At 39.6% G+C, this 72089-nt stretch overlaps 2 protein-coding genes across 2 annotated transcripts in view; one reads left to right on the top strand and one right to left on the bottom strand.

Annotated features, from left to right (window-relative positions):
- SRPX (sushi repeat containing protein X-linked) overlaps window positions 1-2278 on the top strand; it is a 20119-nt gene extending 17841 nt beyond the window's left edge. The window contains exons 9-10 of the mRNA XM_062515174.1: window positions 1-19; window positions 2098-2278. The exon at window positions 1-19 is cut by the window's left edge and continues 103 nt beyond it. Coding sequence (XP_062371158.1) covers window positions 1-19; window positions 2098-2278 — 200 coding nt within the window. The remainder of the gene's footprint in view (window positions 20-2097) is intronic.
- An 11353-nt stretch (window positions 2279-13631) lies between these two features.
- SYTL5 (synaptotagmin like 5) lies at window positions 13632-59842 on the bottom strand. The gene is made up of 17 exons (XM_062515173.1): window positions 59486-59842; window positions 51785-52000; window positions 42235-42347; window positions 40880-41012; window positions 38885-39004; window positions 36049-36187; window positions 34603-34732; window positions 32758-32864; window positions 28767-28856; window positions 24814-24879; window positions 23673-23851; window positions 22717-22819; window positions 20393-20554; window positions 17178-17286; window positions 15463-15598; window positions 14378-14586; window positions 13632-13774 (listed from the first exon to the last, which is right to left on the bottom strand). The coding sequence occupies exons 1-17, from the start codon at window positions 59602-59604 to the stop codon at window positions 13632-13634; spliced, it is 2274 nt and encodes a 757-aa protein (XP_062371157.1). The 5' UTR covers window positions 59605-59842.
- Between the last annotated feature and the right edge of the window lie 12247 nt (window positions 59843-72089).

The raw sequence follows: 72089 nt of genomic DNA, 5'->3' as shown, positions 1-72089 counted from the left end.
CACTTGCCCTGCAGCTCAGGTAAAGGAAGCTCTCACTGCTGTTGTGTTTGCACCTTTTGCTACAAGATGCATTGCTTTTGATCCATGCATCTTGCTCTCCAAATACACATATTCTACTCTAATGTACACAATTAGACATTGGAAGGTAGATACTGGCGAGCACACTTGAGGATTTGCTCTCTGTGTAATAGGTACAGCAAATTAAAACACAATAATTTAATTATATATTTAATGGTACTATGTTCATAGGCATATAAGTATATTGTTGGGTGCTGCCACTGAAAACACTTCAGAGTCTGTCTGTATTTGTATTGGAGTTGCTCCTTTGCAAGGACAGCCCCAAGTGGCAAAGACAGTCCATCATCTGCACCAGGGTTGGTGGTGGTTGCAGCCAGGCCTAAAGGGAAAGCAGTGGAAGGGGAAACTCTTTGAAGTCCCACATGTAAGAATGAGATGGGCAGCATTTTAAAGAGGAAATTATTTCAGCTTCCCCTGCCTGGCTGAAGCATCAGCAGTTTTACTGAGGAGCCTAAACTATTTTGATTTTGGTTTAGACTGGCAGAGGATTGGTTTTCACTTGAAAGGGAGACTTCAAGTGCCAGCATTTCCTAGGGACTGGAAGAGAAAAAAAGCTAGAAGTGAAGGCCTCCTTGGCAGGAAAATAAAGAGTTGTTTAGAAAAAAGTGAAGGAGCGATTTAGGCAACATAATCTGTGATATGCCTGAGGAAGGGGGAGTAGGTTTTAATTGTAGACAATGAAAATTGCTGACACAGCAGAGAGGAGATTTTAAAAATTATTTTTAAAAACCTGTGCTCAGTAAAAGAAAAAGGAGAGCACAAAACCACTTTTTTTTTAAATAAAAGCACTTTTTTTAAAGTTGAAATTGTTTTCTTGTGGCTCTGTAGAAGATAATAAGCTCTCTAAATACCTCATTCCCTGATCCCCTACAACCTTTAATGAAGCTGAATTTCAGAAATTGGTGTAGTATGACCTGCCCTGCACTCAGTTAAAGTTAGTTTTCCATTGATTTTTTTCTTTCTTGTTGCTTATTGTGTGAAAATACAGCTTTCCAGTTCTGCAAGGTGCTCAAATCAATATGAAATGCACTTCTAAGAATGAAGGCGTTGTCCTGAATTTCAGTAAGCTAATCAGCACAGGTACACCAGTTAAAACTTTGGATAGCACAGAAGTTTAGCATTTGGATTTTTAGAAGCATTTTTTCTTAGGTGATATATGGCACAAGATGAATGTAGTTTTCTATCATCATTGCTTAGCTTTAATCTTTATTTTAGTTTGAATTTAATGGTCGAGCTCCCTAATTGTGACAAGACTAGGCCTAGAGCACTTAGACTTGTTAGGAGGCTGAGGAAGGCCAATTTTGATGCTTCACACCTTTCCAAAATTCCCCAGACTCTTCTTCATGGCAACTTTCTCATGGCTGCCTGAATTTATTTACCCCACACTAATGATGTTAACTGCATATCTAAGGATCTTCTTCTAGTACATTACTCCTTCAAGCAAAAGGTGAAAAGAGCACCACAGATAAACTTTTGTTACTTACGTGGCTTTTGCTACTTGAGGAGCTTAAATGACCACTTCCACCACTTTGGAAGAAGGAGTCCTCCATGATTACAGTGGCTTTTATTCCTCTAAAATTAGAGTCACAGATGATTGTTGTTATTATTAGGTAGCAGACTCCAGTAATTTTGTCCTGCTTTTTCTTACTGTGATTTTTATACCAAGGAAAGACAAGAAATAGAAGCCAAGAAAGGGAGTAGTCTTACTTGTAACCCAAGCATCATCACAAGGGTTTTCTTTAGGCAATGTTCATACTACTTTTTTTTTGTCTAACCTTGTTTCACTCTTGTGACAACAGTGGGTAGTGGCAGAGAACAGAGCTGGGTGCAGTCACCTTGGCACTCCCCTAATGCAGAGGCAGAGCCTGCAGCTCATGCAGGCACCTACTCTTTATATGGCACCTTGTTAATGCTGAATCCAACTGGACTCTGTAGCCCCTGTTACCATCCCCACTTTCCTCTGCTCAGACTCAAGAAACTGGTGCTGCCCTTTAACAAAACCAGTTCCTTACTTTGCAGGCTGCTGCTGAGGATCCCCCATTACAATTTCAACATCGTGGTGATGGACAAGCATGGCATGGACAAGGAACGCTACCCTTTCCCTGCTACACCAGCTGAGCTCTTTGCCCTTATTGACAAATTCCCCTTGAGAAAAGATGAGATGAAATTGCAAGCAGAAATTGGTCAGTCATGTCCCTAATTCAGCATTTCAGGGACTGCAGTTGTCGGTGATTTTTTTTAATCCATGTAATTTTCCCCTTGGTGCTACACAAAGCATGGTGTTTTTAATCAAATCACTGTTGTGATTTTTTCTGTGTATTGGTAAATCTGTCCAGCCATGTAGCTGCTCTGCATAGAAGGGTGCACGATGCTCTTTCGTACTTCGAATCATCATAGAATGGCCTGGGTTGGAAGTGACTTTAAATATCATTGAGTTCCAACCCTGCTGCCAAGGACAGGGACATCTTGCACTAGACCAGGTTGCTCAGAGCCCCATCCAGCCTGGCCTTGAACACAGCCAGGGATCCATGAGCATCCACAGCTTCTCTGGGCAGCCTGTGCCAGTGCTTCACCACCCTCACAGTGAAGACTTTTTCCCTAATATCTAATCTGAACCTGTTCTCTTAAAAGTCAAAGACATTCCCCATTGTCTGTCACTCCAGACTCTTGTAAAAGATCCCTCTCCATCTTTCCTGTAGGCTCTGTTCAGGGACTGGAAGCCCTCAATTAGGTCACCCCAAGCCTTCTCTTCCAGGCTGAACAATCCCCATTCTCTCAGCCTTTCCTCACCGGAGAGGTGCTCTGTCCCTCTGATCACCTCAGTGGCCTTCTCTGGACTTGGTCTGACAGGTTGATGCTCTTCCTCCTGCTGGGGACCCCACAGCTGGATGAATGTGGATGTAGGATTTACTGCCTAATGGAATTTCTTGTACAGAGAGTGAAGAACTTAGACATGTTTCTGGGAGTTTATTTTGGATATTTCATTCAGTGCAAAACTGGGGTTTCTTTCTTACTGTTTATAATTCTTTTTGTTAATAAAATATTGTTTTGCAAACAGATGGTTGTCTAAAATTCCTCTTGGGGGTTAAAATTGGTTGACTAATACAAAAGTTGGTTTAAAATATCTTTCTGCAAACCATTATAAAAGACATTAACCTCTCATTGAAAGTATACAAGGAACCCTCTGCTACCTTTTAGTTCCACCAAAAATGTGTCAGTCGCAGGCAAAAAGCATAAGCCAAAGGCAACACAAACATTGATTTCAGCAGCAGCAAGGAGAAAATTGGTGATAGCAGGAGTATGGAAGTCATTGCCACAGGGACTATGATGAAGGAGCAGTGATCAGTGTGGAGGATAGGCAGTAATTACTAAGGCCCATGTCTTGCAGTTCTTAATAGGAACATGTGCTCTTAACTGCTTCACTTCTGCTGCTGGCTTTTAATGTCCAACAGTGTTGGACTAGCAACTTTTTTCCCCCCTCTTCACCTTGGAGACAGACCAGGCTGTTGCTTGGTGGTGGAGAAACATTACTCCAGGGAAATGTCATCAAGGATTTGTCACTTCAGAGCTGTCTAAATACTTATTTGCAAGTCATCACTTTGAAATTAACAGAAAAGTTCCCTGTTTAATAAAAAAATACCGGGAGGCAATCAAAACAAGAAAACAATTCATCTGTTCTATTTCAGCCTACAGTCCTGACAATCCACTGTAAAGATTACACATCATGCATGAAGAATACAAGAATCAGAGGAGTAAAACTGAGAGTTACAGTTTGGATGCCTGTTCACAGGGTATGATGCATGATTTGACTGTCTGAACTAGCACTCCAGCATCTGTGCTGTTCATTCTTCCCCCTCAAGAGCAGTCTTTTTTCAGCCAAATGCTTGGTTGACTTTGATCATAAGGTAGAATTTTTAATTTTACAGTGGTGTCAGCAGAAGACCAGTTTTACCAGCGTCTTTAAAGAAATCCTTCCCAGAATTTGGTCTCTCACAGCCTCTGAAGTAGAAAAAAAGCCAAAAACCAAACAAAACAAAACATAGAAAAAAAACCAAAAAAAAAAAAAAAACAAACCTCTTTTTAAAAGATTGGTCCTGCAAGTAAGTTAATGTAATAAGAGAGTGGATGTGAAGAAAGGTAAGACAGCCTTGACACCAGCTAACAAAAGCTAATTTGTGGGCCAAAGCGTGACAACACCAGCTGTGTGGGTGGTATGCCATGTCTTCTGAGCAGGATGATCTGGTTCCCAGTGTTAGGAGCTGAACACCCAAGAGCAGCTATGAAAACATGGTTTGGTCCTGCAGTGCTGGTGCCAAAGGCCAGGGATGTCAGGATACACCCTGAACTCTGCAGGTGGTGGTGCCAAGTTTGCTAGGGTGAGAAATTGAGGGGCAAGGAAGCCTTGGGCTTTCCAAGTGTTGCTATTTGGAAAAAGGGGCAAGGGTGAGAAAAATCAGAGAAATACCATTTTTCTTCCAGACCTGACCAAACTAAAGTGGTGAACCTACTGTAAAGGAGCAAGGAGGGTAAGAGCCCATGGGGTGGTGGACACAGCTGTACCCCAAGCTGCCTTCTCTCTGCTGCCTAGCAGCAGTCAGTGGTTAAGGAAATCAGGGCTGGGCACACCAAGAACATGGAGCTATAGAAGGATACCAGAGAAGAGCCACTGAGGTGGTCCAAGGACTGGAGCACCTCTCCTATGGAGACAGGCTGAGAGCACTGGGGCTGTTCAGCCTGGGAAAGAGAAGGCTCCAGGGAGACTTTAGAGCAGCCTAAAGGGGCTACAAGAGAGTTGGAGAGGAATTTTCAGAAGGGCATGCAATGATAGAAAAGGCCTTAAGCTGAAGGAGGACAGGCTTAGTTGTTGGGAAGAAATTCTGAGGGTGGCGAGGGCCAGGAATCTGAAGGTCTTCAGGGCCAGGTTGGATGGGGCTCTCTGGAGCATGTCTAGTGGAAGATTCCCTGCCCACAGCAGGGAGATCGGAACAAGATGATCTCTAAGGTCCCTTCCAGCTCAGACCATTGTGTTATTCTGTGCCTGTGGAACAGAGGCAGCCCAAGGACACATCCATACACAGACTGCTGAGACCCCAGTTCTCTGGCTCAGGTTCTTCAGCATGCACATGCTTAGAGCATGAATCACAGGTGGACGAGTTGAGGGGCTTTTTTCTCCCTCACTTTCCTCACTGAAAAAGGAGAGCAACTGATTTCCAATGATTTAAAACCTATTACGAAAATAAAAATCTCAGATGGGTCTGATTTTTCTCCGGTATTGCTGCAATTCCAATCTGCTGCTGCTCCATTTTGATTTAGGTACAGAGTCAGTGCATCCAGTCATCTTTCACGACTGGATGAACAGGAGCAGGGCTGTACAATTGCTACAATCAGGGAAGTGATTGCAATCACTAGGCTGCTACAGGAAATTGAATTAAGTAGAGCAGACTGCATGAGTGATTGGATTACTAGTTATATTTTGCACAGAATATCTATTAAAATCCTGTGATAAAGAAAAGCAGTTCTTGATTACTAATACAAGGTTTCTGGCATTTTCTGTTGTACTTTTTTGTGGGGAACAGTGAATAATACCATGTGCCATCTCTGTTTTGGAGTCAAATCAGCCTGTATGTATGGTATGCAGGGATTTAGTAGAATGGCCTTTTGGGAGTGTTTGAACAAGGGATTTAGCATTTCTGGCTTTAGCCCAGCATTTATATATGCAAATATATTCCAGTAAACTCATCCTGCTCCTGGTCCCAGAAAAATAACACTGCATAAGCAAGGTTCAGTATCTACACCAGTTCACTATTTTATTAAAGGTTTCACAGAAAATTATCCTCCCTTAAAATTACACTGGCTGGAATCTCTTTCATATTATCAACACAGCTCTTCTTGCCATAGCTCTAATCCTACCACTGCTGTCAAAATGCAAATCTGGTTGGAAACACAAATATTAGACCTGCCATAAGTCTTATCCTTTCCATCCCACCTCCAGGCTTTCGTTGCAGGAGATGCGACACATCACAGTGTGTGGATACAGTCATGGGCTGGAGGTTCCCACATAAATCTGGAGTTCTGAGTATGAACCAGAAGACTTTCAGTTATTTCAGATGAGAAAATTATTGTTCCTGATGTACAGCATCTTAAAAAAACCCAAAACAAACAAACAAACAAACAAAAAAGCCAAGCACTATTGAGAAAAACTGGGAGGCAGCAGTTTCTCAGCAAAACCTATTTTGTAAACAGCCTGATTTTCCCCAGATTCTACCCAACAATCCACCTAATTAGATGAGAGCAACGCCTGCTGTCACACACCTCCTTTACAGCTGCAGAAGAGAGACAAAATTTGAAGTTGCACATCCCTATTCTTGAAGTTCAAAGCCATCTGGGACAGAAAGTGTTGTGTTTAAATTAAAACACCAGTGGTCCTTTACAGCTCTGCACTAAACGAGCACAAACAACATGGGACTTCATTCCAGCTCAGTACTTACATAAGAGCATGAGTCAGACTGCATCACATAATTAATGAAAATGCAGAGGCCAAAGAGTAACCTGGAGTACATTTAAATACTCTTACGATCACAACCCACTTTATAAATTCAGGTGGGGGAGATAATAGAGCTCAGGCTGTGTGATCAAGCTCAGTGCTTGATTACTTCCAGCCACTCACCACAGTCTCTGTTCCTGCTGTGCATCCACAGAAAGTGAAAAGGGGGCGAGTGCTTCATGCTCTCGGGAGGTGGCACAGCTCCTCTTGGCCATGTAGCTGCTGCCCATTTCTCCCCATCTGTGGCTGGAGTATATTTATATGGCAGTTTGGTGAAGGGAAGAGGTAGGAAACCACCTGCTTATGTTGGAAGGCAGAGAGCAGCAAGGCTGCCTGGGCTAGAGGAGCCAGTGAGGACATGGGGCAGCTGAGGAGAGCACATGCATTTTTTTCTCCGGCCTCTTTCAAGCAGCAACCCAGCTGCTGCTCTGTGAAACAGAGGGAGCAAAGGGAATGCCAGTGTCCATGCAGAATGTGCTAGTGCATATCTAGTTACCAATGTGCCTCCCATTGCCACCCAAGCAGCCAGAAAGTAACCAAAACCTGAATTTCAATAATTAGGATGGCACATACTTCAAAATTTACAAGGAGAATATGTCATCTATCACCTCAAAGAGAAGGGGAGGAGGAACTACAGTTCAGTTGCACAGGAGTGACAGAGGTGTCTTCCAGACTCTCAAGCAAGTCCTTGAGTACAGTCCTGAGCAGAGGAATGGCAGGAGGGCTCTTCCCCTACCCGCAGCTGCCTTCCAGTTTTCGGGTGTCTGACCTGCCCATAAAGGCCAGAACCAGCACGGGGACGAGCTAGACAAGAGTGGTGTGAGGGCAAAAGACCCTGTGCCCAAACCACACCAAGAGATCCCCGAGCCCTGCTGAACTGGTCTCTCCTTCACCTGAGCACAGGAACTGAGCCAGGCTTTCAGTCTGCTCCAGAGTGAGCAGAGGCAGCACAAGCCCAGAGCCCAGGAGCAGGGTTTGCCTCCTTTCTCACTGGGAAGGCACAGCAAGACACAAAAGCCCCAGCAACTGGAGAACCACAAGAAGATTTAAGAGCACCCTCAGCTCTGAGGTAAGTTGAAGTAAGCACAACTCTGCTGAAAGTTTAAATTGAGGGGCTGAATGCTTACTGATTTTTCTTATAATAACAATTAAAAAAAGAAATCAGGATCAGAAATTACAGAAAAGATGCATTTTGGGTGGGCAGGACCTTGAACTAGGGAAGAGGCAGGAGATTCAGAGATGGAGGGGAGGACCTGGGCAACAGGCAGAGTTAATATACACGTAAAATAATTTTATAGCAAGGAGGAAGAGAGCACTGTGTTTCCTTTTTCCTTAGAAATCCATATGTAAAAGAAATCAGATTTAATGCTTATGAAATCAGAAATAGCTTAATTTCTACACTTTAAGTGCTTTTAAGATTAAAAAAAAATGAGAGACAGAGACACCATTAATGAAACATTAATGGAGTCCCAACTCCAAAGACATGCCAGGCCCCTTGCATTTGTCATCACATATAAGGGATGTCTTTACCTTAGTGAGATAATACGGTATATTCCTGGGAGAGTTTCCTGTAATTCATTTTAGGAGAGACAAAGACACAGCAACATTTCAGTATTTTAATTCAAAAGACATAACAGGAATCTTGACAACAGCTGCAAATGTCTCACCAGCCATCTTTGTCTACAAAACAATGTACAATGCACAGTACAAAAATGTTCTCAGCAGAAAGCATTGCTTTGTCTCAATATGGGCAGAGCTTAACATTGATGTTTCAATGCCATTTACTGCTACTACTGTTCATGTCCACCAGAATAATTAAACAAATTACTAGCGACAGATTTTAAGCAGAGCGAAGGCAGCACGAGGGATATGTGACATTCTCTAATTGCTGCAACAAATGACTGCTTGGATTTAGGCAAACCTCAACAATTAGAACTATTCTCAAAAATATACAGAGAGCTGTCAGGCGCAGTTGCACACAGCCATGTAAATGTTACTGCACAAAGTAGAATTGTTGAAATAAATAATCTAAATAAAAGGTCAAGATGCAGCCAGGGTGAGTTACAAAAACAACTTAAAAAGTCACCTAAAAAGCAAGCTGAGATTCAGTTTCCAGTGTCAATATACACAGTATAGTTAACACTGTATTATTATCACTTATTAAACAGCATTTGCAAGCATGAAATCATCAGGGAGGAAATCCATGGGCACAGTGGTAAGGTTCTGTTAGCGTGCTTCTCAGCTTCTCCTGCTGAGCTATGGTAAAGGGCATCACTGCAAATAAAAGTCTGCATCCTGTTCTGGAATTCACCATCATTTCTCTAGGATTCTCAAATGTTAACATTTCAGGGGTAAAAAAACCAAAAAACCTAATAAATTTAAAAAAATGTTATAAAGTGTATGGGTCAGCTCTCAGAAGATACTTGTTTCTGTCATGGTGGCAAAGTGCTGAAAATCAATACTGCATGTTAGCAAAGGAAAATTTCAGTCTTAACCTCATATAGAAGAAAATAAGTGGGGCTCTCCCATCACTTCTGCATGCTGCCTCCTCCCAGATACTGGGGATCAGTGTCCAGGGAGAACCTTCTGGTCAGGGCTGCTGAAGCAAAGGGAAGGATGGAGGGAAGTGAGATGCTTGCAAAGATTCAGGTACAGCTCTTACTATCTTGTGTGAGCCCACAAACCAGACATCTATGGAACCAGGACTCTGATCTCTTCTCCAAAGGTGTAAGAGACCCATGCAGCTTTTCTCCTCATTGATGCTACAGAGAAAACTGCAAACTTTACATTCCTGAAGCTTGACAATGTGCAGAGCCATCAAGAAGTTAAAGTTATGCCAGACTAAAATGCAACCCTGCTGTTACTTCTTATCAGGAGAAGTGGATGCTGAAACGCTGCTCTGCTGTTATAGCTGAGTTGATATTTTGCAGAATACAACTTAGAATAATTGCATTTATTGCATAACCAGTCAGGAAAAGAAAAATAAAAAAATTAAAATATTAAAATGCTTCATTCATGCTGCCTCAGCATAATCTGCATTGGAAGATGCACAGAACAGAAAGCTTCCAGACTAATGGACCATGATCAAAGCATGTTCACCATCCCAGTGCTTTCTCTCTTAACCCATTAGAGCTGGAAAAGAGGGATGAAAATGTGGCATCTGAAAGTCTTCCAAGGAGGGCAGTGGCACTTGGATTACCACAAGAAGATGGCAACAGCTGCCCTCAGTCTTTGCAGCTTTCCTCTTATCTCACTCAAGTGTAGCATGGTGGCAGTAGAGGAGATAGGAAGGACATTTGTATTTTATCTATTTTATTTATATGCAAGGTTTAGAAGCCTAAAGTCCCCATACAGCTGATAGAGAAGACCACCAGAGAGCAGGGCTGGATACAAAAATCTGTTGGCAGGGCTCGGAAAACCCTCAGCATCAGCTCTTTTTGATGGTTATTGGTGCTGTCTATACATATGTTTACTGGCCCAACTTGACCTTGTACAGCAAAAGTTGCACTTTTATTCTTCTTTAATGGGTTGAACCCTCAAAATTTAATCACAAGCCTTGCTAGAAAAATATGTAGAGTGAAATGTGTTTTGTAACACATTTTCTACACCCACCACAGAGGTGATTTCTTCTCCGCTGTTGCAGATTCAGTTGTTCAGGTCTGTGTTGAAAAAGCCTTCAGAAACATCAGCTCTGCTCTAGCTGTTTAGTCAGAGCAGGAGTTCATGAATCGATGTTAAAATTGTGGCTATTTCCTCCTAAAAATTAGCTTTGAATAAACTATTCATGCCCCTTCAATACCATACACACAGGTAGAAAAGGAAAGCTTTGGTCAAATTCCTGGCTTTCTGTCTTTTTTGTTCAGCCTGGTAACACACAGTACACAATGACACACAATTATGGGCAATTAATTCAAATATCCGGGAAACAAGAAATCACATCTGCAGTTAATCATCTTGTGCTTTTTCTAAACCATAAACCATTTTTACAGAAGAAGAGAACAAAGAGATGAGAGACATAATTAAATGTGACATTTTCCATAAATCAGATGATTCCTACAAATTAGCTGATAACGTCAGAGAAGGGCAAAACTTTCCAATTTGCTCCAGTGTTTATCTGATGCTCATCATCTCTCCGAAGCTCTGGTGAGTGTGACAGCTTTTATATTGACACCATGCTGCAGAGCTGTCCCTGCTAACCCAGGAGGTGATTTCACTGTTCTACCCCAAACCCACCAGCAGCAGACACCACCCCCTTGGCCAGAATTGCTTCCCAGGTGAAACTGTTCCTTCCATAGACTGAGCTGCAGCCTGTCCATAGCCCAGCCTGCAATTTCAGGTGTGGTCTCAGAGAGACATTTTGACCCTTTGGAAGGAAAAGCCAGAACTTAAAGCCCATGTATGTGCAAGGTGATACTTCCCAGATGAGACCATTCATCACAAACTCTGCCTTAGGACCAAAATGGGCAGAAGTTGAAGCAGTAAAATACAATTATTTTGTTGTTGTTGTTGTTGTTTCAAAGCAAGATGTGGTTTAGCTAAAATCTTCATACTTAGGAGGTTAGGAAGTACCATTCAAAAATTAGGCAAACGCTTATGCTCCATGCAAAAGTAAATGTAATTTAAAATTATTTTATGTTTTTTCAGTGTGGCAAATGAAAAAATGCCCATTCCAAGGTCCAACTTGGAGGAGGTTTTTTTTTGTTACTAGTTTTGCCATTTTCACTATCAAAATTATTCAAAGCAAACCATTCAACAGATTTATGTTCCTCTACAACTTGAGCTGGAATTTTACCTCGAAGAACCATTTTCTTTAGATTCAAGAAGTTTATCTGTTTGACACAGCTTCTAGCAAAAGAAAAAAAACCTGAATTTTGTGCCTACATATCAGTGTAATAATATTATTCCCAAAATAAGTTCAGGTTTGTAGTACAAACAGCCAAGACAACTCAAAACAATTCTGTTGAAAAGAGAGGTAGTTTAGGTGTCAAAAGCTGGGTATCACTTTGGAAGATACTGATAAAAAAATAATCTAATACTTAAAGACTGACTATTGTGATAAGAAGGTCATAAAATTTTGTGTGCTTGATATTTGTGCTCTGATTTATCAGCTCACAGCATCTGCGGCACAGAATTGTAGAATGACAGAATCATTTTGGCTGGAAAAATTAAAAGTCAGCTAAAAACCAAACTAGAATTCCCACACTGCCCAATTTGAACTGAACTTCAGAAGCAAATTAAGAAAAGATAGAGAAGAAAAATTAAGTCAGTTTTCTTGAGTAACCACTGACATTTGGTTGCCAATCTGAGATTCTGTAGAGATTTTTCATATTCAAAGATGACTTGGTAATTTCTGAAAATGGTGAGTCTCCAACTGGGCAAACAGTACCTCCAGTGACTTTTAAAAGTCATATCATAACTTTGAAATAACTTATGTATAAGGAGACAAATGATTTTATTAAAACACTGTTTTCAACACAAATACGTACTTTTTTATCCAATAATATTATTATTTTTAGGAGACTGGCTGTAAACTTCCCTGCAGTTTCCAGCCACTCCAACAGAAAGTAGCATAAAATATCTTAAAAAGAAAAGAATTAATGTTACATTTTAAGGTTTTGCATTCAGCTCTAAATACATATAGTTAATTTTACACTAGGACAACTACAGATGTTAAAATCTCCAGCTGTAGTTGCTTAGCTATCAGTTCATATTCTATTGTTCAATCTAGATTTCTTGCAATAAACTTGGGGGGAAAAAATCAAAATGTAGGAATAGCTATAGATGTATTTACCAGTGCAAATAGAAAACTATGTTCTGATTGTGGAAAATTCAGAAGAAATGCTGTTCACTCAGTTTCCTGATATTCCTTGGTCTTATACCTTGAGGAATCACAAAATTACTGTTGAATAATTGTCACGGTTAATAAGATTAATGATTGTATTGGGCAAGACCCACTCATCACTAAATCCACTGGGGGGTGTTCAGGAGAAATGTCCTACTTGGATTACAAATAATGTACATGAACCTAAATGGGTCCCCATTGAGAGAAGATTTTACAGTTATGCAAATAATTTTGGCATGTGCTTTAATCCCATTCTGTTCTATACAATCTGTTGAATCAAATTTTAACTAACTCTGTCCAAACCTGGCATGTGTCTCATCTCAGTGACACATCAGATGGGCACTGGCATGTGGACATATTCCCTCTGTTCAATGACATCAGAAGGTCTTGGCTAGAGCTGTCAACTGAATGAAAAACACACTAGCATCATGTACTTCTGGAAACTGTTCGAGGTTTGTTATTATTCATTTTTGTTAGAGGCTCTTTGATTACGTTGAACCAAATGTGCCTTTTATACACGTGCATTATAACACCCAGAGGATGCCAGGACGCCAGCACTGCCCACCAGCTCACTGCTGCCTGTTTCTAGGGTGCAACACATGGCATTGGTCCTGCTTGGCTGGGTTTTGGTCCCAAGCCTGTTGTGCTGCACCTCTGCACAGCCCAACAAGCAAACACGATAAAGAAACACCGTTTGTTGTCCTTCACAACATTATGGCTTCTTAACTTACAAACACCAAGGCACAGACTCACTCTGAATATGCTTGCACAGTGCCACTGCTGCCTTCTGGGCCATCTCTGAGCTAGAAGGAGATTCATCAACCCGGCATTACTCAATAAAAGACCAGTGAGAGAATTTGCTCTCTCTGAGCAGCGCTCAGGCAGAATGTTCATCAGCTGCACACCAGCCACCAGGAGGGACAGAGAAAGCCAGTCTGATCTCTGCACAACGTCCAGTTCTCACTGGCTTCAGGAGAAACAATTCACACAAGAGGCCTGGGTAAAAAACGTGCATGAAAGTGCAGAATGCATTAAAATCTCATTCAGAGCCTTAATATCCAAGGCAAAGGGTACAACCCTTCTGATGTTCAGATGGGCAAAGTGACAGGAGCCTGGACAGCACTGAAGCCCAGGAGTACCTGTGGCACCCCCAGCAGTTAAAGTCTTTCAGAGTCTGCGTTTTCCCATGCTGGATCTCAGCATTAACACCCCTTCCACTGCAACTCCTGGACTGTCAATCATCTTCTGCCAGAGGTGCTGCTCTTCCCCTTGAGAGTCCATCCAGTCAACCTCCTTGCCATTGCTTACACCTGACAATTGTAAAAACATGAGGGAATTTTCCATTTTAGGAAGCAGATAACATCACTGCTCGTTTACTACAACAGTGTACAAGAGAAATGACAAGCACTTCACACTTCCACCTGTACAGGGAGTTGTACTGACAACAGGCAGCTCCTGGAGAGCACCAGTTTGTCATTGAACTGCTTCAGGCACACGGGCAGAGGCTCATAAACCTCCCCACACTGCACCACAAACTTTTTCCCAACACAGGATGAATGGATTCACACCTCTTCCAGCTCACACCATCATCAGCAGAAAGGCTGCTGCTGGGAAGAAGTAGTTGACTCCTCACTGGGATGCTAAGGAATGCTTCCCAATGCTTCCACAGTTCTTCTAGACTGTGCAGAAAGACAAATGGGCACATGATTTTTGTGTCTTATTCAGTGGAGGGAAGAACTAAATCATCTACACATTATTTACACGTTTCCTTTTCTCCATTTTCAAATTCCCCCAACACCATATATTTTCAAAACACTCAGCAACATTTCTGTCCTTCATACACATGAATCACATGGGGTAGGGAAAGAGAAGAGCAGTATAAGAAAAGCAACCTGAGTCAGATGGGACCTTACCATTTCCAGTGCTCAAACGGACACCTCCCAAAAAAATATTACTGGAGAGTGACTCCTTGTCCCACACAGTCAGTTCCAGGCAGACATTCCGTATGTCCCTTGAGTTCAAGCCACTGAAGGCAAAGATGTGATTCCACTGGGGGTTCACACTCTTTTTGACTATGGGAGTTTTGTGTTTTGTAGCTTTGCTGTCATCTGGGAGCAGATATCTGGGAGAAAAAGAAAAGGAAAATGAATATGGAAATGGATTTTCCCACAGTGTTCACAATATATAAAAATCATGTAGAGGCCCAAATGGGATCAGGACTCCATCTCTCCACTGGTATTAATTTGAGCATCTACTTCAAGTGCTTATTTTGCATTTGTGCTCCATTTGTTCTCATACTAACAATGTTAGTTGCCACAAGCAGAAATTGGAATTAGGTCTCTCTTCCCCAAGTCTCAACCACAAACTTTTGTTTCAGTGAGGCTTAATATAGACAGAGTCATAAAAACATTGACTCAAAGGGACCTCTCTGAAGTAATCTTGTCCAGTATCCCTCTCAAAGCACAAAAAGAGATTGTCCAGAAAGAAAATTATTTTTTCTACTTTAAATGTATGCACTGAGTTTTAAGTGCACCAGAAGGTCAAGTTAAATTCTAAGTTCCACCAGGGAATTAAAGTCAGGATGTTTCTTGTGGACCACAACACTCTACCCATTTCTAGGTATTGGAACATACCTAAAAATCAGCAGCCTGAAAATTAGCATTCAGAGCAAAAACTGGCAAAGAAAAATGTTTTAAGATATCTATTACTTCCTAAATTTATAACATTTGTAACATTCATAATGCATAACCTACATCAAGAAGAAATCCATTATAATGAGAGATGCAGGATTATGTTCATTTTTTTCAAACACAAGCATTCTGTGTAGTTTGGACTTTGAGTGTCCAACACAAAATGCTGCATATCTAAAAAAACCACACAGATATTGTCAAACTGTGTAAATTTTTTGCGTACCCAAATGCTTATAGGCAGATGACACAAATCTTAAATTAGATCCAGTGCAGTCATTAAAAAAAAGGAGAGGAAAAAGCCCACAAACCCTTTCACAAAAGTATCAGATGTGCCTCCTGATTTCACTGCTGTTAAATTCTTTGCTTCTTTGATAAGGACTTCTAATATGCCTCCAGATGGCAGATGAGAATCTCCTTTTTTTCCTTTTTTGAATCCTCTCTTCCCTAAGTATAGAACAAAGTTGAAAATTGCATTCAGAAATTACATACGCACTGTAAGACTGATTTGGATATGTAAATTGTCTTGGCTAGATTTTAAAAAGTAATTTATTGCAGTGGGATTAAATCATTCCTTGTTAAGGCAGAGGCAGAAGATCACTCCATATTTGATAAAGAACTTGACCAAAGACTTAACTAGCTGGTGTCTGCAGGAGACAGCAGCATGCTCTATCTGAAGTCCAGTCCCAATATAAGTAATTGAGGATTGCTATGCTGGACACAAAAAAATTGTATGCCCAGTGAATCCTGCCCCCTTTTCAGAATCCACTTCCAGTGCTGATGTTAAGGCAGCCCTGAACCACAAAGGAAGCCATAAAACCTGTGTCCCAAAGCCTAAAGTCCAGAAATAAGCCAGCTGTGTCCTGTGTGTGGGGATGCACTGCTCCTCAGAGACCAGGGCAGAGGGCACAGTGCTCCTGACACGCTGCTGCTCCCAAACAGCAGCACAAGGACACGGGCACTTGCAGCTGCTGCAGGTTCTAAGGAGCTCTTAGCAGCAGAGATTGCACACACTGATTCAGGCTGAAAACAGCAGGGAAAGAAAATCAGGAGTGATGTTAAAATGTACTGATGTTAGAAAATGCAGACTTTATCCTGACTGAGCTGATAACAATCAGCTTTAAAGAGAGCAAACCTTGAGTAAACCTTACTACTATAGAGGGAATATCATCTGTCATAAAAGAAGAAAGAAAAAAAAAAGAAATCTAATCTATCAAATGCAAATGCTAACAAGCAATACTGCAACTAAGACAGTGATATACCTGCACCTGGAATATCCATGTGCACTCAAGTGCTACCCAGTGATTGCTCTCACTTTGAAGGATTGCTGTTCATCATGCTAATACAATGCAAAGAAATGGTAACTCTTTTCCCTTGTTCATTGCCAATGAAAATAATGGCTCACACTAAAGAACGCAAATAAGATTTCACAGTACTAAACTGCAGCAGTAATACAGTAAGACTGAGCAGAAGAAAATCAGTGGGAAAAAAGGCTGAAAATAAGGCAGATTCAGGTGAATTGAGTATGAAGAACTAAGTGAAGTCTATTACTTGATCAGCTAAACACTGTATATAACTCGCTGAAAAAAGAAATCTCAGCCTACAATACAGACAATTTATTTCTTTGTGGCTGCCCTTGATCATATTACCTAATGTCTGGATTTTTTTCTAAATTAAATCAGAGCCATGCATCAACCATTGACTGCATATTCCTCTTCCTTTCTCCTTAAGTTCAGGGTAAGAGAAAAGGATGAAGCAAAAAAACATTCACTTGGTTCAGAATTTCCACACATAACAATTGAAATCAGGTTGGATAAGGCCTTGAGCAACCTGGTCTAGTGGAAGGTGCCCCTGCTCATGGCAGGGGTTGGGACTAGATGGTCTTTCATGTCCATTCCAACCCCTTAACATTCTGTGATTCTATGAACAAGCATATTAAGGTATGATTTCAATCTTCACCCTAAGTGAGGATTTTAAATACATCATCATCACATGATTTTTAAAATCAACATTATTAATGATTTACCTTGAAACTGCCCCAGAGGAAGCATTAGGCTTCTGTCTGGGGGAATATAACGTAAAACCACTGTCAGTTCTCCTTTGTATTGAAGCCCAAAATCTGTCACAACCTCCACCTGAAGAGAAAATGAACAAATCAACCAGAAATCCAGCCAAGGTTACTCACTCACCTTCTTCTTTTGATTTTAATTCTGCTGAAATATATCAATACATCCATAGAGTGCTTTAAATACTTCTTAAATACATCAAGATGTACCAGCCTACTTTCAGATCATTAGACATTCCAAAGTGGAGGCAATCACATTTTAGAAAACTTTCTGAGCTAGGGAATGCAAGATCTCAGGAAAAAAAATTCATGTGTTGTTAGGCACTGTTCAGTGAACACAAGGAGGAGAGAGTTATCCAGCATGAGTAAGTGAAAAAAAACAACAGCAAAAAAAACCCCCCATCAAACTTATTTCCAAGTATATAAACTGTAACTGTTTTAAGCTGGCAGTCAGCCCTTATTTCCATCAGTCAGGATTTAAAATATAATTAGTTTCATGTATTTTAAAGAAGTCACTCCAGAGTCACTCTTTGAATAGGTGTGTGGGGAACAAAGGTGAAGGAGAGCGGAGTGCAGCTTTGATACACAAAAACTTCTTAAAAACTATTATTCCCAGTGCCCTTTTCCTTTTCTACACAGCTACTATTTCTGCATTTCTACAGTTTTCTTTATAAATGTTTACTTCTTACTCAGAAGAGTACAACTGATGCTCTTCAGTCCATTCTTGCTAAAATAATATTAGGCCTTCACTGGCAGGGTACTGAACTTCCATTCACATTGTAAGAAGTTGGAAACTGCATTTTGGAAACATTGGATGCAACCCAGAGAGATCTGACTTCACTGATGGAGGTGGGGCTACTCAGATGCTCTCAGCATCAACCTGGCCCAGTGAGAGCTGTTCCTGCCCATGGCAGGGGATTGGAAGATTGGAACAGGATGATCTTTAAGGTCCCTGCAAACCCAAACCATTCTGTGATGTGGTTTCTGTGTATGCTTCAGTGCTTAGGTTTGGGTACAAATGAACAAATCTTCCTGATTTCTTTAGAGGGACAGAGGGCATGTATAAAGGGAGAGGATCCTCCAGCACTGCTGGAGGCACCACAGAAGCCTTTAAAGAACTGTTTAGAGAGGAATGTCTGACCTGCGAATGTATTTCTATGAGATGTATTCAGCTTGTTTCCTGACACTCCACGAAGGTCAAAATTCTATTACCAAGATTCTATTACAAGCAAAAAGCCCCATCAGGAATTCTTAAGGTGTGTGGCCACGTTCACTGGGGCTAAATCTGCACCCAAGGATGGGACAGAGAGCAAAGCAATTTTAGTCATAGCAACAGGGCCCTTTTGTGACTTTGAAGCATTTTTAGAGCAACACAGGCACTGCTGCTGCTGAGGAAAACAGTCCTGTCTCACACCACTGTACAATGCCAGCTGCTACAACAAAGGACTAAAGAAAACCTGTGCTAAACAGCTGTGGAATAATTTACACATCTACATTTTGCCAGTCAGGCAGCTCACTCGTGGCCTAAACTAAGCAAGTTTAGGATCAATTTTCCCATAAAGGCATCAAAGTTTCTTTTCTATTTAGTTATACTAGTGAACAAGCAATGGTGTAAGTCCTAATGTCAGAAAAAATTTGTCAGCCTCTGACAAATTAACTCCCAAACCCCCATATGACATGACTCCATATTCTGTCCCCTCTTTAGCCACAGAACTCTACGTTTTTTTCTCTACTTTTCTGACTTAACCACACTCCTCTGGAAAACAGATCTCTCAATGCTCATAGAAGAAACACGTCTTCAAGTCTTCAGCCTTTTCACTAAAGCAACTAAATGATTCATGATAAAACAAACAAAGCACTGTAATAAATCCCAGAAAATGTTTGATTGCCATTTCTTCATTCCTGTCTCTATCAGGCAGTCCATATAGGAGAACAGTGTGTATTTTGCATGAATATTAACTAGTGACTCATTTTTTGTCAATTCAAAAAGCAATAATTGATTTTTTTTAAAATATCATCCTTGCTGATCAAAAATTTTAACAGTCTTTTAAATGTAAAAATACAATTGGCAACTACTTAGAAGGCAGACGAGACCAATTCTTAGTTTGCTTTCTTTTAGAGTAAAAGAAGAAATTTAAAATTCCTTTTAATAGGTTTGGAAATAATCAGATACCACCTTCCACTGGACTGGCTGAAATGCTTAGTACCTCATTACTTATTTTCCTGAGCAGGAGAGCTTTATGGCTTTTTTATTTCCCCCTTAGATTTAAAATAAATTACCTAGAAGTTAGTTACAGAGCAAACAGATCCATCTCCCACCCGATAGAAAGGCAAATATTAAACACACTCTCCTGAAACCCAAAAGAAAATACAATTTCCTTAAATGTAATGAACATAGAAAAACCAAATCATCCAGACAATCTCGACAATATCAGATGCACATTGTATACTTTTTTTTTGCAATTAGAAAAATACACCTTCTTAAATGTCAGTCTAAACCCCTGGAATTCCTGGGGATTATGGCTGCTGCAGGAGCAAGCAAGAGAGAAGCCTTTAATTTTCTAGTTTACAGCAGCTCTTTGAATCTCTTAAAAAATAAACACCTTTGCTAAAGCAGGGCAGTCCTGGGCACAGAAGTCACCCTATCCTTCACGAAGTCCAGGGCATGCTCTGTTTCAGAGACCAGTTAATTTGCTGGCTGAGAGGCCTTATCTTTGCCTTTCTAGTTAAGATGAATGAGAGATGAAGAATTTGTTTTGTCACATCTGAAAGGTATAAAGCACTTTGAACTGAAAAAAATAAAGCTTTTTTCTTTGATAACCTATTAAGGGTTGGGTAGGGGGAATGGTAGGAAAGTTCTTTGGTTTATGTGCTATTTTTAAAAATTAATGTATTTACTAGGTTATTTTTTACTGGAGTTTATTACAGGATGAACTTAAAGTTTATTTAAAAGCTTTTTTTTGTTATTGTTTTTAAGTAGCCAATCATATGTGAAATTTTCATTAAGGCTTTAAAACGAGCAAGCTTTTACTGAATTAAGAACAAGTAATTTTTTTTTTATTGTCATAACAGACATTTATAAAGTCCTGCTTTGGAAACAAGTTCCAAAAGAGAAATATAACTAACTCTTGCTAAAGTTTCTTCCCAGCACTTTCACCAGTCCTGGAAATCCTTACCTTGGGCTGGAGCACAAACCACTCATCACCCTGATTTTCAAAGTTCCAGGAATCAAATGGAATTTCCACTTCCCCAAGGAAGCTGTTGCGTCCAAACCTGTCATAGTGCCAGACAGAAAGCTGCAGGGTTCTGGTTTCCAGCTGTGAGTGACTGATGACATACTACCAACAGAAAAAGAGAAAAAGAAACTCACAGAATAAGCAGAAATAATATTTTCCACTGAGCCTTTTATGGCTCTAGCTCAGTTTCACCAAGCCCACAGCAGTTAACAAATGGAGCATGAAAGAGATTTGTTTTCCTTGCAAACAAGATTGATCTAGCCAGAAAGCTCAGAATGTTAATGTGAAATCTTTCTATGTTGTATACATCCAGTGATAATTTATGTTACTAACACTACTGTGGCATTTATTACTATTACTATTATTATTATTATTATTATTTACTGGGTATTTATAACTATAAAGTAATGATGCTTAAAACTATGATCCTGTTAATTCCCTACAAGTTTATGTAAAAGAAGCAGATCAACCTCTAGGCTAATAAAAAGAAGAAACCCCACTGGTCCTTTCATCCCTAAAGAGAGTCTGCTGAACACTGTTTTCCAGAAAGCACCCTCTCATATCCAATTTTTTCTTTGTAGCTTACAAAAATTGTTCTGAAAACATGTAGAACAGCATCTACAAGGTATGCATAGTCTATCAGAAGCCACTGTTGGATTTGAAAGCTAAAAGACTCATCTCTAGCTATTAATATATCAAAACTATTAAAAAACTCACATCGTAATTTAGCAAATACACAGAAAATTATAAACATCTGGAATTCTAGCTCTTCATGCCCTACTTTGAGCAAAAAGCCCATTATTTCCCTGCCATTCACCCTTCTAGTGTTAGCTGAAGGCAACCAGATGTCTTATTTTTGCATTAGGAACAATATCTGGATGTGGACAAGTACTCTCCAAAAGCTGAAACAGTCAAGTCAGTTGGCTAATTATAGAGATTGGTTAATTATATGTGTTATAGTTTAGTTATAGTTTAGTTATAGGCTATTTATAGATATACAGATATATCTACAATGCCAAACCCTAGATGCCAACTGTGAGAAACCTCATATTCTGCAACTATGGAATAAAAGCCGAAGAGAGAAGATACAAGACAGATTTAATTCATACTCTTCTCTTTTTTTTTAAGAGAGGATTTTCAACAATTTTTCAACAACTCTTCCATATCTGCGCACATTTCAAATAACCCCCTTTTGTTACAATGCGAATTTTTGAGAAACTTCTATGCCCTATCTTCACCCAGCAATTATGTTTAGTGCTATATTACTCGATTAATAAAATCTAATAATACTTTATTTTTTCCCAGTTCAGGCAAGCCTTAAGTTTGCTCTATGCCATTTCAAAATGAGGCTATAAAAAGGCAAGCATCTTGGCAAGCATCATGGCCGAACTGAGTGTGCACCTGCAAAATGGTTTTGTAGCCAGGCTAAGCCAAGTACACTGACCAGGGAACATCTATTTGCCTCTATTTTAAGAAACTTATTTAAAACTTAACTGAAATTAAATATATATTTCAGGAGAAACTAAAAAAAGGTTTCTGGTTTCATGAACCTGCTGGATAACTCTTTTCAGTTGGTAGGAAAGGGAGTCAGCAGGAGCCTTGAGGTCAAGATGCCAGAGGGGCAGGGATGGGGCAGTAACCCCACCATTCCCACCTGCACCACAAAGCCAGGGAGGTGAATTGTGATGAGCTCAGAAGAGTTCAGCCTCTCTAGAGGGGGTGGGTAAAGGGCAAGGAAAGAGAGAGCTGTGGGCACTGTGTCCTCGATTGCATCAAGTCCATTGCAACAGAAAATGGACTTCACCACAGGTTTTTAAAAAGACAAATAGTGAAGCAGTTATTGACATTTTCTTATCAAATTTACTTCTGCTTTAGAAATAAGTTAAAGCTTCCAAAAGAATTCAGGTCTTACTGCAAAATATTATTTTCTCTTCAAAATCATTTAGACGGGAAGTTCTGATCTAGCTTTATTTCAGCATCAGGCATAAGCTCAGCTAGATGGGAACATCAACAGTTTTGAAACAGATCTCCAGAAACTAATGGAATTTTAAACTGTACAGGGGAGAACCAAACAAAACCTTAACCTCCCTTAATGCTGAAAGCCAGAAATTGCAATTCATAGGTTTATTAGATGCTTTTCCTTTAACATCTTCCCTTTTGAGGCATCTCTTCCAAGTTCGAATCCCTGTACTGGATCACATCTAGAAAACACCTGTGAGACAAGTGAAACATTCATCAGAGCCTGAGAGAGAGACTGTTCTCACCTTCAGTGTCTCATTAAATTCTGGGTTGGTGCTGTTACTTTTAATTTTGGTCTTGCGCTTACTTTGGCGGGATTTATCAGGCAGAAGGTAGGCTTTGACATATCTGCAGAGCAAGGAGCAAAATATTAGCAAGGAATAGAGAATGACCAGTTTGAGCAAAGACCTGACATTGCTGCACCAGCAGCATTTGAGGAAGTTAATTTTTGCAGTGTAAAGAATGTTAACATATAACAGAGAACATGCAAAACATGGAGAGGTATGGCCTTTAACTACCTAGTAGTGTTAGATAAGATCAGAATAAAAAAAGGCAGAGCTAAGTTAATTTATTTATTCTCAGAAATGCAACAAGCTTTCCTAACAATTTCTCTTTTGCTGTATATGATTAACAACTGGTCATATGTGATAAAATATACATACAAATACAGTATAATTAGAAACTTCATAATGCATATACCATAGATTAATCATGATTAGAGACACTAATTGTTACTTTCTGATGATACCGTTTATATATTATATTTAAAACTACAGTGAGAAACTCAGAAAACATGATGCTTGCAAAGTACATCTATGGGCACATGAAAAGAAAGTTATTTCCATTAATCCTTGCCTCCAGAACATCACTCCTCTCATATACTTCAGTTTTGATAATAGCAGTAAAGAGAAATTCATTGCTGCCTTCCTATTCCTTCATATTTTTTCCCTTTTAGTATCAAACAGGTTGGTAATTTACATAATCTTATTGTTTCCCAAGAAGATGCATATGTTGCCTTAAGAAGCACACAGGAAATGCCCTTCCCACAGGGAACCCAAACTCAGCCATCACCAGAATTCTGCTTTAGCAACTGGGTCCTGTGAATGCCCAGGCTTGAATCCCAACCCCTGGTTACAGTCAGGATGGGATGTGGTGGGGGCCACCCCTAACAGAGCTCGAGGAAATTTTTCTCTGTTCTTACGGGTCAGTCCTTTGCTTCCTCTCATCTGCAATGGCCAGGTTCCTGCAGCTCTTCACCAGGATGTTGAGGGCACCTGTTTTGTAGATGTAGTTGATATTGAGGAGGATTTCACCGCTGACCTTCACGTTGCCATAGTCACCAGTTTCACTATACACACTCATCATGCTGTTAATGCTCGTCTGGAGGGGAACAGGAAAAGGGCTCAGAGGCTGGAACACGTTCCTCTTCTTCAAAATCTGCTTTTTTTTTTTTTTTTTTCTTCTTCATAAAGCTACAGCCTTGCAATATTGTCAGACTTTTTAGGACTTACTATGGAAACAGGTATACCTAGAATAGAATTGCCATGATTTGATATAAAGGTAATAAGAACTGTAGTTAATAGTAGTTTAAATGTCTAGACAGATGTTTTTCCATGCACAATTCAAACCTATTTATAAACATGACTAAATCTAAATTACCACCTTTTAATTAATGTATGAATTGAAGAGCAGACAAGCTACATAAATTTTAAACTCATGTAAGTTCCAAGCAGAGGGGAAAAAAAAATCACTTCTCTGGCTCAGCTGGCCACCTCATTTTTACTGAGTCTCGTAAGACAACTGCTGATAGAGCCCTTAGGAAAACTTACAAGGATATCCATAATGGATATAGTATGAAACCATATTTATTCAAAGTGGCACCTGTCTCTCATTAACAATTCTAAAAGAAGGAGCAAAATTCAACCCCACCCCATTGCTGCAAATACTGTGAAATCAAAAAGTTTTATCAATAATACCACAGTTTCTTCCTCTACAGCATAATATATCATCCCTCAGTCCTTCTTCCTTCACACTCATAAAATGCAGAGTACTGCTATAAGGATTCCCTCTTCCACAAGTTTACAGTTAGGAAAGAACTGAATATATATTAAAGAAAACTGGAGAAATACACACACTGCCAGAACCAAAAGCATTTGAGAAATCTGGCATGCATTTTCTTTTGAGTCATTGAACAAGATTGCTCCAAAACCAGAATATATAACCACCTAAATTCTGACACATAGGAACCTTGCAAAACACACAGGTACAGTCTTCAGCAAAAAGGGAGAAAGGAGAGAGACACCTTAAAAGTAAGCTAGAGAAGAGGATTCAGGAAAACTCACAGTATCACCATCTGCTTCAGGAACATTTAAATATGTCCATTTTCTGTCAGAGCCTTCTGGGGAGTTCTTTAAGGAAGGCAGTGCAAAAGATAGAGAGAAAAGAGCATTAGACTGCTATAATAAGAAAGAATAAGTGCGGTGAGAAATCTTTATTTATATAGAAAGGTAAAGGAAGTTTGTATTGCAAAGCCAGAGTGAGAAAGAAAGAAAAAGGTATCACCAAATTAGAGAAATGCTGTGTTTTCCATACACTTCAAGTAATGAATGATGCATGGTTCAAAGTAATTACATAGAAATGAGGTAACCTTTGTATCAAAATTTAAAAGTTACATTTCAGAACAGTAGCTCAGCAGGTTTGGATTCATATTGAATTACATTTTGGATTTGTTCTCATTTAGAAGACCATGTGCATGTCAGTCCTCCCTGAAGCCAGTCAGAAGCTAAACATTGCTCTATTTGCAGCATCAGTGACTTTGTAAGAAAGAGCAGTTTCTCTGTGGAGTTCCTAAGAATAGATGACAATTGCACTAAAATGTTGAAACATGTCACTTTCTGGGGGAAAAAAAAATACATCAATTCATTATTGGAGGGCATGTTTTCCTTCGTCTGCTTGCTAGAGCAGGATCTCACCAAGTGTGTCTTGACCCATGTCCTTCCTTGCCAGCTGCAGGGAAGGGCACAGTCCAGGGAAAGCCACACAGAAAGAATTGGTTTGTGACAAAATCCAACTCTCCAAGCTCCCTGCCCAAGGGCCCTGGAGCACAGAAGGCTCAAGGGATAAACAGTTCTGTGTCAATGTGGTAAACAAAAGCAGACAGGAAGAAATTTTATATAAGCGATTATTACCCATAAATTAAATTTTATAACCCATGTAGGAAAAATAAACAGCAAAAAAAGGTGCTTTTGATGTATTTCTGGTGGCTGGCTTTATACTTAATTAAGAAAAAAAATAAAAAAGGAAAGAAAGAGAAACTCTTGTCCTTTTAATCCTTTTTATAGTTGTCTGAAATTCCATTAACTGTACTGGTTAAAATTACTGGAGAATTATCAACACATACCAACTAATGTGACATGTTTCCCCCAATTTCTAACATGCTTTGAGCTAAATTCCAGCCTTTACCATTTATATATTTCCACCTCTAAAATACATGAAAATATCCTTTAACACTTAGGAACGTAGGAACTAATAGGGAACTTAACCAGTCCAGTGTGTGCTAAAAAATGCCTAAATTATCCATGCAATGATTCGTATGCCCACTTCAGAAAAAAAACCCAAGGCTATACCAATACAAGGAGGTGGATAAGTTGTTTTCTACTCCAAACACTTCTCTGCTTCTAATCTAAATACTTTTTTCCTCAAGCTTTATGGTAAGCAGGCAGCATGGGATAAATGCCTGGGGGGAAAAAGAACGTGTGAGAAGGTCCAAAACCAATAGATGGCCCCTGACTCTTGAATTTATGCAAACACAATTTCTGAACTGCTTGCAAACCACAAAGAAAATCATATAAATTGAGTAGAATTTGATATAATCCACTTTTTTTATATAATCCACTAACCCTAACCCCACCCCCAGAATCTGTTCTGTAGCATATATACTGGACATTGCACACACTAAATGTAAAATCCTAAAGACAAATACTCATATTCCTGTTTAGTAAGTAGCAAACAACATACGAAGGATGCAGAGTCTCATTCTGATACCTCACAAAGGATTATATTTGTTTTGCATCATATCTTAGCTCTGCAGTAAAGAACTGAAAAGTTTTAGTCTCACTGATGTAGTGGGTCTGGACAACACACATCAATATGTGGAGGATGAAGGATGAAGAGAAACCTAAACTCACAGTTCAGGCAGTAGCATTGGGAAAACACAAAATAAAAGACTGAGATACAATTTCTCTTCAATATCACTTTCCACTTCCATTTTTGCTCATTTATGTTGCAGGTAGATTACAAGTGTCTTTTATCCTTTGTGATATTTCTTTCTTTTCATCAAATATTAATAGACTAGCCATACTTATTTTAAATTCAAGGGAGAAGAGAGAAGAGAGAAAAGAGAGAAGAGAGAAGAGAGACGAGAAAAGAGAGATGAGAGAAGAGAGAAGAGAGAAAAGAGAGAAGAGTTCATCAACAACATTATTTCAGTGTGCCTTAATAGTTAACAGTCATTTGACAGCACAGGATAAATGAACATACTGTGCAAGAAGGCTCAAAGGCTTAAAAACAATCAAAGTGAAGGTAAAAATAAAGGATGGGAAGATGTTAGCAACACACTTAAGGGGAATAAAGAAATGAACCTGTAAAATTGCCCTGCTCTTGCAGGGAGAAGCCCATTGACAATTTTGCTATAACATTGCATGCAGTGACATTAAAAATCATGTCATGGTGAATAAGGAGAAATGGGAGCATTGAGATGTGAGATTATTTCAAGCCTACAGCACTGGAAAAGCTGCACTTTGCTCAAAAGAAAGGTCAGAGGGAAATCTACAGCAAAGGACAAAACCCAACACATGCACAGAATGCTGCCTGAAGCACAGAGGGAAGGATCTCTAAATGCAGTTCCTTAATTAGTGGCCTAACGGAGAGAGCACTTAAGCCCCTGCAACCCTCTTATCAATATTCAGAGGAAATGAAAATTACCCTGTCTATGAAATCCCTGGGACCAGCAAGCATTAGAGGCTGTGAGTCCTTGCCAGCCTCAGCTAAGTGGGTGCAATTAGCCCAGTGTCCACAGGCTACAGGTGCTCAAGCCTGACGTGGGGTGAAGAGCTGCACTCTCTGCTGTGTCTGTGAACTACAAAAATCAGAGGGAAAAATGCTCTGACACGGCCAGACCTAAGACATCAAAATGCTCTGTGATGTTAATATTCTCAGCCCTTTCTCCTCCCTGCATAAGCCAAGCTTGGATTCAGCCAACTCCATTTTTTGGGATCAAGAGCTTCATTGGGGATTCCCCTGGCCTTACTTAAGTGCACAGAGACTAATGGGGGTGCAACCCAGGAAAAGTGGTCCTTTAGTTATTGCCATACACCTTATTTTCTCCCCCCTTCTAGTATTCAGACTCATCTTTCTTCATCCTCTTCAGCACTCACACACTCTACATAGAGTTTGTTCTGCTTTGTGCAGTCCAGAGCTATTCTTAGACACAAGCCATTAAGGAGAGTGGCCAGAGAGGACTCTCTGAAGACATCAGTTGCTCACAGATCCCAAAAATAAGGTACACAGCAGATAATAATAAACAAGAGATGTTAAGGGCTGCTTTTATTATCTATTTTCTTTCCCAGGGAAACACAGGCCACATAATGAACAGCAAAAGGCTTCTTAGACCAATTTTGTTGCTACCATCAGGTGCATCTATCCCTTTATTGTCACCAACCTAATCCCCAAGCACCTCTCTCTTGCAGTAAGGGGAAATACTTTCCAGGTGTGGGTGGCATAGCAATCACACCATGAAGAATGAGAGAAGTTGAGTTGGGGGGTGGACAATGTTTCCATTGAAGTGGGATGTATTCAAACACACAGACAAATGTTTGTGTCCCAAGAACCTAAAAAATCAGATAGCAGTTTGAGAAGGAAACTCCCCCCACAGCCTTGTTCTCTTTGTTTCAATTTAATTAAAATCAAGTGCTCCTCTGCAAAGCTGAGCAGTCACACACTGTAAACACCTCTGTTTTGCCTTCTCCACATGTAAGCTTGATAATAACCCAAGCATATGAGGAAATCTGCTAATGAGTATGCAAAATAGTTTTCTCTTTCCATGCCCTGCAGAGAACAGCATTTTAGCTTTGAACAGCATTAATAATATAATACAAAGTCTATGTGAATGTTGAAAGATGTTTCTCAAGTGTAGAATGAAAGATGAATATGATAAGTGATATGAAATAAATCCCTTTCTGGAGGAAATATGGCCTTTTGTGGATGGACAATGGATGTTTTCTGCTCAAGAGCTTACTGTTAATCCACTTGTCATATGTTCATGTTTTCTTGGATAACAAGAGGCCACTATGTCATCAATATCTTCTTCTGTTTCATCCAGATAGCCCTAAATGACAAACAGGTATTTTAGTTGTCATGTTCTGCACGTTATTTGGTCAGCCCTTGTCACTTAATTTCATTTCACAAGTTTTCCAGTTTAGGAAGATGGTGCTGGATGCACTCAAATTCTGTTCTGTAGAGGAATTTTGATTAACATTTTCCACATCTATGCAAAGACACAGAGTGAAAGGAGAAGAGACAGCTGTGCTTTCAGGAATCTTCACACATATACTTCATAGTCTCTTTAAATACCTATACTATCAAGGTAACCATTTTAAAAAATCATTAAATTTCTGCATTGTATTAATAATAAAAAGGTGGGAAATCAGTAATTTCACCGCTTCATATAGATGCTTGAGTTTTAATAAGCAAGACTGAAGTTTAGCATCTTTAACCTCTATACAGAAAGAAACTCACTATTTAAACACAGCAGTGAAGTAAAATCCAAACCAAATGCTTAGACATGATTAATAGTCCTAATGGGATTCTTAACTTTTACTTAAAATAACAGGAAAAATGCCAGAATACAATTATAATCCTATTAGGCATAGCTTGGAAATCTCAGTGTTTCCCTCAGCCTCATGATAAGTATATTTTGAAAGACTTTGTTTTTAATTTTAATGGGAGTCAGATTTTCAATTTCCATGTGTCTGCTTTGTAGCTATAAAAACCTCACCTTTTGACCTACCTCATTCTCTGTTCTTAGTTTTTCTCACTCTTTGAAACCAAACAGAGAAATACTGTATTCAAATTCAGGAGTCTCAAAGACTTCTGTGCTAATCAGCAAAAGGAGGGCAGGGAGAAGTGCTGCTGGAGAGTTGAATTCACAGTTAACATAAAAAAAATTGAAGCATATTTGCCATACTTCACATAAAACTGGCTGTTACATATCTCCTCCTTTGCTCCAGTGACTGAACTGATGTGAAACCACCTAAAAGTGATTTTCTATTACTGCTTTCCAATTGTTACTGCATATGTAATATTGAGCAGGGGGAAATCAGAACAAGCTATCACCAAAATTTACATGCTGAAGAAAACCCTTACTTTCATGTTCTTATCATGATCTTGCTCTGCTGGTCTCTTGTTTTTCTAATCTGTTGAAGGTGCTGTTACCACCCCACAGAAGAACAAACAAACAAACAAACAAACAAAAAAAGGAAAGCTGAAGTAATAGATACCTCATACTAAATGAAAGGAAAAATCCTTGGAGACCTAGGCACAACAGACCAAACTATTTCAGGGAGACAGACAGCTGAATGACTCAAAAGTAAAACTCCAAAAAACCTGAAATAAAACAAAGAAAACCCCACCACTCCACCTGTAATTTCTACTCCTATCATTGAGATCACATGTCAGGTGATGTCTAGTTTTAAAATTGGAACAGGAATACGATTTTCTTATTTGCCCATGGAACTAGAAGAAGCAATTCTAGACATTAAAAACTCTCTCCTGTTTTTTCCAACCATACTGTTGCATGCATACCAGTGAATTTGAAAATAAACAATGCTACATTTTAACTGCAAAACAACTAAACAAAGGGGAAAAAAAGTAAGGCAACATCATCAGATTGGGGTGTTTCAGACACTCAAATACTAACATTGCTTCACAGAGTCCTAACTGCTGAGTACCAATTTTTGTCTGCAAGCAGAAATCTAAAACTTAAAAAAAAAAGTTAATATTTAACTTAAGCTCTCAATTTATTTTGCACCACAACAATTATATTTCTCAGGAGGTATTACAGAATTGCAACTATGTAATTGGTTGGTGTTATTAGCTTATTAAAGTTAGAGCTAGTAGGGTATTAATCTCATGGTCTCCAGTGGGGGCTATAAAAGGCACATCAACCAATTACTCCTAAGAAAGCAGCTGAGCATGCAATGAACAATACTTGGTCAGGAATTCAGCACACATCTCTCTAGAAAAGGTGCTCACACTTGAACACAACAATTGGTCTGGCTGGTTTCCCATGCTCCTTGGTGAATCTGGACCTCACCATGTGGGTTTTGGGGCTTGTCCCTTTTCATTTTCAAAAGCAATACTAAGCTAGAGAAGGAAAATATCCACTCAATTTTCCAGCTGATTTCTCTCTGTGGGTAATGGGTTTCCCTGATAAAGGTGGGAGCAAAGTAGCTAAGAGCCTTCTCCCATCCTTTCAGCTGATAAATTCCAGCAATCTGCATATCCTACTGACATGTGGCACCTCCTACACCACTCCCATCACCCAGGAACAAGAGACTGAGTACTTCAGATAGAAGAAAAGGAAGTATAACTCCAGCTTTTCTCAGGCTACAGGAGCTGTTGTTGCCATCATCAGCTACCTTTCTTTTTGTCTCTTACATGCAAGCACAAAATATAAGGAAGTCCAGCAGGAGTACAGCTTTTATCTCAAACCACTGTATCCTTAATGAATATGGGACAAGACTCTGAAGGATTCCTGTGAGACAAGCTACCCTAAATGAATATGGTAGCACAAAAGCTGATGAATGCAATGAATTCATTTCATAAGGCAGAGAAAGTGAAGATAGGGGTAAAATCAGAGATCTGTGACTCCTGTTATGAAGGCATTTTAAAGGGGAATTAGCACCAGACTCCAGAGCAGCTAAATCAAGGTTATACCACAAGAGAAGTCTCCTGTGCTAGCAAAGAAGCTACAGAGTTGCAGGTATGCAATCTAAAATGTCATTCAGAGTCAGCAAGAAAGAAATGTGAAACAAAATCTCTGATTCAGAAGACAAAAATCAAAGAACAGAAAACCCCTCTGGATTTGTCACCTCTGGCAGCTGCCTCAGAGAAATATCTAAGTTGTTAACTGTCAATTACAACAGAGGACAGATATAAAGAAATATAGAGTCTGCATTTTTTTATTTTGTGCTTTTCTTCTGCATTATTTTCCAGTTTCTTAATAAAGAACACATCATTTTTCTTTGTTACAATTTAAAAATAAACCACTTATTTTTGAAGTTGTTCTTCCACCAACACCTGACACACTGGAAGATCTTTTGCTAATTCCTCAAAGATTAACCCAAAGCAATGCTGCAGGCACATTCTCTGACTGCTACTAATCCAAGAGAAGATGGAAATCCCAACACATGGTTTTTCCACCAAGACTCAAATTTCAACACTGCAGGAAAGGGAGACATCTTCCATGGCCAATGCCCTTCTGGAAAGAGCAGATGGAAGGGAGAGACTAGGATGACAGGAAAAATGCATAAAATACAGGTGCACATTTGGAAACTTTAGAATAAACTGTGATTAGAGAAAGAATGATTTAAATAACTTTTTTTTCCCCTCATGCATATTTAATAAGTTTGGATATTCTTTTATAGCATTGATGAACAACTGCAAACTGGCTATCTTGGATATGTGCATAAGAGGAGATGGAAGTTGTGAACCACTTCAGGAGAAGCATCCATAGAATGCACAAAAAAAGGCATGGAGATGAATGGAAGCGTCAACAGAAAGATAAGCAAGCAACATTGCCAGAACAGAAAGCTGGGTCTTCCTGCTGAAAATACAGATAAGTGGAAAACCAGGCCAGACAAAGATTTAAGCCTTTAAACTATGAACTTTCTCAGCATCAAAATGAAAACTTATGAAAATACAAATTAATATAATTTTGGAGCATGTGTAATTTAGTGCCTGGAATTTATTTTCAGGCTAGGTTTCTTTTATTTGTGAACTCAAACACCCAGCAAATTAACAACAAACTGAAACCATGATTATTCATTCATGAAATCATTCTATAGCAAACATACTCAGAAGATGACACTATTAAAAAACTCATTAAACATCCCTGAAAGAATGTCCTGCCTTACCCATATTTTAAATAGATACACATACAGTGCTGATTTCATTGGTCCAAACAAAGAGAATTTCCACCAGATGAACATTTACATATTTATACTCACCCATTCCTGATCTAAGGCACTTGGTACAGATTTGCTTCTTATGCTCAGGGTATCCTCATTTCCTTCAGAGAAAGATTCACTCAAATCTATCTCAGATTGGCTACGGTCTGGGAAACAAAAACAATTTAAATGTTTGCTATAGTTTGTATAGAAATATTCCATTTCATCTCCCATACAAGTATTATCCCAACCCCAGTGGTTTTTTAACAAAAAAAAATTAAAACAATATTTTAATTCTCTGCCAAAAACTATGGCAACTGAACATCACTATGATAAGTGGAGAAATATGCTTTCTGGTGCTGCTCAGCCTTCTGGGCAATAATTTTTCCCCTGTACTAATTATTTATCTACTGTGATTGTCTTCTGTGGATGATACCATAGATCATAAAGATTTTGATGTTTTCTGGTAGCCTGGAGTGCTGCAAAACTCACTGTCCACAGTGACTGTCACACCTACCACCACAATCTCCCCAGTATCTGCATCAGAATCAAGCAACTGGGGATACAGATGGATGTAAAAAGTACTTGTGTCATTAACAGTGTTCCTTGTGCAGACATTTGGAGGAAACAAATAGTCTCAAGAGCTCCAGAAGTTTCTCTCATCAACTCCGTATAAGACACAGAAAATCTTTCTCCAAGGACTCTTAGTCCTCCCCATATAAATCTTTTGTGAGACAGTTTCAATGTATTTAGAAAGAAAAGAGGGGGACGAGAGTACTTTTAGATCCTGCAGGTAGGAATCTGAAAGGTTTTTAACTGTTCATCTTCTACCAGCTCAACAGCTGATGTGACAGGAAAGGTCACTCTCCTGACCTCAGTGTCCTTTGAGTTTTGCCAGAGACAAATGCACAGTCTGAGGCCTGTTCCCAAGTTACCTACAGTTCAGAATAGCATCCACCTGCTTTGGTAACACGAGGTCAGTTCTTATCTACCAGAAAACTTTTCTTTTGTAAGGTAGCAGGAACAGGAGAATTTTTACTTCCCAGGTAAGTAGCCATAGCTAACACCTCTTCCTGGAGCTGCACTGAGCAACATTCTCAAGGCAACTCTGTTCAAGCTGAATTGTCTGAGTTAAGGAACATTCCCTCCTTGGATCAGATCTGTGGGATACACCTCTGGGTTTCTGCTTTGGGCTAAATCCAGCTGCAATAAAGTGAGTCCTGCTGTGTTTCAGAGAGAAGCCTGTAAACCCATCAGCCCTGCAGGAACCCAGCTGAGTGCCTGGGGGAAGCAGAAGAGTGCAGGATGCTCCTGCCTCCTATTTCAGAGAGGAAAAGAGGATCTCCATCCATTACTGCCAAGTGGCTCTGACAGCACCTTGCTGTGTAAACCCTTTCTACCTTCCAGTCTCCAATGAAATGAGGTAAACTGCAGATGGATTGACTGGTTCAGAGCATCACATATAAAAATGAACAAGCAAGAAGTCTGTGAGGGACTTGTTCTCTGACCACTCATTATTTCCCAAATTTGCTTCTGGGCAAGGTGGGTGTGAAATGTAATGGCAGCAGCAGAGTGATATTATGTACAGATAGTATTTCATACAGGGGAGCACACAGAGAATGACTGAACAACATGCAGTTGTGAATTAAATCTTGTAACAGCTCTAAGAGCATGTGATTTACCTAACAGTAACTTTGTACCAATGTTCTGGGCTAAAAATTCCCATTCCTTAATGTAAAACTTGTGATCGGGTATGAACTTGATCACTAAAAGGGACGTGTTTTCAGAATGAACAAATTTATGAAACTTACATTTCAACATGTTTTAAGAATGAAAGGAGCAGATTCACAAGAATGGGCATAACCCTCTGATTATAAAGGCTGTCAGAAAGAAGAAAATACTTGCCTGATGACAAAGATACCCTAGAAACTGCAATGGAAGGTGTTCCAGATGGTTTCCTGCAATGCTTCTTTACTAAATCTTCAGGTACACTTTCACTTGCTGGGATAATCATGCCGTTTTCCAAGCCAGTGTCCTGCCCAAGAGGAAAAATGCACATGCCATAAATACAAAACCCAAGTTTATTCACTATTAGTTTATAAAAACATAATTTCTATTAGATTCCAGAACTCCAAAGCTCCTTTAACATCCAGTTATTACTGAATATATTTAGATTCCAGCCTAATCTGCTTTACTTAGCATTGATGATGCATAAAATTTACACAAAGATGCAACTCTTGCCTGCATTCTGAGTTCGCAGCTGAAGAATCAGAGTAAAGTATCAGGGAAAAGAAACACAAATCTATTAGAAGCTCACTCAGCTCAGAAATCAGAAAAAAAAAAGAAAGAAAAGAAAAGAAAAAAACATATGTTTTTTGTACTAGCATAATGATTTCAGCCAGGGCAAAGCCAAATGCACTTAAACTAATTAAATTATGCCAGTACAACCCCTTAAATAAAGCCAATATCCTTGATATCATTATGACCTCTTACCTGCCTGTAAAAGAAAAGCTAATAACATTAATCCATCTAAATTAAATGGATTTTTCAAAAAAATCTAATGCATTTGAAAACAAGTCAGTCTATGTGCCAAGAAGAATATAAATAATAAAAAAACTATTCATTTATTTACAGCTCCCAAAACTGCTCTTCATATACACTAACTTATTTTTTTTTATTAGGAAAGACAGTGTATTAGACCAAATATCTGGAAGTTAGAAAGAAAATTAATGCACTCTATAGAGCTCTGATCTGAACACTCATCTACTTTTTTTCCAAACGTCAATGGTAAATACCTCCCAGGATGACTAACAGCATGTGAGAGGAATTGTTCTGTTAATGTGTTTATCACACATTTTGTGCTATGGAATAATTTATGCAGAGCCCAGTGTCCAAATCCAGAAAAAACTAAAATCAGTTTGGCCTGATTGTCTGCAAGTGCTGGACTTGCAAAGTTCCCCTTAGGAATCAGTGGGAGAAAGCTGGACTGTGCATGCTTGAAAGTCATGTCCTTACTTCACAGCACTTACTCAAGGCTCTAAAGTGCCAAAAAATGCTTATTCCCATCCCTTGTGCCTCCCAGTCCAGGATCTGTAACTCATTATCTAATGCTGGATGTCCACAGCAATTTTTAGACAGAAGAGGAACGCCTGCCAAACCAAAACCCCCATCACTGATAAGAGCGTGACAAGCTGTGCTCCAGCAGAGATCTCCGCAGGCCCCAGCAGAACGGAGGGAGAAACCAGATTTTCTCTTTCAGGTTGTCCTTGCTGTGGCACAAAGCCATCACCCAGGGCAGACACCAGCCCAGTGGCTGTGTTTGATGCCAGCAGTCCTTGCAGCAGCCCTTACCCCGCTGCAGCCCGCGGTCATGCTGCGTGTGCTGAGCGCCGGAGAGCGTGGCAGGGAAGCCTTGGGAGCACTGCCTCTGCCCCTTGCATGTCCTGCAGCAGCCCCTGCACCGCTGCTGCCCAGGGAAAGCGTGCTGCCTCTGCAGTGGAGACAGGAGGAGGGAAGGGTTATTGCTCTGAGCAAACCAAGGCAGCTCATTTAGCAAACCGCTGCAAGAAAAGTGCTGCGCTAAATTTGTGAGAATAACAGAGCCCTGATGGGCCGGGGGATCACCTGGAAAGAAGAAAACACGGGCAAAGGTGAATTACGATTGCTTTGCACATACAAGTCATACGAGGGTTGTCAGTGCTCCTAGCAGAGGTGCAGATGGCTCCATGGGCAGCTCGTGTCCAGGCTGCAGAAGCCGTGTTTGTCCCTTTTCAATCCGCACTGCGTTCGCATCCAGCAGGAGGGACCACTCATGAAACCATTCCTGCCAGGCTGTTCCGTTGGTGTAAAGGGAAACTACAGTAACATGACACTTCTGCACACTTCTACAGCCAATTTAATGCCAGCACTATCTTCAGAAGCTAAACTCCTTGTGTATCTGTCCCCATCTATCTATCCATCTGTCTCCAGAAAAGAACCAACTTGTTCACTGTCCTGTTTATGTTGCAGTTATGACTCTAGACCCAAACCGGTTGGTTCTTTCAACCAGTGTAGAAATTTAGGAAGGTTGGACAGGTCTTCTTGGAGGTTTCATGCTAATAAAAGTGACCAAAAAATAATCTGTGACTAGCAGACCCCGCTTGCTGTCTAACATCAAAACAGGTGAAAATTTTTCCATGGAACATTTTCTGTTAGAAAATACTGGTAAACCCATGTGAACACTGAGGGTTAGAAAGGGTAATCTGTTGCACTTTTTAAACAACAAAATTATTTTAAAATGTGTCCCTAGTTCTTATTTCAGTCTGCTATTAGAGAGAGATTTGACACATTTTACACCTGTTAAGTAGACAACAGAAAAATGGTGTTGTGACTGTGCCAGGCTTCTCCTTGTGGTAGACAAGACCTGAGTGCAGTGGGGTGGAGCACCTGTGTAAATGAGCCTGAAATTCCTACACTATTTCTCCTAGAAGTATCCTGACCTGATGCAGCCTCCCAGTTTATTCAGCAGCAAAAACATGTACAGCGTTCAGCGGTAAACATTTTTACTGGAGTAGAAATAAACCAGTAGGAGAGGTGAATTCATGGCCTGGGTTCCCCTGTTCCCATCTCAATACACTTTCTCTTAAACAGAAAGGTTTAAAAATAATACGAATTCTCACGTGGTTTCCCTGCTGGTAGGTGAAATGCTACCAATTTTGACAATGTTACTGTGGACTTTGGCACAGGACACCAATTTCATGGTGTGAGAATGAGATGACAAGTAGAGAAGAAGTCGTCATAATGACTCAATACCCCTAATTTAACAACTCTTGCACTCTGTCTCTGGGAAACAGCTAGAAAATTATGATTTATGTGAAAGTGGAGCAAGGCAATCAAACATAAAAGCTATCTTTATAGACTACTTCACTCCTAATTCTGTACAGAGAGTTTATCAGTTCCTGAATTCTACCACCCAAACAAAGTTATTTTGTTTCATTTATGGTAAACTGCATGATAGCTTCCTTGTAGTTTGGCACACCAAAAGAGTTGCACAGACCTCTCACGAGCATCCCTTTGTCCTTATCCTGGTAAACTCTCAGAGAAAGCTACTAATATTGCATAACCTCAGTATTAAGCAGCACAGACACCAGATTCCTGAGGTTTTGTGTCTCAGATCCTTCAGTCATTTCTATTCAATGAAAATGCAGAAAACCAGTAAAACTTCTGCTTCTGGTCTCATAGAAGTCAGGTATGAGTCTGGTGAGATAGGGAAGGCCTAATAAGCTTAGTGAAAAAAAAAAAAGTGAACTGGATGGATTAAAGAAAACAACTAGTTTGAAAGCTGGATTGACTAATAGGTGCTGCAGCACCCGTGGGGAAAAAGAATCAAATTATCAAGTGTCAGGAAGATTGGCACCATCAGCTTTAAGCATATTGCTGAACATCTAGAAACTGGGATTTGAAATGTAGGTAACAAAGAAAAGCAAGTTCTTGCTTGAACAAATAGGTTTCTCTATGTGCATACTAAACTCCATGGTGCTCCTTTTACCTGTTATCCTTTGTTCCTGCATATCTCTTTGGAGTCTCCCAGAAACACTAGTTTGAAGACAGGAAATTTCTATTAGAACTTAAAGCAAATTGTTACTATTTTTTCAATCCAAATTGTAACATTTCTAGGTGTGGGCACCTGAGCAAAGGATGAGGGTCTGTATCAGTGCATGAAATCCCAGTGAACAAGGGAAAAGTGAGCTGCTTTTTGGCTTCGTTTTGAAGGCAGGACGTGACAGGAATGTTGCTTTTGGAATTTTATAATGCCATCAGAGGCACTAGCGCAGATTTCTTAAGCCCAGATAAAATAACTGGGACAATAATCATGAAAAGAGAAGGTCAAACAGCCTTTGAAGAAGAAAATGTAAATTATAATCAATTAACATTTCATTAGCAAAGAAAAACAAAGAGCTTCAGTTCTGTAACATGAACACAACTCATCAAATAAAAGCCAGAAAACAAAACCAACATACCATTGGTCACCAGCTGAACACAAGTAAAGTATAATAAGATGAGTGGTGATAATTTTTTGGCTTGTTGGGTGTTTTTTGGTGTTTTTAAGCTCTGTTTCTCAGGCAGCATTAGTGCTGAGCATCCAAAGAGACAGAGCAGCCCAGGGCACTGGCACACTCCCCCAGGAGCTGTCCCAGACTCCTCTCACCTCTCAGAGCATGGAGCTGATTTGCCACCACGCAGACTTTCAGCCTCTGAGCCTCTGTTCCTTTCACCTTCATCTTTTCCATATGTAATTTCTCCTTTGGTAACTGCCCTGATAACCCTCCTGTTGAAAACAGGGAACGAAAGATTTTCAAAGTTGTGACGTGCACAGTCCATTAATTTCATCTGTCCAACCTATGGACAACTCTGGATATGAAGGTCAACAGAACACCAAATCTGGTTATGAAACTGGTTCCTGGGGGGAAAAACACTGTATTTACTACAGACTGCATTTTAAGACATCAAAACTCTATAACATTCCTTCTGTTTGGGCTTACAACCAGAAATGTCTTTTGTGAAAACCAATCTTTTTTTTTTTCTTTTTTTTTTTTTTTGGGAGGGAGGAGTTTATAGTTAGCAAAGTATTTTTGACTAAGCGTGTGTATTTTCCTCTAGAAAATTATGTTTTATATATTCTCTTTTTAGATATTTCTACAATTATATGCATCAAATGTCCCAAATATGTCATTTCTAAAAACACAGCATCACTCCCTTACCCTGCAAAGCATGGCCTAATGGGACAGAAACGAACAAAATGAAATTTTGCAAAGTAATAGTATTGCTCATGACCTCACAAACCACAATAGACTGGTAAGTTATCCCATTGCACTGTCAGTAGCAGCTGGCCCCAAAAGAGCCTTGGCAAAACAAATCCACTCACGAGATACATGAATGTGAAATGTGAGGATGGGAGAAGCAAGCAAGGAAGAGGAACAAAAATGAAATATTTCTAAAAGGAGCCACCAAATATACTAGGAAAAGCAAGCCAAATTCTTTAACATTAAATTTCTGTTATAGGGAACGTCACCACATTGGCAGAAAACATTTCTGTCCACAAACAGAAAAAGCACCACTAAAATAAATAAAAATTATTTTAAAAATTGTTCCTTGTAAGGAAATACGACTATTTTGTTTCCTTAAAAGATTCAAATGGAAGGAGGATTAGAGAAGTAAACTTTATTGCCCCCTCTTACTATAGCTACCCCTTGGCATGAGTCAGAGCAAAATCTAGATCTATTATAGAGGATTCTCTATGCTGGTTCTTTCTTCGCTGTAATTTGGGAGGCCAGAGGTGTTCTGATGCTCTTTCCCCTATATTAAAGTGAGATAAATCACTGGTGTTAATTTCTGCAGTTGCTGGAGCAAGCAATTCCATTCTCATCTCTCACAGAAGTAAAAAAGCTGTGGAAACCATCCACCTGCCCTGTCTTTAGGATCTCTGATAAAAATGTGTTCTTCCTTCCAAGAGAAACAAAGTTTTCCAGCCATGTCATGAACTTCCATCCAGGTTTTCTTCCCATGCACCCAATAGCCTCAAGCTGGGTCCAGACACCACCTGTGCAACCACATGGTCAATGCATCTGCCTGTGTCCCCTGAGAGTGAGTGCCCCTCAAAGGGCACGGCCAAACTGGGGTTAAACCCTGCAAGATGAGCAGCAGCAGCAGCTCTGTTTATTCATTCTCACACACACTCACTCTTAGGTTGTACTTGCACAGCTGGAAGCTCAAAGGAAAACTTGTCTTGTGAGCTAAACTGACCAGTATACATTAAAAAACCCCAGGTCCTACAAATACTGGTTTTTGCCTTTGCTTCTCAGGCAAGCCTGCCTTTAAGGACACTCTGTTACTTCTGAGTAGAAACAAGAAAAATCCAAAAGTAAAATTGACATTTTTTCCTGCTACTTTTATAGCTGAAGGATAATTACTGCTGCATTTCCTAGGAAACAGCAATCTAATTACAGAAAGAATGCCTTTAAATGAAGGCTATTTCTAATCCTGGAAAGTTTGAGGCTGATGTGGAAGACTGGAAAAACTCAAAGAAAATCTATCCAACCTTACACAGCTGTTTTTAGATTTATCAGTTTTCAAAAAAACCCCCAAAACAACAACAACCCAGAAACCAAAACAAAAACCACCAACAACAAAACCAAGGATTTACCCAATCTTTCTGGGTCTGCTAAAGACAGATTTGTGCCCATTTGTGGAGCAGACTGGTACATCTGGCTTTTTTTCTTCATTCTCTTGGGGTTGATCTTTGAATGTTCTTTCATCATCTGCATTGGAAACTGTGTCTGCAGTGGAGGGAGAAAGAAAATAAGAAGTGAACTTCCGCACAAAAAACACAGCATATGTCAAACAACCTACAAAAACAGATAATGAAAAAGCCTTGGGGGATCTTTGCAATAAAATAAAACTTTATTTTGAGATATTCCTCATTATCAGCTCTTGTCTTGAACTATGCTTCCAAGTTTATCAGAGGCAATATTTAATAACTGAAGGACTTGAAATTTAATTTTGAAATGTACAGTATCTTCTGAGTTGAATGAAAGAATGACTTCATAATTAACATGTTTGTTCTGCTAGAAGGAAAAATGGGAAAAATGGCTTAAATACACTTTTCAATATATCTATCAAGTTGATAATCATTAAATACGCTATCTGACCACTGACATAATATTGAGAACTTATGAACTTGCCAGTTTTACAGCTTCTGAAGCACAGTGATTTTGGCAAGGTCTGTATTTTCCAAGGAGCAGGTTTGCACCATGTATTTTTTCCAGTGGCAGTAAACCAGTCCCTCTCCTTACAAGCTAGGGATAAAACTGGGCATAAATGCTACATCTATAAAAAAGTGAGTGCAAACTATCAGCATTCAGGGAAAACTCCTGTTTTTGACACTAGTGGTCCTGTGGTACCCTGCAAGGTACCAGAGCAGCTCACACACACTGGGCTGTGCTTGGCCAAGGCAGACAAGACTCTTTACTGTACATAAAAGTGCAGGTGCAGCTTGTTTGAGATACCTGGGCGAAAGGAAAATCTGAATCCCAAGTAGCTTGGATATAGCCCATGCTCCAGCAGACAGCACAGGAGCTCACATTTAACTTTCTTCTTCAGAGTGGAAAAATAAAATTTGAGTGATTTTTACACACTGCTAGAGCCAAAGGCAAAAAAATGATCAGGCTGAGATCTCTCCATACAGCCACACTTCCTGGTAGGAACTGAGAACAAGTTTTCAGAGTCTCTGCTGCTGGGCTTTGCAGATGAATAACACTGTCCACCTATTTGGACAGTGAGTTTTTCAGCAGCTCCCTATCTCCACAGAGATACTTTTTCATATATTACCTTTCCTGAATTACATTAATTATTCAGAGATCACTGTATAGGTACAAATAAAAAAATTAAGATTTAAATACTGATTATACTTCAGTCAGGAATAAAATACAAGTCAAACACTCAAGAAACAAGGTTTTGAACATATAAAGCACAAGCAAATCTCCCTGTCGAGGTCCCTACCTGGGAATTTGTGAAGGATTGACTGTCTGACAACATCAGTTCCAAGATTTGACTGTTTGAAACGCTTTGCTCTCTCTTCAAAAAACCATTCTCCTGTCACTATCCGTAGCTCTCTGTACAAGGAAAATGAAAAAAGCCAGACACATTAACAAACTTGGCCAACTAAAGCTACTGCAGTTCATCAGTCAACTGCCATGCTCACAAGTTCTCAACATGTGCACAGTTCAAAATAAAGCATAAAGAGATTGTAGAGCTTGGAATAATAGGACACTTAGCTGAATAATATCACCTTTGTGAATGGAAAGGAATTCTTACTAGATGGAAATTTACTTGGCAAAAAAGTGTTTCAACCGCATTTACAAGCTTTCTGTAAAAAACACAGAAGGTTCTGTCATCCTAGTCTTTTGTGAACTACTCAGTGTTACAGTTTTCAATATCTCCAAAATGACATTGAAACAGCAGCAGTGGATTGAGGGGAAAGTTGCCCACCAAAGCTCCTGTCAGATGTGTCAGCAGTTCATGGACCCTACGTGGTTACAGACAGGTTGCTGCACGTCCATATATATTTTTCATTTCCAGTTTTATATGCTGACACCATAGGCAGTTTCTTCACAAGGCAGTGCTGCTATAAATTAGCTGTGTGTCAGCAGATGAGAGCAATGAAAATTTGTCTGAGCTGCTGTTCTGGATAATGCTGCTTTTTCTGGCTTCAAATTCTTTTACCTACACTAACAGTTAAGAAAACCAGTACTGACATTGTTGGGTTTTTTGCTAGGTGTATTTTTATGCTGGTTGTTAGCCTTATCCTGAATTAGTTTCATTATGGCACAGCATCACCATTTCTATTGCCTCACCACACACAATTGATGGCAAAAAGCTACTAAGCATGAATACTCTAATAAAAAGCAAATAAACAAACTAATAACCCCAAAACATTAAAAAGTGATTTAGCTCCAGACATGTTCCTGCTTACTGTTCAATAAGAAAACTTATTTTCAAATCTCTGCCGGAGAAGAAATCATCCAGTCTCTTGGGCATGAAAATTACAACTGAAGGATTTAGAGCACTGATCAATATGTTCACTATTAAATTATTTCTGAGTCATGCCTGAATGGAGTCTTACTTGAGAAATTACTAAAAATTACAGAATAACATCCTGACACTGGTGAAAGGACCTAATATTATCAGTTTGTCCTAACCTGTTAATGAATCATGCATCTTTCATGACTCGCCAAAAATAAAGAATATTAGAAAAATCAAAATCCCAAATACATGTCCACAAGCACAGAAATAGATTATTGCCTTATCTTGTGGTTGCAGACTTCTAGTGAAAAAGCCCTCCATAATTCATCATCACAACCAGTCAGTTACTATGAAAGACGTTAAATAAAATCTTTATGCTCCAATTAAGAATTTTTAAATTACTTCTGTTGGTTCCAAACACTGAAAAGGATTAATTTCATTAGAAACTATAACTGGCTTGGCTGTTGTGAAAAATATTTTTTCTCTGAATGCACATTTTCACAATTCCCTTACAGCACACACTTCTCTGTGCAATTATTTTATACCAAGACTTATGACATGCTTAACGTTTTATATCATAAACCTTCCAGACCTTTCACTACACCAACCATCAAATTCCATTGCAATGTGGGTGATAGATCACATTGCAGTATGATCTATATAGTTCGTTCATTTTCTTCCTCAGTTACTACAAAGTTTCACCATAAAACTCCACAAGTGCTGCTTTCCCTTTGGATGGAGTTTTCACCCATCCCTGATATCTTACCAGAAATACTTAACTGGATCAAGGTCAGACAGAACACTGCCCACATCCTTATCCAGAGAAGCATCTTCACCCTTCTCCAAGCTCTGACAACCGAAAGGATCTGTGACCTTCACCCAGGGTTTCAGCAGAATTGGAGGCTGCTGCACACAAAGCTCCAGGCTTTTACAACCAAACCTTCCAATAATTATTTTCACGCAGAGCCCTGGTAGTGACACCCCCCTGGGTTGCTGTGGTTCATGGAGGGGCAGCAGTTTGCTTCAGAGCCCCTGGAGACCCATTCCCTACATTTTCTGGCCAGATGTAAACAGTGATGAGGGAGAGAAAACCTCTCTGGTGCCTCCTGCATTGCAGGAATCCAGGGGCTTTCAGCCTGGGTGGAAGGATGGATGAGACCAGAGTGTCTGCTTGTTTTACTGTCCAGTAGTTTATGTTCTGATGTGGAGATTTGACCCTGCACTAGCAGAACCAAGAGCTCAGGGAGAGTCATGGGGGCTGGAGAGACCAAAGGAGCTGCAGACAAGGGAAGGATGGGGCAGCTGTGGAAGGAGACTGGGAAGGAAGTGGGTCAAGGACTGTGCAAGGAAGAATCAGCAGTGGTGCTGCTGGTGGAGGCAGGTCTGCCCCAGTACCCATCCCTGGAAGAGGGATCCCATTCCACTGTGGTATGGGACCTTATCATCAGTCTCCCTCTCTGTGTCCCCACTCCATCTGAACAACCTCTCCTGCTTCTCTCTCTGGTAGTAAAGCAGTCTACAAAATGGGAAAGGCTGGCACCAGGCTAGGAGTGAAGAAGAGGAACTGTGCAGAAAGACTTTCCCTTCCTCTTGCCATCCCTGTGTAACTACTGACCCAATACCCATCTTCCTAAAAACATAAGCTTTGCAGGGAAGGGATAGATTACTTTATTTGGGCAACAGCAGTTGATCCCTTTATCTTCTGGCAAAGATAAATAAGCAATCTATTTCTCTTAGTAATCTCTCTCTGCTATCTGCAACCTGCCACTACCAAACATCCCCAAATTACACAGTTTGTGCCCTCTTGCTTAGCCAAGAATATTCTGGGACATTGCTGGCAAACACAAACTGGACCCCAAGGGAAGAGGAGGGTGCAAATCCCTTTTTCAGGGCTGATCAGGCAAAGGAGTGTGATGGTCACTGCACTGACAGAACTGAACCATGTGCCCATTCAGGTAATGACAGCAAACTGAACTGGCCACCTTCTTCATTGTTCTGATGTCATTAAGATCCACCTTTTCCATGAGGTGCCAGCTCCTTGACAGGGACACTCTGAAGAGGCTCACACCCATTCTGCTCTGACTTCACCAGAAGAACAAGGTCTGAGGTAAAACACAGACAACTCCCTCAACTGAGGCACAAAACATGGCAAAGAGAGGGAGAATTGCCTTGCTTGAGTCAGGTGCTTCACCTCTCTAGCCAGCTCTGTTTATCCACAGTGAAAGGGAAAGAGCAACAGGCACTGAAAGGAAAACCCCCAAGCCTTGCATCATTGAATTTCTTGTATTAGATGTATTTTTCTTGTATGCTGAACAATTCAGCATACACAAAGACTAGTGTTCGTGTTATCTTTATCACTCATACATGTCAGGGGTCCCTATTAAAAGAATTTTTGTTCTACACATACATAGAAATTTCTTCAGATCAAATGATTGCCTAAGTCTCTGACTTGAAGTTTGAATTTAGTAATTGCATTTGACATTCTGAATCAGAAAATTGAAGAGCAAGACCTAAACAGTCTTATAATAATAATGTTATTCTCATGCAATTATGACAAGGGGAATCTCTCTCCTACTGAGATAGAATAAAGAAGCACTATGTCAGATACAGGATTTAAATGAACCCTTTCTTTCTGAAGATCTGTTTCGGGTGAAAAGGAACAAGGACTTTACTCAACAGCACATTGAATCAACGCATGCAGGTTTGGCTTTGTTGTTTGTAAAATGGGCCTCAGGTCCATGATCTGACTGCAGATCATGGTATGTGCATGCATTTTCTTTACTTTCTCAGTCAGATGTAGCTCATGATGTAAATAATGTGTTTAGTTTCTACCAAAATCAGGATTTAGAGTGGCCTTCCAAAGTGTTTAACAGATGCTGAAGTCAGTAGTTTTAAAAATAAGGAAAACAGTGTTAAAATTGTAATAATTGCAATAACATGCATGATTTTGCATGATTGCACTTTCCTATCCTCAGAACAGCAAGGAAAATTAACATTTAAGCAGTTGAGTACCAAATACTTTAGGTATCTGCTGAAGTCCCTCTATGTTAATTACTGATCCACCTCCTCATATCAACATGCGAGGGGGAGCAGGTTATGGTTCTCTGTGATCTCCTACTAAACAAATTAATGGCATGCTGCTCAGTTTAAAACCAACATAACCTACAGCTTGCCCCTGTCAAAAACTCAGATTTTCCATTCTCATTTTTGAAAAGCACTTCATGGTTAAATGTCCCAGTTAATAATAAAAAAACCCATTTCAGATGGAAATTCCCAATTGTTACTTTCAATTATTTCTTTAGGGCAAAGCCCCCCACTGGTAAAAGTGTTTCATCTCCATTTGATCATCCTAACTCACATCCACAGCAGAAGCAAGAGATTCAGCCTACCTTCCTTTCCATCCCCTGTTCCTCAAGTTATTTTACTTCCTTCTCAGGAAGAAAATGTGGGAACAAAGGCAAAACCAAAGGCTGGATAAAATTCAGCCTGTGTTTGAACATAACAAAGCCTTTATCATATACTCTCACATACCCTCATGTTTGTATGCATTCGATTCCTCAGAGTATTTTCTACAACATAAATTAATCCCACTGTAAGTTTTATTATGCTGTTCGGCTATTAAACAGAATTTTTGACCCTGTGAAAAGAAGGCAAACTTGCCTAGAAGTTACTAAAATAAAACTATAAGAAATTTGAAAAGCATTTGCATACTAAAACATTGGAAATGCCTCTATTTTTAGGCTCCTAATGGGAATAAAGGTTACTAAGAGATACCAATGAATTCTCATGACATGTTAAGACAGCATAGTCATTTCAGAGATTAAGATAAATTTTCCATTACTGCTTGTTCTACTGTGATAACCTGGGCTCTCTAGGCATTTGATATATCAAGGCAGTGCTCTCAGATACCAAGACCCACTTGCAATAAGAAATAAAGACAGCATCAAGGTGTGAAATATGCCTTTCAGAAGACAGCTGGAAGAACTTTGTTACCTTCAATCTACTGACCATTCTGTCTTCCAAATTTACAACAAAAACTGATCATAATTTAAGAAGATGCAGGGGGAAAAAAAAGACTTTAATGGAAAGTTTTTTCCTCTTTTTTTCTTGTTTAAAAGCTCCTGATGACCTCAGTTCCTTGTATGCATGGAATAGAGCAGGAAGATTCCTCTTTCAAGTACATCACTACATACAGGCTCAATTTACCTCATTAAATAGTGCAAAACATGACAGTCAAACACAATCACATGGATAAGGACTGTCTTGTTCTCTGACCTTAGCTAAGAACCAAGAGTTTGGCTGAAGATGTAGCTTTAATCCTTCTTGACCTGTAAATGCTTTGTCCTGAGACTTTATTTTTACCTGGTAATAACAGCCATGAGGGGCAAAATCCAACTGAGTCATTTTCTCTTTATGGACATTCAAGGAAGATATGCTTTGACAGTAAGTGTAAACTGTGAGACAACTTACATATAAATCTGTTTGTTAGACTTAAAAATACTGATGATCCTCTCTCACTATTCACATTCAAATGTCTTTCCTCAAATTCACTAAATCTCTTTTTTTGAAAGCTTTTCAGAATGCAATTAATGTATTGTAACGAGCTTCCCCATCACTATAAGCTGTTTTTCAAGGCAAGTCTGTCTCTGGAGAAACGGCAGATGAAATTCTCTAAATATTGTTTCATGGAAGTCAGATTCTCTTGTTGCCAGATGATCTTCTGATTGGCAGATGAACAAAGAGACTGTATTATTGAATGATCTCACCCCTACACAGCCACCATCATATTACTATGTTGTGCTTGGGGCTTTTTATTTTTTCAGATAAAAATATCATGCTTTACCACATACTTATAAAATTAGCATCTTGAAATTACTGATCTTCCAATCAAAGTGAGCATGCCTGCAGTTTGTTGTTTGCCACCTTTTTTTTTTTTTTTTTTTTTTTTTTTTTTTTTGTAGCTAGACATAAATCCACCATAATTCTTAAAACAATGACAACATTTGATCCCAGGCCATTTGACAAAATGCCCTTTCACTGCACTGAAAGTATCCCAAACTCCAGCGTTAGGACCAGATGAGCAGGAGTCAAAAAATTCATAAGGAAAGAAATGTCAAAATGTATTAAATGAAGCAGCAGGCAGTTACTGGCTGATATTACCCACTTTCTTTTTATTGACACAACTAGTGATTTGTTTTTGCAACCACTTTGGATGATCTGTGTAATTCAAGGTGTTTCTGCAGTAATTTGTGCAGTAGATGTCTCTTTGAATGAACACTCCCCACCCAGTACCAGACCTTCTTTTCTGACCACAAATGTACTAATTAGGTTTTTCAACAGTTCTGAAAAACTTCTGGACATATTCCTGCAGGTGTAATTCATGGCTATGGAAGAGGGCTTGTACAAACTACTGCTATAACCATCACCTTTAAATAGCACTTAGACACTACTGAGCACAATTTGGGGAGCACAGCCATGAACTAGTACAGCACCAAAACTGTTAAGGGTTCACAAAGGCCATAAACACTTCTCCCTGACTTTTAAGGGTCTCACAGTCTGTATGACAGCAGACATACACAACACAACAGTTTAACCTGGCGCTGCTAATGGAACAGCTCAGCAGGAGTTAGAGTCTGTACAGACATCAACATAATCAAGGCTGCTGAAAGAGGAACAAATGAGAGGGACAAATACAAAAGTTTTCCAATACTCTTTAGAAAGCATGGTAAAACATGACAGACACAAACACTGTATGCAGGTCAGCGCTACAGAACTAAGAGATTTTTTCCACTCTTCTTGCCTTTTGTTTGCCGCTTGTAAAGAACAAGTGTTTCTTATCACTGGATTATTTTCTTTTCTTTGCCTTCCGCCTTTTCACCTTGTCAAAGGCTCTATTAACTTCATCAGTTCCTCCACCAACTGTAATTTAAAAAGCCTAAAAATCCTGATTCCTCTTGCATTTCTCACTCTCAGAAAAGCAGAACTGAAATAATTTAAATGAGAACTATGCACAATGATGTAACTGAAATGCTTTTCCCAAACTTCCATCTCCACATTGCCCACACAGAAGATAATCTCTCTGTGTACTCCCAGCAATGTAAAAGACATTTTACACATAATTGACTGTCATCAAGTCTTGCAGAAACACTGCATGTGAACAAAAAAAGAAAGGAGAGAGCTTTCAATTTAATAAAGACACTCAGTGGGGCAGAACGTTAGCACTTGCAAAGTTTAGCACTTTACAAGCAAATTACACAGTGGTTTGTAACAACCTGAAGGCAAACTTCATCCAGAATTAACTGCCAAGGTGATTGCTAAAACCACTGCTTGGCACACAGAATTGCAGCACAGTCAGGAGAAGCAGAGGTCACATTTGAGAAGTTGCCTCACTCATCTCTCATCCCTAGAACAGGACCATCTTTATTGATGTTATCATCCCAAAAGAGGTTTATCCAACCTGTTGTAAAACAACATTCTGCAACCCTTCCAAGTTATGTCAATATGTCCATACCATCTAAATAACATCATTCCACTGTATCACATTACTTTTCTTACCTAAAGAGGGGTCATAGAACAGCCTGTAAGATTTTTATCTGTAGATTAAATCTACTTTCTGTAGATTTAAAACTCAGGTATTTTCAGTCTTCACTTGCCTAGGCTGAACACCTGTGATTCCTTCTATTGCTGTGGACATCCTGTGTGCTAAGTTTCATTATTTTCTGCTGAACATTCTCCAGGTGGCCAGTATGAATTTTGATACACGGAAATGGGCGGGTACTCCACATAAAATAGGACTTAATAATGTATTTTACAGGCCATAATTTGGCTTGTACATCATTGTGTGATGCTCAGTTTTTCTGCAGTGGCAAATTCTGTTGATTCATGTTCAGTTTCTATCCAGTGCAATACCCAGATCCTTTCCTAAGGAACAGCTGCAGAAGCTGTTTTTATCCTCATTTTATGTTTCTGCAGCTGCATTTTTTCCCAAATGTAGTACTTCCACATGCCCATAGGGAACCATCACTTGCTTTACCTTCAAACAACTTCTCTAAATTCTAAGTATCACTTTGAAACCCAATTCTGTGCTTCAGCATGCCTGGAGCACCTCTCAGTTTTATGTCTCCTGCAGGTGTAACTGGCAAATTCATCTGCTGCATCATGCTCCTTAACTAAAATATTTAACAGTAATAAGCCAGAATTTATTCTGCTCCATATCACTGGGTTTTTTAGAAAGTATTTTTTGGGTTTGTGTGTGGTACTTTTTAGGGTTTTTTTTTTGTTGTTTGTTTGTTTGGGGTTTTTGGGCTATGTTTTCTTGGGTTTTTTTGACAATGAAATGTCCATAACCATGCTGAGAACACAGCTTTACAATTTTCCAGGCAGGGCTGCAATCACACTGGGAGACTTTATTCCAGGGAACAGCTACCCTAATTTTTCAGCCTATTAGAAAGGAACAAGAGAGAGTATCAGAAGGTTAACTTCAGCCAAGTTATAAGACAGCAACAGATCCTCCTCTATCACCTATCAAAGGTGGAAATTAAATTGGTTTTGACATAATTTGTTCTTGAGCCAGCTCTTACTCATCATCCTGTCACCTTGTCTCGGCTTTCAAATGACACAGTTACCATTTGTTTCAGTGTTTTTGGAGAAATCAGAGGTAGTGTGGCGGGGTAAACAAATCCCTTGTTCTTTTCCTCATTTTTGAAGAGTAGCATTGTGCTTGCCCTTCTCCATGCTGTCACCTCACCTGCACCCATCACTTGTGAAAGGCACAGCACTGACATTATCTCAGGAACTGCCTGAGGCAAAATACAAAGAGCTCAGCCAGGCCCCTGCCAATTGAAAATCATATTACAAATCAAACACTTAAACATGTTTTATCTTAAGAGGTGAGACACCGTCCTTTGGCTGTGCCCCACTGGATGCAGAGGAGGTTAAAGCATCTACTTAAAAATTGATGCAACCTTCTAAAGCTAAAGTTAGAAGACACAGACCCTAAACTCCTTGCCCTGCTGTGTTAATTTTTTACTAACTGTCTAGGTAGCCAAAGTCTTGGCTAGTCAGAACTAGCGATTTGGGTTCACTTCCTGAAACAATTTACAGAAAGCCTTCCCTGAGCTCATTAGTTTAAAGGTCTGCTTAGGAAAAAAACTTTCCAATTCCTTTTTTTTTGGTGTCTCTTTCTTACATCTTCCAGTCCTTACATCAGGACACATAACTGAGTTTTGTTGCCCAACACATTTCTCCTTTCCTTCATGGTTATCTTACTAAGTCAAGCTAAAAAGTCCCATATTACCAAACTAATCAAGTGAAAAATTCTTCCAAGTCTTTGAGAAACAAGCTAGTTGAAACTGGCTTGGAATTGGGAAAAGAGTGCAGGAAATAAAAGCCCCAGATAAACATCTCCCCTTGTGTAATCTCTGTTCATGTTCTTTTGTGCCAAGGGGATGTACAACGGTAGCACCAGCACAGGATCCCTGTCAGGGCTGTAACCTGCACAGGTGGTTATAAAAACTGCCCAACTTACGCAATCTTGGCACACACCGAGCACTTCCACTGCCCATCAGCTCCCAGCACACGGCACGAGCTGCACACTCGGAGCTGGCAGCTCTGGCACAGGTCTCCCCTGTCAAAGATGAAGCCCAGGCTTTTCTGGCAGCGAACACAGACCCTGCTGTTGTCCTGGTCAGAGTGGCGGCTTCCACCTTTCCTTCTTACTTCCAGGAGCTCATTTTTCAATTTCCTAGAAGGAAAAAAAAATCAAAAAAAAATCTTTTAATTTGGAGATTCAATTCTGTGATCTGTAAGAACTTAATAACAGATTAAGATTTTGTGCTAAAAATAGAAAACATGACTAAGTGCAATGTTTTGGTTGTATTTGCTGTATTTCTTGACGCACAGATGACACTGAATAAATCTATCCTCCAGCTGTCAGACATGCAGTCAAGAGGAAAATCTGGTAGATCAGTGCAAGTAACTGCAGATAGCTGAGTAGTTCTGGACAACTTATAAGCCATCTTTGCTTGTTCCCCATCAATAATTCAAGAAAGGCTGAGCCCAGGTGGACAGCAACTCAGAGCTGAGACTATCCAGTGCACAGAAAGAAAAGAAGTAAATATTTTCTGCAATTAGTGTACATTTAATAATATGCCAGTGCAGAGTTAGTTAGGAGTACATATGAAATTCTGCACCAGTTATTCAAAGCCTTAAAACAGCCCAAACTTAAGGATCTAAATAGGTAGTGTTGTTATACTATGATATCACAATCAAAGTAAAAAAGGAAAATGCCAGTTTAAACAGTGTCACTTGCAGATCTTGCCAGTTCTACCACTGACTCTACAGAATAAAAATATTAGTGTTTAAGACTTAATTTTGAAGTCTGCAGTTTCAATGGCCAAAGGGTTGGGTCCTTAAAAAGAAAACAACTGTGAGATGTAATTAAGCTCAGTGGCTGCTAAATTCTTTCAGTTTTACATGCCTGGGTGTTGCTGTGTTCTTGTTACCCCTCCCTTCCCTATGCTGTCTTTCATGCCCATCATCAGCCAGGAGCCCCCAAAGTCCCTCAGTCATGAAGCACTCCAGCTTGCTGAAATTACTGTCTCTGTACACACACAGATGCTTAAGGAGGGATTTAAAAACCTGCTGCCACCTAAAGATCAGTAAAAATGTGCCAGAAGAAAACCACACGGAAGATAAAACCAATAAAAGGTTGCAGCCCAGTAAAGGAGGGCAGGAGCATTGCTTGGGCCACCAGGGAGCCAGCTCTGACAGAGTTAGGTTATTTGTGGATACATGCCTTGCTAAAAGACTGGCCAGCATTTTGCTTCCCACTGGGATCTCATGAGCAGCAGCTGCTCTGCAGCCACCTGACCTGTGGATGCTCAGCCTCTGACAGCTTTAGAAAAAGGGCATGTCCAATCCCTCCAGGCAGCAAATGCAAATCCCAGTCAAGGGCTTTCCTCTGCTGGCCTCTATCCAAAAGTGAGTGCTTCATCCAGCTTTAGACCCTTCTCCCACATCCAATCCAAACAGCCTTTCTCTAATGCCCAAACCTTCCAAACTCTGCCCAGGCTTCAGGTGCTTTCTTGGTACTTTGCTAACTGTTCTTGCAGATTATTGATTGCAGTTTTTATCTCCCCACTTCTGCAGAGATGCTTTTGGTTCCAGGCACGTATCCATTTCCTTCTGTGAGTCAGCCAGCTCCAAATGCAGACAGGTGACTTGTGCTGTGAAAACTCCAGTGGTGCTGGGTGCTGCCACTGTGCACAGAGAAGGGGGATGACCCCTATTCTTGCCAGCCCCATCCTTGGATCTAGCTCCCAAATATCAAATGAGAATTCATCTGCTTCTTTTGGACTGAGAACTAAAGGCAACCCACCAGCACCCACCACCAGGATGCTCTTGACCACACCATTTTCAAATGAGACACCACATTTATCCACTTGAATAACAAATACACTTTTAGGTGTTTGTGAAGACATCTAATTGCCACCGAGTTTATGATCACTCACATCTCACTAAACATCAAACAACATTCACAAATGCTTAATGATTTACTGTCACTCCCTCCAGCATTGTGAAGTCGTCAGAGATAAAGTGCTGTGCTACATGGCCGCTTGCAGAACCAGCTGACCTTGGGGAAATTTGTTAAGATTGATTGTGCTTTTGCACAGTGAGAGGTATTGCAGCACTTTCCAGGCTCAAATGCACCTTGCCCTGGACTTCTGCAATGACCTCAGGAGCTGGAGTTCCCAAAGACCTGTCTGACCTGTAAGGACTGAAGCCAAGAAGATTTTGTGCACAGGGGTCTTTTCCACGTGCCTGGTCACCAGGTCCTCTATTCCACCCAGCAGCAGACCCCACCTTTCCTCACCTTCCTTTAGCCTTTATTTTCTCAATTACAGTGTTCTCCTGCTCATCTCAATTTGATTGCCAAACTGGACCACCACTTCTTTACTTGATCATTCTTTACTTGGTCATTCTCTATCTCATTTTTTTATGGTCTCCTGTCAAAACTGTGACTTTTTATACAGCAGAATCACCAATGAATGTTCAACAGAGAGCCTTTGAGAGACAATTGTATTTTTACTTTTTATCCAGGTTTGCAAAAATTTGGTGAATCACCCACCAGAGAACTAAAGAGGCACAAATAATTCAGTTTCAGTTTCTTTTGGCACTTGAGTATCTGTCTGCAAATCAAGCACCTGATCCTTACCCCAGTGTCAGAGTAACTCAGAAGATGAATATTGTTAATCCTCAAATCTCAAAAGGGTTAGAATACTGTGTACTAGCAAAAGCTTATTTTCTTTTTCAGAACAGATTTATTTCTAGTGGCTTATTTTTACTGAAAAAAAATAAATTAATCATGACCCATTGCAATTCAGGAACTTGACACACAGTTATTGGCAGTTGCCACCTTTTTGGCAATAATCACTGTGTCCTGTGCTCTGTGTGCAGGTGTCTAGTGGTGAAACAGAGCCTCCACTGAACTCCTTCCACTCCAGCCTTCTCTCTCCCCACTGCAACTTTCAGGCCCTTTTGTGCTTAGTTAAAAGTATTGTTAGGCACACAATCTGATTTAAATAGTTCCATTTTAAAATTAGGAAATGTCTATAGGCCCAAAACAAGAAACAGAACTTTTTTTCTAAAAAAAAAATTGCTTAGAGATCAACATGAAAAGCTTATCAATGCTCTTGTGACATTAAAAAGACATTATTCCTACTATTCAGTAGTGGTGATTGCAGCAGTATTTCCCACTGCTTATTTGAAAAACAATCTGAAATTCTTATCAGGTGGTAGCTGATCTGCTAACAGCATAAATTCTGGGAAGTGTTTGTTTTCTTATTTTTGAATATAAATTGCCTTTTATGACTTCCAGGGAACTGAGAGAAAATAAATAAACCTACACTTTCTTCACTCGATTTAACAGATCAGAAAGAAAAATTAAAAAGCGAGCAAAGAGTGCATGGACAGATACACTGGATATGAACTTCCATTTGAGATTCCCCATATTATTTGTTTAGCTGCACTCCTGATTGACTGCAACAAATATATTAATATCTTAAGAAAATAAAAAATGAACTGTCTCAAGAGCTAGGAGGAGGTGGGTGAGTCATCTGAAAAAATCCATCATCATAACAGTCCCTAAACAAGCACAGCTGAGCTGCACTGCTTTCACTAAAAGGGAAAAGGGATAACAAGTGTAGCCTGTAGCTGCACTGACTTACAACTACATTTATTTCCCAGGGCAGGAACCAGCTGGGTTATAAACATCCAATTTCCTTGTGCCAGTCTAACATTTGCATTCGCCATAATTTTAAAGGAATACATTTAAAGATGGAGCTAGATATTTTTAATTACAAATATTAAACAAGAATTAATCTTTATGAATCTTCTCCCAGTAATATGAAAGGGAAAATAAAACTCAGAAGAAGCCAATTCAATAGGCTCCTGGAGAAAAAGAATTCTATCATTCATTGAAGTTTCTAAACCATCTATTACAATGGCTGTTTGATGAAAGATAGCTATTAAAAATAAATTAGATTCTGCTAAGTGTAACAGAATATGTAGCCATTTTTCTAAACTATGAATTATATTAAGATCCCTTTACTGCCTGAGAAAATATGTTAAGCATGCTGTAGAAGAATTCTGTTGTAACAAGTATTCCAGGTAACACTGAATGTCTTAACCTGAGTCTTTCCAAAGGTGGCCTAAAAGATCCATGTAAAATACAGCAGGAAACAAAACAAAACAAAACAAACAAAAACCCCACAAACAGATAAACCAACTCTAGAATTCATAGCTCTTGGCACAGTTGTCCAGTTACCAGAGGCTCAGGAATCCCTAAGGAATTCAGGTCCTTCCCTACAGATGCTGAAAGCAGTGAGGCAAAGGTCCTTGGTCTTTCACAAATGCAGCCTCAAGAGATGAAATATTCTCAAATCCCTGTAATACTGCAAAGAGGAAGCAATGAGAAGCCTTAACAGATCCATTTTTTATTAAAAGTAAGCTTTACCCTAGAGAATATTTATCCCTCAAAAGTAAAATATCTATACTGCTGCAAGAGACAAGACGTTCTTTGCCCCAGCCGTTCACTTAAATGAATGCCATAATTTCCTTTAACTCTGTTACTATTATCTACTTGTTTTAATTTAGGTAAATTTTCATTTTAATACCAAATGGACTGATTAGGATTTTTTTTCCTATTTCAGTAGGATTTTTAAAAGATTTTTATTTTGAATTTTTTTCTATTTCATCTCCTCTCCATAAAAAACAAACAAACAAACAAACAAAGAAACAAACCACTGTCAAATGTAATAGCATACATTATTCCTGAATTTGATTTTCAAATTTCTCCTGGAAATTCTTTCTCCCCATTTCAAAACCCTTTTTCCTCTGAAGGTGTAGAGCAGCTTTATCCAAGTATACCTAATTTTATTTTGCCATTCTAAATTTCCAGAGTTCAAAGAGTCATAAAAAATTGAATTAAAAATAAAAAAGGGCAACCCTCTCCCTCCCTTAACCAATTATAACTAAAGGGTTTGGCAGGAAAAAAATTGAATTGCTTTTGCACAGATGAATAGAAACATCCTTGTTCTGTTTCTGTGCAACTGCTAACTTAGATACTAGAGATTTTTTCTGTACAAGAACTAGCATCAGCATACTTGAATATGAGGAAGAAAGGCAATTTTCTTTCCAGACTGATTCTCAGTACTTTCTCCAAATTCAGCCAGATTCCCTTTACTCTCTGGCACAGTATGCAGAAAGTAACAGTAAATATTATTGAGAGTTCACAAAAAGAACTGGGCTATTGCCAAATTCCATTGAGATCTCCTTGAATTGTAAAATATGAGTAGCTAAAGTATTTTTTGTACTTAATAAGCACAGGTTTTCACTTTTTTTTAATGTAGCAGATCATCGTGATAAAAGCTGTTAAGGGCTCCCAAGTATGGAGACACATTAATGGCAACACAAGGAAACAAGCAAAGAATGAATTTGCAAAGAAAAAGATCTGGCATAAGGAATGGCAGAACAGAGCTCAGTGAAAAAAAAGGAAAGGAGGCATGGGAGCTGAAATTATACTGGATATCATAATGATGACAAACTTCCAGAGGTGAAACTTCTTTTTCTGGGTAACTTATTCATCCTCTCAAATAAAAATGATTACTAATATTGAAAAACAAATAAAGAAATACATACATATATATATAAACACAATACAGATTCCGTTCTGGTTTCTTGCTGGTCCTCAATAAAACAGATTGCACCCAGTGTATGAAAATCAGACACCATGAGGAATTCTTTCAGCACTGCAGGACCGTGGTTCTCAAAGAACACAGGACAGCAAAACAGTCACCTCTACCCTTAGAGTACTGGCAATAGTAACTACCCTTGATGGAAAAGTCTCTGATTCAAAGATAGAAATGTATTAAACTGTGTTAAATACACCTCACAAATGTCTGAGCTGCCAGACAGGAACTTTGCAACTTCCAGGTACAGATGGCCAACGTGTTTTAACGCAAGAGCTCTCTCCTTTAAATATTTACAAGCAGTTTTACTGAAACACACACCATGCACCGTATTACATCTTATCCTGCAACAATTTTGTGCTTACAAACAAGTCCAAATGTATATTCGGCACATAAGTCACTTCCCATTCCCAGTCCCCAAACTTCTGCTTTTCTAAGGTACTTGCTTGTGTCTACCACATGGTGGTATCCATGCTAACAATTTCTCCTCTATTATAATTAAGTTAATACCCTAAATTGTTTCCACGGGTTTCTTTGGACTGATTAGAAGATGCCACTTTAGTCAGATGAAAAAACAGGAATGCTAACTATCCTGGTCAATACACATCTGGGGCTGGTGTAATTCTTACACAAATTCTTACACAACTTCTTACACAATTCTTACACAAATTCTTCCCCAGATCCTGAGGGAGAGGTTCAAGCAACAACCCATCAAAGCCTTTTTCTTGGCCAAAACTGGGAAGTTCCTTCTTTGCTTTCTCAGCGCAGCAATTATTACTCTATCTCCTCTAAAATCATGGCATTTGTAGCTGTGCTCCATAAAGAATGGAAAGGAACATTATATTTTAAACCCTAAGAAAATAGTTGATGTAAGAATTGATGATTTTATTCAAATAATCTTAGCAATTGAAAAAAAATGATGGTAATTCAACTGACATCAAAAGCATCATAAAGCAATATTTAGAACTCTGTAGGTTATTTGTACAAGTAATCTATTAACAGCTTCAAAGCAATATTAAAAAAAAACTTCTAAGTGTGCAAGATGCACACCTCGAGTTAAGAACATAAATCATAATCTTTATTAAGAAGGTTGATTATTTGTATTATCAAAACTAGACCTCAGAAAAAGAACTTGATGACTCCTGTGTTTCTCTCTCATGTGGGTGAAATAGTTGTGCATCAAACAAAAACACAAGAAGAGCCACCTGCACTCCAGAACATGAGCACAGGCAGTGACAGCAAAAACAACCCTTAACAGTTTCATTATTAGAACATGCTCCCACATTTACTGTTGCTTTCATAATGAATGGAAAGGTCTTTCTAGGTTACAAAGGCTTTTGAAAACTAATAGGAAGAGAAAAAAAATTAATTATCAAGAGAGATTCAGAAAGAGTGGAACAGGAAAATAAGGTACAAGCAAGCATCTTCTCAGAGTGGAAAATGCTTTGAAAATAAATAAAACGGGGCTTTCTCTTTTGCAAAGTACTTCAATAAAGTATGTAACAGATTGTGCCAAATGGAATTTTAAAGACAACAAATGTTCCTCTGAAGTGTGCTTATAAGCCATGATTGTAGATCCTTGCCAAGTTGTACTGAGAAAGAAAAATTAAAAAGTCTCCTAGGAAGCAGTTAACCATCAAATTCTTTATAGTTTTTATATTTCTGGGATCTTTCCACATTCCACTGTTATCAGCCAAAGTATGGTCTAGTGACAAAAAATACGAAGCCAATAGGTTCATACACAGGTGCTAGAAGTATGCATAAGCACCACATTACAGCATTAGTTATTCTAATTAGCATTATATTTCAGATTAACTTGATTTGAGTATTTTCTTAGGGTACCTCTTCCACTTTTGCCAAAATACTGATAAGCAAATGCCACCTGTGACTTCACTGAGCTGAGATGGACTGTACCTTCACTGTGCACCACAAAAATATCTACCAACCACATATTTCAAAGTAATAACAAAAAAGGTTACCTTATTCTTTTATCTTCAACTCTTTTCAAGTACTCATCTCTCTTCAATACTCCCAATATTGTTTCCCTTTCATGTTCCAACAAAAATGACAAATTGATGATCTCCGAGTGCTTTGTCATGATCCTTCAACAGTCACTCTATCAATGTCCACTTTGCCCAATCAATAATGATTTATTTGCACGAGTCCAAAGGCACGCTGGTGTCAGAGTTACAAGATCTGCACAGTCAAGAGGTATTTTGAAAAACGCTCCTTTAAAATTTACTGGGTGGCAAGATCGTATTGCTTTTCCTTCCAGCTACGCAAGAAATGCAGGTTTCTCCTTTGTTTCTTCCTTGGGAAAGGCAGTCATTTTCCTGGTTATTGAATGCCCTTGGTCCTGGCTGATGCTCACTGCAGGCTTCCAGATTGCCTCCACCGCAGCTGCAGAATCAGCTTCCTGAATAATTGCAGTTTGGAGCCACAAAATCACTGGGTTGATATTTATATTAAACTACCTGAAAGTCAAAACAAACGTGTCTGGGTGATTTTTGAAATTACCATCACAGTCTGGTTTGACAAAAGTTAAATCTAGTAATGGTTGGGAAGCCACTGAAGAATGGCCTACAGATTTACCAGATTATCTCAGGGGCTACTTACACACAAATGGCACAAAATTTTGGTGTTTTTTCCTAAGAAAGAGTAAAAAAATCTCATTCTTTCTGCAATACAGGTCCAACTATCAGGTCACTTTCATCAAGCAAGAAAATGGAAAAATCACCTTCCTAGGTGATAAAAAACTGAAGCACACAAGTCAAGGCAAGGCAGAAATACAAGCCAGGAGTGCCAGTTATGACCTTCTTATCACTGAAAATTGGGAAAATAACAAACCATAAGCAACTACTTTTGGTTAGATTGCTCCCTTAGACGTACAACAGCTAAGTAATAAAAACACACATAAAAACCCCAAAAACTTTCATTTTCCACATTTATTTTAGTAGGAAAGAATAACACAACCACCGCCCCACCCCCTCAAAAAAACAAAACAAAACAAAACAAAACAAAAGAAACCCAATGCTGGAACATTAAGTGTGTTCTTCAATTCTTTAAAAAGGTGTTTCTCTTCATACCATAAGACCAAGTTACTTGTAAGCAAAAAGGAAGAAATCCAACATGCGAACTGTTCTTTGTTATTATTAGGAAGGTCAGGTTCTTCCTTGAACTGCCTAGGAAAATGCCTGGTGAAAGTGCTTTTAACCCAACCAGATCCTAACATCAGCAGACTGGGGAGCATGGGGCATCAGCACAAATCTCACAGAGTCATTGCTTGTCTGGTCAAGGTGCTCTGAAATTCTCTTTGCTGATTTTCCTTGCAGGGGTAGCATGGGTGACATGAAGCCTTATTCTCATGGGCATTTATTATTTTTAACTGGGGAAAAAGGACCAGATTTTATTGGAAATGGAAAGCCGAGAGGTAAAGGGGAAAGACTGAGCGAAACAAGTAGAAATTCAGGACAAAAATGTGTTTAAAATGATCTCTAACAACACCATTATTGGGTTGGTGATGTGCTACATGCAACCAGGGGTTCTTGCAGAACCACGGTGCAGGGGTATGGCAAGCAGGCTGCCAAGAGCACTCTACTTTGTAAGACATTCTGGCACTGGGAGTTCAGGGAAGATAAAAACTGCTTGATAAGTTTAACTTGACATCTGGTAATTTCTTCTCATCTCTTTTTTTAACCCTAAAGGGTCTATAGTACTCTAGTACAGACCATAAAAAAGCCTCAGATAATTGCCTTTGGCTAAGTGTGTTGCTGATCCTTGAATGTCCTGGGATATTTTTCTATCAAAGCAGGGAGGCACACAAGACATCCAAAATTTCCAAAGCCATAATTGGGAATCTAGTTATTTAATTTGCCACCTGGAGGGTCAAATGCACAGAGCCCAGAGCAGAACTAAGCACTGGTAAGTGATGAAACCACGAATTGTCAGATAAGTCAGACAAAATTTCAGAGTGCTACACATTCCTGTGCCAGACATAAATCAGCTGAAAGATGATTCCATTCAGTTTCTTACAGGGAAGAAATCCTAAACCACGGTGGTCTATTCAACACAATTCTGGTATCTCATGCTGACAACTGAATTATGGGGAACTAAGTGAATTTTGGCTAGAAACCATTACAGCCTTGTTTGTAAAGACAACAGAAGCTACATCAGAGTTTACAACATAAAGAATAATGCAGAGCATTATGAAGTTTACCAGAAGTAGAGATAGACATAAATTACATTCATGTTACCCACAGTAACAGAAATATGTTTATAGTAGATTCTATTCTAGTAGAATAACTAAAGTCAACTGAAGTTGAACTTTATTCACAATGGTTTGTGTGGCTTTCTTTATTTTTTTTTTTTTTTTTTTACTGAGCATTCCTCGGAATTTATCCTTCAGTCACATCTATACAAAAATCTCGTGGGTTTTAACTGTCATTGTCACCTAACAGAGGAATTTGCCATCAATCAGGAAATACAATTTTACCTGCTTATGTGTTCAACCAGTTTTATGTATATTAAAATATATTGCAAATTAACAACAGAATCCTCCTACAGAACCAGAATGGCTGCCTGTTTAATGATCACGTACTCAGCATCAGCAAGATGTAAACCTCACCAATGAGAGTCTTAAAAAGCAGCATCCTCCAGTTACCTTATTGCTGTGGTGGGGGAACAGCTCCAGCACACTGAGCTCATCAGCAACGCAGGTTTTGTGTTCAGGCTGCAGTAACAGACCTGATGCTGAAACATCCCAGTTTTCCTGTCTGCCACCTGTCCAACAGATGTGCACCTGCTACATAACTGACATTCAGATTCAGACTCACCTCACCTTCCAGATTTTCTTCTGCACTATAAAATTGCCACTCAGAATTACAATTTCCTAACCAGATGCTCCCTCCCTGATGAGGCTTCAGCAAATACCTCATGAGAAGCTCCTCTTTGCTCAGACAGGCTCTTTCTCAACATGTTACACTCATGATCTCTGCACAGGTGATATTCTGTACCCCAGGCTAGCTGAAGTAGTGGCAGCAGTTAACTTTGCATAAAATAGGCTTTCCCAATTCTTTTATAATTCTTAGACAATGTTACCCTTGCCAGGCTAACTTTTTGGACTGAAGACACTGCAGATATCTTTAGCCCTCAGGAAGCAGATCTAGTAAAAAAAAAAAAAAAAAAAAAATCCTTGGTCTTGCATTCTACATCACTCCTGCTTAATTAGACAGATTCTGTGTTGAAACTCCTTGTGATGGTACAAGATGTGCCAAAACATCCCCAACCTCACAGGAGACCACCTGGTTTGGCCCCTGCCCTTTGTGGTAAGTGCTGGGCACTCCTGTGGAACAGTAGTTGTTAAACAGGAGAACAGCGACAGCACGACCTGCAAGAACATTTGCTCTGTAGGAAAGGAGACTAATGAGTAAAGAGACACTGTTTTTAATAACCTACCACTTAAGACTCTCCTGCTTTAGAAAACACATTATTAGAGATCAGGCCTGTATTTCAAATTAAGAGTTAATAGGAAAATTTGCTCTTCTCCTTTCCTGCACTACTTTTGCTCTCTCTCTAAATGGTTTGGAATAAATTAGCTGACAAATGCTGAATCATGAATCAACCCAGGATTCAAAAACAAAACCTGGTGACAATGCTCTTTTCAACAGGTTTCTGATGTTTTATTAAGCAGCCCTGAGGCTGTTTAGGAAATATAGTGGTTTTCATCCTAAAGTGAGTGAAGACTTCACACAACAGAGCATTTGAAGAGCACTAAAATGTGAATTAGGACACCAGAAAAATGCAAATGTCCCCTAAAAGGATGGGCTTTGTTCTAATCTACTTTCAGTATGTAGACAGAACATCAATTTCTTATGGCAGAGTAAAGCAATGATCTGATGTCAGATGACTGCAGAGGAAGGAGACACTTCATTCATTCCTGCTCCACTGTGACATAAACCCAAGGCTGTATGTAAGTGAGCTTCTCAAGCAGGTGTTTGTTTTTCCTTGCCTCACGAGAAGGGTAGAAAAATGCTCAGTGAGGCTAACCCCCATGCTTTTGCCAGTTCTCTTACCCCCATAGAAATGTATCTCTAGAATAGAGTTCTACTCTCTAAAGCTGCTTGTTGCAGGAAGATTCATTAGAAATAACATGCACTTTTTAGCAAAACTAGAAAAACTAATAAAAAGGTAAAGTTTATCCTGCATATAACTGTATCCACTGCACACAGGTACCATGTCTATCCAGAGAGTATTTGCTCACCTTCCCAAGACAAAAGAATTAAGAATTGCCTAAAAAGCAATGACAATAACAACAAAAAAAACAGTAAAAAAAGCATTACATTGTCGAAGAACACACCATTTATTTTTGCTAACTCTAGCCACACAGATTTTTGTGGCAATTACAGCACCCCCAAAACTGAACTCCCCTGAGGTACATCAGTTCAGAAATTATGGTGAATGAATTATGGTAAAACAGGAATTATGGTGAATCCACTGCAATCAGTGACGCTTGCAGTTAGCACAGGCACAGTGACCATGAATATTCCTGCCACAGGCATCCTCCTGAGCCCAGCAAGACAACAGTCATCTGCACTCCAGCACACATTTGCTTCATCTCTCCCTTTTCTTCCTGGGAAGGAGGAGAAGCATCCTGCTCTATAGAGACAAAGCTAAAAGGAAGCAAGATGAAGGGAGAGGAATTATTCTCTTTTCTTCAATGGCTCTGTCATCAAATTGCCTGATGTAAGAAATTGCTCCCACGGGTGACCCATTATGTTTACTTAGCTGGAAGCCAGGACATGGAACAATTTAGTGACTCAGCAATAGAGGCAACATTTTCCACATGCACTGACTGCAGTGGTACAGGAACCACAGCATTGCCTCACATTGCTTGAGTGATAGAGCCTCCACCCACTGCTGGCAGGAAACTCTTTGCCATCAGAGAAATGCTTGCACTACATGCATTTACTAGCATGGGTGTATTAAGGATAGGCATAAACTGTATTTTCATACTGGTAAGGAAATTCCTTACAAGAGTAGCCAAATGCAGCATGGTGTGGCGGCTGTAATTGACTTTTGCCACCTAAGAAGCTGAGATAGATCATCTCCTGAAAAGGTGCCAGTCACTGCTTGAACCAAAGCTGCATGAAGTGTGACAGACAGCTGGAAACTCTGCAGGAACAGGATTAATGGCATTACTGACTCTTCCCTAGGCTTCAGGAAGCCACAGGTTCCACCTCCCAGCTCAGTGCTGGCACTGTAGATCACAGCATGGTGAATCTAAATCTAGTGCACACAGCTTCAACACTCAGATGAAAAGAGGCACATATCATATATGTGCTGCTTAAAACACACAAATCCTCTGTACACGGAGTTCATTCACATGGGGGTCTGAAGCAAAATTCAAAACTAAGATGCCATCAATAGGTAGCCACCAAAGCGTGTTCCACATCCACAGCTATTTTTCTTTTTTTCTGAGGCCCACAGCCATATGACAACAAATGATGGAGGAAGGAGGGGAAGGGCTGCCCACATTAATTCTAATAAAATGGCAGGAAGACATAAAAATTCACAAATGTAAAGCTTACCATACTGAAACTGTAGTGGCCAGCTTGGTTTCTCCTCCTGCTCTCACTTAAGCATGCTGCTTGCAGAATGCCATGAACAGGAGCAAGAAAAACCAGCTTCACTTCCCAGCAATGTGTTTGCAGAGGGCACACACCCAGGTGAGCAAACCAAGTGTCAGCAGGTCCTGAATGACCAGGAAATGCTTGGTGCACAAAATCAACGAATTTGTAAGGTGAGAAAGAGCCAGTCAAGACACCGGAGTCAAGTGGCAGGAAAGGAAAACCAAATCACACTTACTGAATGTGATCTCAGTTAATTGACATGGATTAGAACAAGTGAGAGCTCTGGTCAGTACTACAATGTCAATAGTAAGCAGATTATTTGAGTAAGAGCAATCTTCAAAGACCTTAATAAGTAAGAGCTGGAAGGCTATGAACTGGGAAGTGATGTATTGCAATAAAGAAAGGATCATGTCTGAGTGACAGTAACAGTGTTTGAAGAGTCATTTAAAGCACAAATGGCTATCACTGCACTGGAATAAATACAGGCTGAGAGAGAAGCTGAAAATATGATTCCTTACGTCTATCTTCTAACTAGTGTAGTATGAGTGTGACATCAGAGAAATTAGAAAAACTCATATTTCTTAATCAAACAAACCCAACAGATTCAGAAGCAGTTCATTTTTTAGGTCGGGCACAGTTCCAGCTGTCTGGAAATGTCTTGGCAGAGCTGTTGTGTACTTTCCTACAGGACTGCAGATCTCTGCAACCACAGTCAATGCCTGCAAGCTATATCTAATTTCTACAATTACTGTAATAATATTTCAAAACCAAAATCATGAGTGTTTAAAGACTGAAGCAATAACGTTTAAGCTCATTAAATCTACAGACTTTGCTGTGTAAGAAAGAAGTAAATTAACTTGCCTGACTGTATAAATTAGAGAGCTAGGACTAAGTTCAGCACTGACAACCTGAGCATTCATTAAACATTGCTCCTTCTACATGTCTCCCTCGCTTGCTTTTCAGCCTTGATAAAAATCATTAAGTTCAACCAAAAAACCCCACATTTTTTTAAAAAAATACATTTTCTGTTTCCCTGCTGTAGAAATTTAGGCTCATGCAAGTGTGCAGTCAGGTTACAACCCTCAGCACTGCCCAGAGAAAGCTCACTAGAGAGACACTGCTGGCTGCCACCCCAACAAGCTTGGCTTATTTTTCAAACTGGGAAAAATGCAGCAGCCATTCAGGCAGGGGATCAAGTTCAGAACAAACCAGAGGTAGCAAGAGAATCAGACAGTTCATTTGTGAACATAAGTCCATGCTCCCTAGAGATCCTACAAAACAATGAAAGAATTTAACTCCTTCAGAGATGCTTTGGAATCAACAAATAACTAAGAATTGTTTCTATATTAAGAGAATATTCAGGGGAATCTCTCTTGTTTAAGATAATTTATTTATAAACAGGAGGCAAGGAGTGGGAAGAATGACACAATAGGGTGGCAAACTTTTTTCTTTTGTTTTGCTCCTCACTGGGTAAATATGGTTTCATAGCTAAGTATTTAGCTAGAAAATAAGACACTTCCCAGGGCAAGAATGGAAAGAAAATTCAATGCATCATTTTGTCAAATCAAATAAACCAAACAGATCTGAATCAAAGAATGAATGAAGGAAAAATATTTCTGCTATTGTGAAGCAAATAGCATCTGTGCAATGTTAAATCAGCCATGAAAATATGAGTTGGGGCTTGAGTCATCTCAGTCTTAGTCACAGTGTGTGTGAAGGCAGTAATTCATTCAGCACTGAACTTTACCTTAATGTGTTTAAGTTAATCCCTGTGTCTTTGTAATTTCTGTGATGAAATGGAAAGAGAAGCAGTAAACTGAGGCCTAGAATACAGTTGTAAAACAAGTTCTAATATTGACCTTACACATTTTGCTTAATGCATAACTTATTAATTTAACTAAGGCTCACCATCATGAAATTTAACTAAGACAAGTTGAAGATAATTTATCAATTCTTTACTTCTAAAATTCTGCAGCATCCTTTCCCCACATTAAAATACACATGGCATTCTGGGAGCAGGAAAAAACCTCTTGGCATTGAATTCTTGTAGAAATTGAAAGCAAATACAATGCCAACATGATTCCAAATTCTTCTTTCTAACCACTAGCATTTCCTTCCAACATCAACACAGCTTAGGAGAAGTTAAATTGATATATATTGTGTTATGTGCTCTGTGTCCAGAGCAGCTCACACAGGACACCTGAAAGCCTCTCTCATGTCCATTACTAGTCAGATCTGGTCACAACCTTTATTCATCATGCTTAAATTCCCTGTCTCCTTCCTCTTCACTGGGACTTGAGGCTGCAGCCCCCACCACGTGTTAGGAGATCCCTGGGGCAGTGGTCTGTACTGCAGTACTGTTACAGGAAGCTTCATCTGACATGAAGTAGAAAATGCAGGGTAGAACAAATGGACTATTTTCATCACTTAACAAGACTCCCTTATAAAATGTATTGGTTTCTTTTAACTGCAGCAAGTATTGACTGAAATATCAGCAGGTTTCTTTGATTTTTTTTTTCCCCCAGCAGAATTTTCTCACCAAAAAAACAGTAGCAGATATGTTACACAGACATGGATGAGGGTTCTCCAAACACACAATATAAATCTATTTGTATCTTTAAATTCAAATGTTTTCACTAATTTGCTGAACTAAGAGTACTCTAAAGGATGTGCCTTCACTTCAATAAGCATTTCATTTTGCAGAAAAACTCATGACTCATGTGAAGTTTAGTCCACTTGAAACAAATCAAAATAATTGATTTTGCTTTCTTCATGGACAAACCAAAATTAAATTCTCTCTGAGGTCTGCAGGAGGGCTGCAGGAAGACTGCTGAGGAGCTGCTGCAGAGTCAGAGATGAAGGAAGTAGAATCTGCAAGAGGAGCCATTAGGGAAGGCATCCACCAAGCTAGTTAAACCCAGTCTGGGTTTGGGGAAAAGGCAACACAGACCTGGTGTGTGAGTGTTTGAATGAGGAAAAGTGCATGTGGTGTGTGTCTGTAGGAGATGAGAGCCCCACTCCCCCATTATTTCAGCCTGTTTGATGCCAAGTGCTCATCTGCCTTTCTGCCACAACAGTGTGGTGTTGTAACAGTCATTTTACACTATTCTTGACAATGGCTTTCTATTTCATTTAACAGAGCAACTGGATTTGCATTTTAATGAAAAGAACAAAGTTCAATCTCCACACATACCAAAGGTATGCATCTAATCATACATTATGTGATTTCTCTCTGTAGAGGTGTGAAAAGTCTTTAGGAGATTCACCTGTACAGGGTAGGGGTGGAGACCAGGATGGTTGGTGGATTTTGGACTAGGTAATCTTTAAAGGTCCCTTCTAATTCAAACCATGACTCTACTCTATGATTTCTCTTATTTCTTCTGACCTAATCATTCCAGTTCCTCTCTATAAGCAACAGAGAGAAACAGGCATTTCCAGGGCATGACTCACCTCATGTTCACAGGAACATTTTAGAAGGTCAGAGAAGCCCTAGTCTGGTTTCATCCATTTCTCTCCACTGACTGTGACGGGGATGAAGCATGACTACCTCAAATGTAGGCATGTGAAACCTGTGAGCAAACATGTCCTACTTCTCATTTCCAGCATAAAATGGGCTGTTCACAAGGACACTTGTCCAGAAACCAACCAAAGGATATAAACATCTTAATCAGAGAGTGGGATGAGCTTGGAATGTTGCCTTGTTTTGTTTTCCATTACATACAATACTACAATGTTTTTCTCTACAAACAGCAAATAAAGCTAACAGGTCTGTTAAATCTTCCATGAAATGCATCAATGTGTTCCCTCAGAGCATCTGCCTCAAAATGAATATGGTTTGGAAGTCTGCATATATAACAATATCATTTTCCAAAACTCTTGTGGCAGGCAGGAATTAAAACCCCACAAAAATCTAGTTAGAAAATGTATTCTCACAGGTTGCACTGCTGCCTGCCTGAAGTCTGGGCTGTGCATCAGCTGTCAGAGCCCTGAGGATTCCTTTCAGCAGGGCAGAGGAGGTAGTGGATTATGTGGAGTCTTCCCTTTGCTTCCCGAGGTGAGATTTATAACCATGTCTATCCAGAACAGCTCAGAGTAAGAGGAGATGGTCTGTGGGGAGCACCCATGCATCTTTTATGGCTGAGAAGCAGAGTTCGATCAGTGAGGAAAGAGCAGGACTCTGCTGTAGGATTTCCTTAGGACCCCAATGAATCCAAGGAGCCCTTTCAGCAAAAGCTTTTATGGACTGTCTGCCAGCAATGTGCACAGGATCACCATCCTCTTTCATACACTGTATGACAAAGAGAAGTGGCAGATTCCTTTGAAAACACTGTTGTTGAAACCAGAGGAACATCTGGGATGGCTTTCATTGCCATTTTAAAACTCTGCCCTTGCAGTGCAGCCCATCCAGTGTCTCAGATGGATGTCTGCTGAGAAAAGGGCATGCAGCTGAAGCTGTTAGTTCTGAACAGACTGTCTGGCTTCTGTCTACTTTGCACAAAAAGCAGCCACAACTCTTTGGCAACAAAATCTCCAGCAGTGGTCAGTGAACAGCAGTTGGACACAGGGCTGGAGGAGTGAAGTCCAAAGCTGCACAAGGGATCACTGTGTGGGAAGTGCTCCAAACCAGAAGGAACTGGGTGTAACTGCTAAAGATTACTTTAGAGCACATGACAGACAATGCCAGATGTCCATGGCAGAAATACCTTATGAGACCTGAGGCCTTGACCAGTCTTTGTTGGCAATCTGAATTTTTCAAACAAACGACATCTAATATACACAATAATATGATATTTTTTGGTAACTGTAAGAAAAGGATCACAAACTTTCTCATCTACCCTTCTGGCTGTGATCTGCCAAGGCAATTCCATAATATAATATCAGTGGCTGCTGTACAAACAGCAGGAAGATACAGAAGCTCTCAAGAAGCAGCTCCTACTCCAACACAGACACACATTTAGTCATGTCTCTTCACTACAGGTCCCCTTTGTTATCACACCATACAAACCATACACATCTCCCTCTTTCCAGCTAGATGTGTAATTCCAGTGGCACCATAAGCAAAAGAGTTCAAGAACCTGGAAGTGAACTTCCAGACTGTCTGCCCATCCTAGTTCTGCTTGTCCACATTTCCAGAAGAACAGGTGCTGGGCACAGGCAACATACTACTGGGACACCAGCTTTTAGGTGAAGTGGGAAAAGAGAAAATATTCAGGAGAAAGACTGCACAGAGCTGCTTTCACAGGGCATCAATCACAACTTGACCTTTCTGAAGCATCTTTCTGCCTCCTTTTGGTCAGGATTTACTGCAGCTATCTGCATAATAAAGTGTTTCAGCCTTTTAATTACATTTTCAATACAGACAGCTTATGCCTCTTGAAATTATATCAAAATTTATCATTATGTGAAGGTTAAACAACTCAGTGGTCAGGGCTTGAGACAGAAAGCACACTGGATGCACACCCCCAGTAGAAAATCTAGGAAAAATCTTACAGAACAGAACAAGCTCTCTGAGATGGTCAGTGTGTGTACAGAGAAGGCAACCAAAATCTGCCAGCCCAGCAGTGATGGTGGCCTCATGTCCTCACCTGGAAAGAACACCTCCAGGGTGGCCAGGACACGGTCAGGAGCTGCTAATAGTGGTGTCCCTTGCCACTGGTGCTGCCTCTTGCTACCCCACAGCAGTTATCCCATCACAACTTGACTCTAAAGCAAACTTCTTCATTTACCAGTACAGGTTTTAAGTGCTAAGGATATATTTATGGAAGCCTGGTTAATAATTTTCAGTGTGAACAGGGCTACATTTTTTCAAGTGATCCAATGTCAGATACCCATGTTCCACAGCTGAGTATATCTTACATATCATGTGCAGCAGCTATAGTTTAATAGATGCCTTCAGGGAGTACATTGGAGTGATAAGGATACAAGTTTTAGCTTGGGACTATTGAAAGGTCAATAAGATTTATCTATTCAATCACTGACTCACCCAGGCAGAGACTTGGGGTAAGTATTGTTATTTTCCCCACACTATTCAGTGTATCAGCTTGCTGTTGCACACAGGTCCTGCTCTCAGCCTGGCAGGGATTCCTCTCAAAAGGATTCCTAAATGCACTTTGTCAGGGGCAGATAACCTTGAGTTCCAAGTTACTCTGGGAAAAATGTCTCCTTACATGATAAATTGAGATGGCTAAGAAAGAGAAAAAACTGATTTTTATTTCAATTTTTTTTGTGTGTATTTATTCCATAATAGATCAAGTTATCTTTTCAGTTTGTTGGGTTTGGAACACCACTCCCCAGTGGATAGTGCCCTGTGCTCCTACATGCAGCCTTTTGGGCATAGGCAGTCATTTGGGTCCCCTCAGAGACTGAAGGGGAAGAACAGATCAGGAGTAGAAGACTGTTATTTTATGACTGAAGAATAAACCTTCCCAGTTTTAAGAAAGCCCATGGTTTTGACTCCTTCTACATCTTTAGTCTTTCCTCCATGATTACTTTTAATGAGCAAGCTCAAACACCCTTTTCCTCTTTAATTTCAAGTCCCTAAAGGAATGTTTCCAGAAACCAGAGTAAATAAACACAAACAAAAAAGGCATCTTAACAAAAACACTTCCTGATCATCATAAGTGAATAGTCTATAGTAACTCCTACCTTTGCCACCTGTGAATATTGGTAATATTCCAACCCTCAGAAATTAAGCTTGCATGTACATGTGTGTGTACAATCCCCCAAGCAATTGTTGCTTGATTATGAATGATATTCCTGGAGTTCTTCACAAAACAAAACCCATAAGTCACAAGGTCTTGGGTACAGCTTTTGGTACTACATCAGGCTTTCAACTGTTCAACACTTTAAAAATGTGTCAATTTTTATTCATGAAAAGATTTTAAAAATACACAACCACAAATCTTTTTTTTTGCACAGGATTTCTGTTCTATTCAACAGTCAGGAAAGATAATGG

The sequence above is a fragment of the Cinclus cinclus genome, chromosome 2 (assembly GCF_963662255.1).
Source record: "Cinclus cinclus chromosome 2, bCinCin1.1, whole genome shotgun sequence".
Classification (NCBI taxonomy): Eukaryota; Metazoa; Chordata; class Aves; order Passeriformes; family Cinclidae; genus Cinclus; species Cinclus cinclus.
The sequence above is the reverse complement of the archived record's forward strand: the minus strand, read 5'-3'. Positions and strand labels throughout refer to the sequence as shown.

Coding starts and splice junctions, on each gene's coding strand:
- SYTL5 (XM_062515173.1), bottom strand. CDS start 59,604: ATGACAAAGCACTCGGAGATCATCAATTTGTCATTTTTGTTGGAACAT. Junction 15,599..17,177: donor TCCTCTGGGGCAGTTTCAAG/GTAAATCATTAA, acceptor TTCTATACTTAG/GGAAGAGAGGATTCAAAAAA. Junction 13,775..14,377: donor CCGTTTGAGCACTGGAAATG/GTAAGGTCCCAT, acceptor TACAATTGTCAG/GTGTAAGCAATGGCAAGGAG.